At 35.0% G+C, this 60,948-nt stretch overlaps 2 protein-coding genes across 2 annotated transcripts; one reads left to right on the plus strand and one right to left on the minus strand.

Annotated features, from left to right (window-relative positions):
• Positions 1 to 19,928: 19,928 nt before the first annotated feature.
• LOC126703421 (uncharacterized) lies at positions 19,929 to 60,383 on the minus strand. Its single transcript, XM_050402380.1, has 4 exons — positions 60,279 to 60,383; positions 60,103 to 60,189; positions 59,896 to 59,970; positions 19,929 to 20,578 (listed from the first exon to the last, which is right to left on the minus strand). Exon 4 carries the CDS (start codon positions 20,518 to 20,520, stop codon positions 20,056 to 20,058), a length of 465 nt encoding a protein of 154 aa, XP_050258337.1. The 5' UTR covers positions 20,521 to 20,578; positions 59,896 to 59,970; positions 60,103 to 60,189; positions 60,279 to 60,383; the 3' UTR covers positions 19,929 to 20,055.
• LOC126704225 (uncharacterized) lies at positions 47,291 to 47,710 on the plus strand. Its single transcript, XM_050403242.1, has one exon. The coding sequence runs from the start codon at positions 47,291 to 47,293 to the stop codon at positions 47,708 to 47,710; it is 420 nt and encodes a 139-aa protein (XP_050259199.1).
• Positions 60,384 to 60,948: the final 565 nt, after the last annotated feature.

Genomic DNA, 60,948 nt, shown 5'->3' on the forward strand with positions numbered 1-60,948 from the left:
ATTTCAATTTAAGAATATACATTAAAGTTTGATTGTTTACTTATTTATACATGGTCTCTTTTATGAATATCACGTCATTGTTAAGCAACACACACTCTAGAAAGTATCATAATTTATTTTGAAAATTCGTTTATTTTGAACATAAATTGTTAAAAAATATATCTAAGCATCCATAATTTATGTTAATTTCATTAATATACTTTGGTTTCACTCTTTTTACACTTATGAATGTTTCTCATACATGCCTATAATTTTAAATATATGTTTTTAACTCTACTGTAACTAAATTTTCTTGGCATGTACTTTATTATTTGATATCTACAAATTTTTACTCATTACAAAATACCTCAGTCATTCATCTTTCAATTCGTTTGCATGGAGTTACGTACATGTTTCAATTGTTTCCTTAAAGTCATTGTATCTAAATGATATTAAATATATATATATATATATATATATAAATAGAGTTATCCAACAAATGTTAAAAATTTGATAATAATAATAATAATAATAATAATGTCCATTATATATTGCCAATTGAGTTTGATTTGTGTACTATAAAGCTCACAACAAACAATTAAATCAATGATGTCTTAATTTTATATACCAAAAAAAAAGTTTTAAAAATGGGTCAGGTCATGGATTAACTTGTTTTTACTTCGGGTAAAAAAATTTGGGTTCGTGTATTTTTGGATCGGTTGGGTCAATAAATTTTGACCTGTGTTGCCATGTCTAGACATCATACATATGCATTTAAATTTTATGATAAATTTTCAATCAAATGACCAATTGATCCCTTTCTTCTTATTAAAAAAAAAAAAAAAAATCCCTTTCTTGTGACTTGAGAGAAATTTGTTTAAGTTTCTTGCAAGCTTTTTCATGCTATCTTGGAAAATAATGGAGTTTTTAAGTTTTAACTAGTCTATTCTTGTAAACTTTGTCAATTTTAACAAGTGAACCAAGATGTTCAGTCTGAAGGGAATTATTTTCCCAATGCTATGATACAATGAACTCAAGTAGCGTCACTGTGATCACTATATCCCATTGAGCATGAAGAGGTCTGTTACTTGATGTTGGAAAAAGGTATTTCAAACTGGCTATATGTCTTTTTATTGAGTTAAAATTGTGAAAATCTAATCATTGGATTGCATATTCTTGTTAAATTTTTTATACTTGCAAAATTTCAAAAAGATCAAATATCAATTGCTATATTATCAATCAAATGTTCAATTTTTTTTTTTTTGTCTAAAATTATGCATAAAAAATAAGTTTATTGATCGAATAGTAAATAACATCTAATTTAAACGAAATTTAACATTTATACTAAAAACATAAAGAACATATAATTCAACAGTTAAATTTTCAAAATTTACACCAAATAAAAATAGATATGAGAAGCAAGGACAGATCTCAATAGAGGGCTGGCGAAGTAGAGCAATTTTTTTTTTTCTTGAAAATCCAAACTAGTATTCATATAGTATATTAGTATCAATAATGTTTAATAAAAAATATTGTCAACAAATGAAAAAACGCAAAATAGATGTTTCTTAATATATTGCAATATAATCTATCAAAATAGGACTTGATTATTTTGGTTTGGTCAAGGAAATTAAATATTTTGATATCGGTCAATAGCGGTGTACCATTTAAGTATTATTGTTATTTTTATAAATGATATATAACTTTGTTTTTTGAAAAATTATTAGTTTACATTACACTATGTACCCGTTTGGTTTCGACGTTTACTGCGTTTCAGCGTTTGCATTTTGGACATTGGACCCACGCTACAGTTGCACGCAGTAAACGCGTCCTTCTTCTTCTTTTTTTTTTTTTTTAGCCGTTAACGTTGACTTTTCCTGTGAACAGTGCACCTGTGTACTGTTCATGGATCCCACAAACTTCATTTTTCGACAACTTTTTTATTAAAAATGGGTCTCACAGTACTATTCACACATTTAAAAATTATTTTGCTACAGTGTTTTCAGTTTCAGTTTTCAATTTCAGCAAAAATAAGCTCAATCCAAACGGCCCCTATATATCCATGTAAAATTTACATTAGAGACTAAATAAATTTGTACAAAATTATACACATTTATAAAAAGTATACAATATTATACACATGTTTTTAATTTAAAATTTAAATCTTATATTGACACTTCCTTTTCTTTCTCTTGGTCACACAAATTCATGTACCCAATTTAATTGCCCACTTCGCCATCATTGTTATCCTTAGGGCATCTCCAGTAACTTCTCCAAATTTTTGTACTGTTTGGAGAATGAACAGTGACATTTAGCTTTTACCTACTCACTTTTTCAAATACACTTTCCAACAGATTTTCTATTTCATTCTCTATCTCATTTAAATATTATTTCTTCATGCATTGTTTATTCTTTTTTTAATCACCATTTATTCTTTTTTTAACAACTATATTTTTCAATGAGAAGTGTTATATTCACAACATTTACGCAATACTTTCACAACAAAATTTATGTGAAAAATTGTTACTAGTTCTAATTTGAACTCACCATTGAAATTATTTTTTTACTCGCCAATATTAACTAATAATAATTTGTTACTTAAAATTTATTGTGAAAATATTGTGGTAGTATTTTTCAATTATGATTTTTTATTTTTTATATTATTTTTCTTTCTTTCATTTCATTTTCATCCATTCACGTTTCATTTCTTTTTTTCTTTTTCTTGCTTTTCTCCTCCACACAAGTGTCCAGCCCCCCTTCTTTTATTTTCTTTTTCACCTCAAGAACATTCCAGCAACTCATTTGCTTCACATCAGAGAAAAGAGAGAGAGAGAGAGGGCAAGCCGGTGGAGATCGAGGTCATCGAAAGGACAAGCCGGTGGAGATCGGCGTTCACCATGCGGCACTACCACCTCCGCCACCCCACCGCCGCTCGTCCTCCTCCCCACCACTTGGGTCAGATTGGCGTTCCTTTTTTTTTTTTTTTTTTTTTTTTCATACTTGCTTGTTCTGATTCAACTTTATTTTAAGAATTGGATTTTGTTTTGTGTTTTGTGTTTGGATTATGTGAGAAACGGAGATAATGAGGGAAAAAAAGAAATCCGGGGGAGAGAAAAAGAATTGATATAATAGTAGCTGAGATAATTTTTTAAGCAAAAAAATTGATTTGAAGTTGCTACAGTGAGAATCCGTTGGAACATGAACAGTAACATTTGGTGTTCCAAAAATAAATATACAATGACTGTTGGAGATGCTTTTAGAAGGGCCCAATTAGATGTGAAAAAATAAAATAAAAACCAACACAAGTCAAAAAATAGTCAAAACATCCCACCTAGTTTTTTGAATCTAGTGCATTTTGTCAGAATTCATGACTTAAAATTTAGCAACACATCACAGCCACACATTTTGAATATAAGATAAGAAAAAGCGACAGCAGCTACTGGAGGGAGTAAATGCATTTCTCCCATGAAAACTGAAAACTAAAGGTTTGTTTGGTAAGAAACTTTTAATAATGTTGTTATTTTGTAGAAATATATATGGGTAAAAAAGTTTAATGCGTGCTTGGGTGGAGGAGACAAAGTGACAACAACTATTGAAAGGTGAATGAGACCTTTAGTTTTTAAAGGGAGCAGAGGATCATGTTTGGGGAGCAGAGGAGATTTTTATTAGGTACAAATTCAAAAATCTTTTAAATATATATATATATATATATATATAGATAAAACTTATGTACAGTACTTTAGATGTTGTTCCTTAAGTTCTACCATGCATTGGTGGAGACAGAGGGAGGCGGGGGGAGGGGGGGGGGGGGCACCTGCCCCCTGACTTCTCCTAAAAAATTTTAGTAATAGTAGTCTAAAGTAGTTACATTCTAACATGGAGGAAAGAAAATTGAAAAAAAGGGCTTCTACTTGGTTGAAAGTCACCAAACCATTGCTTTTGTCTTGTCCTACTGCAACTTGCACCTATTTCACTATTTTTTATTTTTTATTTTATATCATTATTTACACCATTTTTAATATTTATGATACTTTTCACAGCATTTTATTCTTGAATGATGCTAGAGATATTACAAATTTTACTACTTATATCTTACAAATTGGCATGTCACCAATCACAAAAAATAATTTCTAACATTTATTCATTATATTTTTTAAGTAACACTAATCACATTCTTACTCCATCAATTTATAAATTTTTTAGTAGCTATGAATTGGTTATTTTTGTTTATTTATTTTAATAATATGAAATATATTCATATTTGCTTACAACTGTTTATTTATTTTGTTATTATTGTTGGTTAATATTTTTTAGATTAATTTCACTTTTAATATCATCTTTTAATTTTGCCCCCTCTAGACTAAAATTCTGCCTCCGCCACTGCTACCATGTGACTATTTAACTTAAAAAATATACTTCCATCCATGAGAAAAAAGCCACATAGCAGAATCTTAAAAGAAGAACATAAGAAATAGCACATAAGTACTGTACCTAAGTCTTGCTCTATATATATTACTAGGTTATTTTGCCATAAGCCCCAGCCATCAAATAGCTTTGTTCCCGATTAGCCGTTTGAAGGATTTCTCTTCAAACTATTGAGAGAAATTTTGTTTGTTGCTGTATTATTAAGAGCATTCGTATAGTGTGCAAAAATTGTTTGTGCATAAAAATCTAATTTTTCTATTTTACATACTCATTTTTCAAAACATCTCACATTAGATTATCTATTTTACACTACATTTTATTAAAATATTATTTTTATTTTTTATTTTTTAAATTTACACACACTAACAACTATCCACGCTCTTCTTTCATTCTAAAATACTCAAAGAAAAAATAAAATATAAAATACAAAATAAATAATGACTATTGTGGGGGGTAAAATCTGTCAGCTGATGTTGGGCCGTAGTTCATGTACCAAGCCCAGCCACTATAAGAAGAAAAGGCATGGGCGTAGGATATCCCATCCCAACCATGATGGGCCGGGCCTGCTTAGGGGCGTCCGAGGAGGAGTGCCTCCTCGGACTCGCCAATTAAGTGTCCAATTCGCACTCCATACCTGGCGAAAGGTCACCCAATACGAAGGAACAGTGCGTGACGTTCAGGAAGGGGGGCAACCACAACTGCCGCATTAAATGCCAAGGAACTACTTTTCCAGCCGCATTAATGTGGAAGGGATAGGAACGCAGAATCATCTTGGCCAGTGCAACTCACAGAAAAGAAGAAGGATGACCTATGGGACAGGCACTCAAGTGGAGGGTCAGATGGTTGACAAGTGTAGGGACATGATCTTAGGAAGGATGCTATATAAGAGAAGGAGATCCCCATGGAAAAAGGATCACAAGCTGAAGGAAGAAAAAGAAGGAAGAGAAAGATAGAGAAGGAGAAAAGAGATAAAAGTATATGAAACAGCCTCAGGGACCACTACTCCAAAGGTTTGAAGGGATATCCTTACGTCCAACTGGTTGCATGGCATGGTCGTAACTGCGTTTCCTCTGTCAAAGACCTAGTTCTGTAACCTACTCTCTACAAATTCATTGTTAAGGGACTTTTGGGCCAGAATCACCTGCCTGTTGGGCCTGAGCCCCAAAATCGTGCCCCTACAACTATGTAAATTTACACAATTAAGAGAGCAACAATGCATAATTTACACAATTTTGGCCTGTGTGATGATGGTAATTTTTGGACAAAAACGTATAAATTTGACATTTTTATTATTATAGGGTCATGCTAACGAGTATCATTGGTTAACAATCCAGTTAAAGAAAATTTTTATGGGAAAAGAAAAAAAACGAGTGCCCTTGGTTAACAATCCAGTTAAAGAAAGTTTTTATGAGAAAAGAAAAAAAAAAGTAATTAATATTTTGACAGCGTTTTTCATTTCTCATAAGAGCGATGTCAAAACTTTCCTAAAATGGATTGTAAACCAATGTCCTAAGGTCACTCGTTAGCATTTCCTTTATTATAAACATTCTAATGACTTTTTTTCTTTTTAAATCATTCTAATCACTTGAGTGCTTAGGTATTGATATATTGATACATGGTCATTAAACTTGATATGAGCAGGGCATACGACCAGTTGGAATGGGGGTATTTTGAAAATGTCATGAGAAAAATGGGCTTCAATGAGAGGTGGATTGGATCGATCATGGTATGCGTGAAAACAGTCACTTACTCCATCATGGTTAACGGTGAACCCCAAGGATTAATTCACCCCACTAGAGGAATTCGCCAAGGAGACCCATTATCTCCTTTCCTCTTCCTTCTTTGCACGGAAGGTCTCTATGGCCTCATTCAACATGCAGCAAGTGTAAGGGAGATAAAAGGTTTCTCTCTTTGTCGGAGGGGTCTAGCACTAACCCATCTTTTGTTTGTAGATGATAGCCTCCTCTTTTGTAGGGCAACGGGAGAAGAATGCAGAAAAATCATTGACATCCTTGAGACTTACGAAGGAGAATCGGGGCAAAAGGTGAACAAAAACAAAACAGCCATATGTTTTAGCAAATCTACCGATGAAACAACCAAACAAGAAATCAACGTTGCCTTGGGTCTACAAGAAATTGTACACTTTGAGCAATACCTTGGGTCGCCATCTTTGGTGGGTAGGAGGAAGAAGGAAGGGTTCAATTTCATTAAAGAAAAAATATGGCGTAAGTTATAAGGTTGGGAAGGAAAGCTCTCATCTCAAGCCGGACGTGAGGTCCTTATAAAAGCAGTCATTCAAGCCATACCAACATATGCTATGGGATGTTTCAAACTCCCTTTAGGTCTTTGCCATGAAATTGAGACCATGATCAAGAAATTTTGGTGGGGTCAAAGGGGGGAGAAAAGGAAGATACATTGGTTGAAGTGGGATGAGTTAACTAAATCAAAATTGGAGGGGGGTATGGAATTTAGAGACATTGCCATGTTCAATGATTCCTTGTTGGCAAAACAAGCTTGAAGACTTTTGAAAAATCCCGAGTCCTTATTTTACAAAGTCTTTAAGGCTCGTTTCTTCCCAAATTGTACAATTATGGAGGCTAAACACACTAGTGGGGGTTCACATGCTTGGAATAGCATCCTACATGGAAGGGATGTCTTACTTAGGGGCTGCCGTTGGAAGATTGGGAATGGCAAGGCAGTGAGTATATGGCAACACCATTGGTTGCCAAGGAAGCATCCACCACAAGTTCTCTCACCTATGGTTGGTACATTGGCTGATGCAAAAGTGGCAACTTTGATTGAGGAAACTTCTAGGCAGTGGAACCATGAGATGATTGATGGTATTTTCACCCCTTTGGAGGCAGAGCTAATCAAAGCCATCCCACTGTCACGGTGTGAGGCAGAGGATAGTTTGTTTTGGCCTTTCACAAACAATGACATCTATACTTCCAAGTCCGGGAATAGGTTCTTGAAAGCTGAAGATCAATCTGAGGTTGAAGAGGAGCAAAGGGCGCAAGAGAGACATCTATGGAGGAAAATCTGGTCTGTTCAAGTTCCTAACAAAATCAAAAACCTGATGTGGAGGGCATGCTGAAACTCTCTGCCCACAAAGGAGAATCTGGTGCGCCGAATGATCTTTGACAGCCTGACCTGTGATCGTTGCAAACAAGCTTCAAAGTCTGCTCTTCATGCTATGTGGTCTTGCCGAGAATTAGATGTGGTTTGGGAGAATGATATGCAGTGGCAGTTCAGAAGAAACCACACCTTTGTGGACTTCAAAGAGCTATTATCGTGGCTCATTACCAACCAGCGAGTCCTGGAGTTTTTCTTCATCTCAGCTTGGCTGATCTGGACTCAAAGGAACCGGATATGTTTGAACAAAACCACCGTTAGCTCTCATCAAATTGCTGCAACGGCAAGAGAGCATCTTGTTGAGTTTGCACAGACTATTACCACACCTCAGTTTCCATAGGTTATAGCCACTCCCTCTCAGACCAGATGGCGTCCTCCATCTCAAGGATTGGTGAAAATTAATTGTGATGGTGCTACTTTCAAAAACCAGAACAAATCGGGCATTGGCGTGGTGATCTGCAACAAAAATGGTATGGTTTTGGTTTTAATGGCTAAATAGTTACCACAGCTATACACGGCTCTGGAGATTGAGGCCATGGCAGCTTCAATAGCGCTGTCCTTTGCTACACAGGTGGGATTTCACAACGGCATCTTGGAGTCTGACTCACTGGTGTTGGCTACTGCATTGGTCAAGAACAACACCTATCTTTTCACGGATTGTTTGTTAATGGATGATATTAGACTTAATGCTAATTTTTTTAATCAATTACTTTAATCTCATGTAAAGAGAGAGGGTAATAAGGTTGCGCATAAGTTAGTAAGACATGCTTTTTGTATCTTAGATTTTTCGGTGTGGATGGAGGATGTTCCACCACCCATACGTTCTGTTGTCCAAGATGACATTGTTGGATTTCTTAATAAAGTTTGATGTATTTCCCTCTCAAAAAAAAAAAAAAAAAAAGTCTCCATGTTATATACAACCACGTGTGAAAATGTGTTGGACATAGACACCAAAAATGAGTATGAGAGAACTCAGAGAGAGAACGTCTGAAGAGGAGGATACGCTAGTGAGGAGCACCAAAAAATTCAAGGATGACAGATCTGTACCACCTGAAACGCCTGCACTGGGAGCTGGGTTAACGAAACAGAGTGCTGGAAGCTATAAGGATAGATTGTTGGGATCCATTCCTGGGGCGTATGAGCAAGCTTTTGGCCTAGATTCAGCCATGCATGAAGATTATGAATCTGATGCAGAAGAGACAAGTCTAGAGGAGGGGGTGGCAGCAGTCGAGGTATCCAAAGAAGATAAAGCAAGGATGAGAACCCCATTGAACTTGACACTCATTGTGAAAATGTTTGGTAGAAATGTTGGATTCTTATATCTATCAACCAAAATCCGGTCACTGTGGAACCCCATGGGTAAGATGGATTGTATTGATGTAGGGCATGATTATTTTTTAATTAGATTCGAACTCCAAGCTGATTTGGAAACAGTCCTCAGGGGTGGGTTGTGGTTTGTGGGGTCACAATTCCTTGCGATAAGACAATGGGAACCAGACTTTATTGCATCTAGTGCAACCTTTCCTCTGTGGCAGTATGGGTTAGGCTTCCAGAGCTTCCCATAGAATATTACGAGCCTATTATGCTGAGAAAGATTGGCCAATCTATAGGACCTGTGTTAAGGATTGATGCTTACAGTCAGAAGTTCAAGGGGTAGATTCACCAGACTTTGTATTCAGGTGAACCTGGAAAAGCCACTTATTAGAAAAGTAATGGTGGGCAAGTTGGCCATAAAAGCACAATACGAAGGGATTAACTCCTTGTGCTTTGCATGTGGGCGCATTGGGCATCAAAAAGAAGCTTGTCCTGCGCTAATTAAGCATGCTGATATACAAGTCCCACAGGAGAATGTCAAGTCTGCCGAACTTGAAAAGGAAATGGAACCACCACCAGCAGAGGTTTATGGGGAGTGGATGGTTGTAACAAGGAAGAAGAAGCTTCATGTGAATGTCAGAGGGTCTACTGAGAGGTCAAATCAACATGGGGCTGAGGGTAAGTTTATGTCATGTAGACTACCTCAAGACGCTAACCTAGAGCACAATGATGGTAAAAGAAAGGCCCTTGCCAGTTCAAGTAATTGGAAAAACAAAGAAAGTGGGGAGGTGGGGTCAAGTAACCAAGAAACAGTAAGAATAGCCCAAAAAGGTAAAGGAAAAGGGAAAATCTCAAGTTAGACGATTAAATCCCAATGAGAACCTAACTACTCCAAAACCAAGGATGTGGAGGATAGTGCAATTTTTAACTTTAGTGCAGGTTGCAACAGTCCACCGCATAAGACTTTCAATGGGTATCCATATAGCTCCAAAAATAATACTTCCAGCTCCAAGAAAGCTTCGGTGTCTGGAAATGGCAACTCCCTCAGATCGGTGGGCAATCAAAATGAAAGGCAAGATCATCACGCTAGGGGACTTAACTATAAACGAAATTCGCAGAGATCCAACAATGCTAATGGGGTGGTACGTGACAGAATCAATGGAAGCATGGATGAACATCTTCCCACTAACGGAGCTAAGTCGATGGATGGGAGACCTACCGATGACAGACGAAGCATGGATGACAACCCCGAACCCATGGTGGAACTTCATCACAGATCGCCCATGCCTCCAACCGTTGGGGAAACACACCTCAGCTCACTCAAAGGAGCATTGGTTTCAGCCCCTCTCTGAACGATTACTCAGTTCCTTAGAGGAGAAGCACCAGAAGCTAGAGATCAAACAGAGAAAGATTTTGCAAGAAACTCCCATAGAGTTTGTAATGATGGGGAACCTATTCACGGTGAAGCTTCTACAGTTCTCTATGAAGAACATTGCATGCACACTGGTCACCAGGACCAACCAAGCTCCGTTGGGCATTCTCAAGCACTTGATCAACCTCTTTCCAGGGATCCTGGACAAGAAGACAGATTTGACTCAAGTATGGATGTTGAGGGAGGTGGGGGAGGAGCCATCTCCAACTTGGTTTGATTCCAGGACCAATCTTTGTCCAATAATGAATATCATTACCTGGAACTGTCGGGGTACAATGAAACCCAACTTTAAGAAAACTCTTCTTGATCTGGTGGCTTGGCATAGGCCTATTATTATGGCAATTACTGAAACTCGTATGGGTGGAGACCAAGTTGATGCAATTATCCAAACCCTGCCTTTTGATGGAGCTTACTCAACGGAGACCATTGGCTACGCGGGCGGGATATGGCTCTTATGGAATTCTGATTTTGTGGATGTTGAAATACTCACAGCAACAGAACAGGAGATTCATGCTCTAATCCGAGTAAAGTCCTCTTCCTTAACTTGGTTAATTAGTGCTATATATGCTAGTCCTAGATTTGCTAAAAGATGTATTCTATGGAATAACCTTAGAACTATAGCTAGTAGACATAACTTGCCTTGGCTTGCATTAGGAGACTTCAATGATGTATTATCAGAAGATGAGAAATTTGGAAGTAATGGGATTTGTGGCAGAAGGGTCAGAGCTTATCAAGAATGTATGAATGAATGCAAGCTTCTGGATTTGGGCTTTTCTGGGCCAAAATATACTTGGACAAACAAGAGGGATGTGTCCAACCTGATTCAGTAGAGGCTTGACAGAGGGTGGGCCAACACAAAATGGAAACTTAACTTTCCTGAAGCTGCTATTTCTCACCTTCCTAGAATTAATTCGGACCATTGCCCTGTCCTATTAAATTTGGAAGGTCTTATTATGGGAAGGGGGGAAAGACCATTTAGATTCCAACCTTTTTGGTTAAGCCATCCTGAATTCCCAATAGTTGTTAGACAAGCTTGGGAAGGAAATGAGCATCAATTGCCCTCTGCTATTGTTGAATTTGCGGTTTTAGCTAGAATATGGAATAAAGAAGTGTTTGGGAACATTTTTTGGAAAAAGAAGAACCTTATGGCTAGGCTGCTGGGGGTCCAAAGGGTTTTAGCTAGTCAACCATCACAGAGAATGATCAATCTACAAAATGTTTTAACTGATGAGCTCAATGGTATTCTTGCTATGGAAGAAGAACCATGGGCTATGAAGTCTAGGACTAACTGGCTCATACAAGGAGAAAGGAATACTACTTACTTTCACCTATCTACACTGGCTAGACGTAGTAGGAACCGTATTGTGAGCGTAAAAAATTCCATGGGAGATTGGATTACTGAGATTGAGGAGGTCAAAGATGTTTTCCAAAAAGGCTTTGTAAATCTATATCAAACTGAACAATGTTGCTGCAATTGGGAATGCCCCACCCTTGATGCTCTGGGCAGTAGACTGTCAGAAGAGGATGCTGTGAGAATTGCATCTCCTCCATCAGATATGGAAATTTTGAAAGCACTGAATACTATGAAGCCTTTTAAAGCGCCTGGAGTAGATGGGCTACATGCAGGTTTTTTTCAACGCTTCTGGATGAGTGTGGGGGAATCTGTCAAGGAGGAGGTGAAGGGTATTTTTTCTAGCTGCTGTATACCCTCATACCTAAACCAAACATTAGTGGTGTTAAGCCCTAAAAGAGATGGGGTTGAATCCATTGGCCATTACAAACCTATCAGCCTATGCAACACGGTTTACAAAATTGTTACAAAAATTCTAGTTCTTCGGCTTAAAACAGTCATAGCTTCTTTGGTTTCTCCTGTTCAAACAGCCTTTATTGGGGGAAGAAGGGGCACAAACAACGTCATCATTGCTCAAGAACTTGTCTACTCTCTAAATCAGAAGAAAGGGAAGGAGGGATACATGATTATTAAGATTGATCTAGAAAAAGCTATGACCGCTTGGAATGAAGCTTTGTGAGAATTTTGCTAAATAATATTGAGTTTAGTCAAGAGACCATCAAGCTAATTATGAGCTGTATTTCATCTACTTCCACATCTATTTTGGTTAATGGTAGTAAGATGGAACAATTTAAACCTTCGAGAGGCATTCGTCAAGGTGACCCCATCTCACCCTATATATTCATTCTTTGCATGGAATTCCTTGGGGCTCTTATTAATAAGAAATGTGCAGACAAAGAGTGGGACAAAGTTAAAGCTTCGAGAGGTGGTCCTGGATTCTCTCACATGTTCTTTGCAGATGATCTGCTTCTTTTTGCCAAAGCAAATACTCAAAACTGTAATGCAATTGAGGAGGTACTTGAAGAATTTTGTGGATTGTCAGGTCAGAAGGTTAGTCAAGAAAAATCAAAAATTTTCTTCTCCCCTAATGTTCCTGAAGACACCAGAGAGGCAATATGTAACCAGCTCCAAATTAAGGCTACTTGTGATCTTGGAAGATACTTGGGATTCCCTATACTTCACAAAGGTAGAAATAGTCGTGCCTTCCATTTTGTGATTGATAGAGTTCAAAGTAAGCTTGAGGGCTGGAAATCCAAGCTTCTATCACCTGCAGGCAGATTGGTACTTATTAAATCTGCTGCTACTCCGATCCCTGAGTACTTTATGCAGTGTATTTCTTTCCCTTCCAATGTTTGCAACTCTATTGACAAGATCATCAGGGACTTTTTATGGGGCTCTTCGCCAGAACATAGGAAAATGCATCTTGTGAATTGGAACAAAGTTACTCTCCCCAAGGAGCTTGATGGGTTGGGGATTGTGCGAATGAAAGCTAGAAACTTAGCCTTGCTAGCTAAACTTTGCTGGAGATTAGCATCAAATCCTGAAGCACCTTGGGCTTCAATGTTAGCAAAGAAATACCTCACTCCAACTAGGATTAATAACCTGAGAGTCTATAGACCTTGTTCTCGGGTTTGGACAACTTGTAAAGAGGGGGGGAAAATCTTCAATCGAGGGTTAAAATGGAATGTGAAGAACGGGAGATCAGTCCTATTTTGGAGGGATTTTTGGCTGCTATCCGGTGCTTTGAGACATCAAATGGTAGGTCCCCTCACAGTTAATGATGAGAAGCTCACAGTGAGAGATGTGCTCAACTCTAGGGGAGACCTTGAAAGTTGTATTTCCTTTACTATTCCTAAGAATATTCTACTCCAAATGAAAGCCATTCCTTTGGCTAATGATCCTAGTATGCAAGACACATTAATTTGGGCTTTCTCTAAGGATGGCTCATTTGATCTCAAATTGGCATACCTTTTGGCAAAAGATTTAAATCTTTTGAACCTTAATACTTCCAATGGAAATGGGTTTGGAAAGCAACTACCATACCTAGAATTAAGTTCTTTCTTTGGCTGTGTTACCATAAAAATATTCCAACTCGTGAAGTTTTAGGTTCAAGGGGCATAAATCTTGACACGGCATGTGAACTATGTGGCCTGGCTACGGAATCCATATCCCATGTCATAAGGGATTGTATCGTCGCAAAAAAATTTTGGAAGTTGCTTGGCATCCCTGATAAGCACCATGATTTCTTCCTACTCGATCTTGAGGAATGGATGAAAGTGAATTGCTCCTCAAAGAGTATATCGAGGCATCATCAGCTGCCTTGGAAGATAGTCTTTCCATTTGGTATTTGGCAATTATGGAATCAAAGGAATTCTTTTCTATTCTCTTCTGGTACGGTGACTAGAAACATCCAGGACCTTTGCATTAAAAAGAGTGCTGAATTCTTTGCAATTGTCGGTGCTAAACCCAACAAGAATTCGAGAACAAATATTCAGGTGAAGTGGACCAAACCTCCTGTGGGGTGGCTGAAACAAAATACGGATGGATCTGCTATTGGTAATCTTGAGGAAGCAGGTGGTGGAGGGCTGATCCGTAATGAGAATGGTGATTAGATTATGGGATTTGCTAGATCATTGGGAATTACTTGTAGAGTCATGGCAGAATTATGGGCTTTAAAGAATGGTCTCACATTAGCTTCTCAACTTAGAATTGCTGACATTTGTATTGAGCTTGATGCTGAGCTTATTGTTTTACTTCTCAATAATTACTCGATAAATAATCTCATGCTAGAGCCTTTGCTTGGTGATTGCAGGACCCTATTGAAGAAATTCCATAGTACAAATGTCCAGCACATTTTCAGGGAGGCAAACCAAAGTGGTGATGCATTGGCTAAGTTTGGAGCCACCCTTTCGTCGGATTTTGTTAATTTTGTTAACCCACCGCCTGTGGTGGAGGATTTGCTGGCTTTTGACAAAGCCGAGTTTTTTTGTAACAGACTTATTAGTACTTAATCTATTTCAGCGTTGGTTTACCAAAAAAAAAAAAAATGTGTTGGACATTGATGACAATGACGAGAGCAATTAATTACGTCCATGGTTGCTACTTGGACTTTTACTTATCAATAAAAGTGTCCTATTCTTATAGCCAACAAAAAGAAAGGTATTAGAAAATGAGTGTGGGGGTGTAGTTTATTTAAGCTTTTATTGATGGTTTGCTTAAATATACTTAAATCATAAAAAAGTAAGAAAAATTAAAAAAAATTAGGATTTTAAAAAATTATATATAAAAGCTAAAAAAAAAAAAAATATTAATTTATAATCCAATGTCAAATGGATACAAAGTATGTGTTTGGATATGACTGAAACTTGCGTTTACGTTTTCATTTCACGTTTCCTTCCTTTTTTTTTTTTCTTTTTTTTTTTTTCCAGCGCATGAACAGTGAATTTACTGTGCAGAGACAAAAATTACTGTTCATACACTATAGTAGTACTGTTTACGTACTGTAGCAATACTATTCACGCATTTAAACATATTAAAAATGGATCTCACGGTACTTTTCACACATTTAAAAATTATTTTGCTACAGTGTTTTCAGTTTTCAGTTTTAGCAACAATAAGTTTAATCCAAACGGACCCAAAAACTTTTGAGAAATTTTTTTATTTAACATGGCTATCAAAGATTTTTAGATTTTGTAGCTGCCAGACATCTGTCTAAAAAAAAAGAGATAACGGGAGAAAATAAACCAAGAGGATCTGCGCCCATTTTGTACTTATAAATTACATACCAAAATTAATTTTAGACCTTTAAATTTACTTTCATCGAATAAGCCCTCTAAAACTTATCAATTAATGCTTCCCATTAGGGTAAGATTTTTGTCTCCAGGATAACGTGGGGATGGGTTTAGGCTATTTAGCCACACCCTGCACTACAATGGAAGAAAGTGGAAATTATTTTTGAAGGACTAGTCAATGTATGTTTTGTTATGTATTAAGAGTTTGGATTATATTGTTAATGTATTAAAGTATGAGTATTAAAGACTTTGTTTGTATTACTAAATAGTTAAATACATAAATATATATATATATATATATATTTTATTGTGATATTATTTTACTAAATACTTTGGATAATATTATCTACTCCTTATAATTTTTTTTTTTTTTGTAATTTCAAATATATTTATATTAATGAAATGAGTTTTATAAAAAAATATAGGGGCGGGCTCCCCTCCCGTTGTAATACCTCCAGTTATCTCATGTTTTTACACCAATGAAAGACACGTGGCAAGCAATAAATCCTAAGGTTAGAAATAAGCCACATAATTTTTTCTCCCTTTTAATCCTTTTCAGTTTTCAATAAAAAATTTTCTGGGTTTGCTTCAATCACCTGTTAAGAAAAATGATCTTTCAAAATCATATTTTGATGGTTTCCACTATCACAAAATGATCAGCCACTCCAGACCCATATCTAGGAAGCTCAAGAACTCTTTCAAGAGCTTCAAAGCTTGATGGAACAACTTTTGTTGGAGAACAGAACAATGAATTGGGGCTTTGATTTGGTTTTTATTAAATTGTGATTTGAATGTGAAGAGAAAAGCCAAATAATTGGATAAATGAATAAAAAAAAATTAAGGAATAAAAGATTAGAGAAGTACATCATGGCTGCTTTCAAAGCTTTGAAGAAGGAGAGGAAGCTTTCAAAGCTTCCATGACTGATTCTTTCACAGCTTTCAAAGCATATTCAGAAGTCTCATGCCAAACCCACAACCCATCGGAACTCCCACGGCCAGAAATCCATATCAAACCCGATGTCTCACTTCCCCAAGCTCGCCGCCGGAGGACCTCAATTTCACACGCCTCCACCAGAACGAGCATCGATGCTCATAGCAGCATAGCCATGAAACCCACCATGTCAATCCAAACAGCCATGGTTTCTTGTTTTGCTATGCCAATCTTAGCTGTGAAACCCACAGTTCTAGTCCAAAGCCATTGCCATCAAGTTTCGATCTGCCAATTTGGACACATCTGATGCTCAGGTAGGTGAGGTCCGTTTAGGGTGGGGATGTTGGGGAAAGATGCGAAGAAGAAGGAAAGAGAAAAAATTGAGAGAAAAAAGTGGTATTTGACGTGTGATTTTTCTAACCTTAGGATTTGTTGTTTGCCACGTGTTTTGCATTGGTGTAAAAAAGGAGAAAATTGGAGATATTATAACGGGAGGGGAGCTCGCCCCCAAGAGATGGGGAGACAAAACACATAAATGCGTATGGAGTAAGAGAGAAAAATCAAATGAGTAACTGACTCACTGGCTAGAGATTCAGGCGTTGCAAAATGTAAAGAGAGAAGAAAGAAATACTTGCAATGATAATGGAGATCTGACTAGCAACGGTGAATGAGCGAAGTGGAAATGCGTGGCTGCTGGCGATGGCAATGAGGCATCAGCCTGCAGATTCTCTTCGACTCTCCCTTCAACTGGTTTTTTTTTTTTTTTTTTTTTTTTTGAGAATCAATTAAGTTTAAAAATGGGCTTACTTATTATTTTGTTAAAATTTTTAATATTGTTTAGGCTGAAATTGATTTTATTTGAGCTAATTTATGGTGTTGTTTGGGCCATTTTTGGGTTTAGAGTGCAAGAGTTTGGGGCTGACTTGTGTTATTGTTTGAGCTTTTTTTTGGTTTAAAGGGCCAAGATTTTGGAGGGGGCTAGGTTTAATTTTTCTTAGGCCTAACTTTTAAATCAAGCTCATTATATATATAATATATATATTTTTTCAAAATATCAGGAGGGGCCATTGCCCCCCAATGTCAAACTGTAGCTCCATCCCTACATGTATTTGCCACTTGGTAAGTTATGCAACAAACTACTTGATATGAAATACATTAATTTGAATTCAACCATGTCAAGAAAGAGTTCAAATCAACAAATTGATACTTGTTCATTACTAATAAAATTAAATAAATCTCAACATTGCTAATCAAAATTGAAAAAAAAAAAAAAATGAACACTAAGGAGTATAGTTTACCATTTGAAAATTTAATTAAAAAAAATTACATAGGTTCCTTTTTCATACAATATTAACATCCCAAAATAGAGAAAAATTACAAATATCCTATTGGATATTGCTAATTTGATAAAGAATTTTTTTTTTTTTAAATTACAATGTTGAAAACTTATTTCATGAGGACCTAAAAAAAAAACATTTAGTTTCATTCAACTATGCCCAATAAATTTAAAGAGTAAGGGCATATTTGGTAAACTGTAATAAACACTTTAATGTAATAGTTATTCTTATAGTTTAGCTATTCTTTATTTTTTTTTAATTTTTTTATTAGAGATTTAGTTATTCTTAGTTTGTTTATATTTTTATTACAAGGAATAGTCATTCATTATAAATAGCTATTCTTTAAAATGAAGAATAAATATTCATCTCTAAAAAGGTTTTAATACTTATTCTTTAGTAAGCATAATAATTTCTAAAATTAATATATTTCCAAATAAACAAACTTTTTATATACACAAAAAAATTATAAAAATAAAAAATCATTAAAAATAATTTATCTCTCTCTCAAAATTAAAAAAAAAAAAGAATATTAATTTTAAAGAAATATAATTATATGAGTAAGATATTTCTTAAAATAAATCTTAAATTTTATTTTAGCGTTACAACTACTCACAATCAAATTTATGAATATATTTAGTTATTCTATTATAACATATTTTATTTATAGTAATAAAGATTACAGTTTCTGTCGTAATCCTCGTTCAATGAAAAGTGAAATTTATCTGTTATTCCATGTTTTGAACTGCTATATAATACGATGCATTGTATACTAGAAGGTGAGACTCTTTTTTTTTTTTTTGGGCTGGATATAAATTTTACTCATCAACCAAGAACAACTCAAAAATACAACAAGAAGGGCTGGGCCTGGGGCCATCTCTAGCTAGCCGAAACCTGACTCAGCGTGGGCGACAAGGTGAAGATGGGAACCGGCCCAGGCCTCATAATGAGACATTACAATTGAACACTGACCTGTAAATTGGGAAAAACCTTAATAAAGTACCAGAAATGACTGCACAGGGTCTTGAATACACTTCAGCGTTTTGTCGAAATAGAAGATTTTATGCTGCCATTGCCATAAGCCTCCTTTGTGACTTTCCGTTTCACTGCCAGATTTTACATTCCCATTTTCTGCAGGTTTTGGTTGGCTTCTTGTATCATTTTTGGTTAATGGCGAAGGCATTGTTTCTGCATGGTGATAGAAACATTACTGTATTAATAATAGAAGTGAACAACTTACCAAAGCTCAACAAAATAAGAAGACCCACTGCTCAAGAAGGAAGGACACCGTTACATTAAGCAGTGTAAAGCAGAAACAGCCAACAACCAGATAGCCAGGTCTGAATTTGAAGTTAAAAAAATAAATAAATAATAATTCTAAAAAACGAGTCGGGGCATCGACCATGGATGCCACTCTTGGGAATGTGACACAAAAGGATACTGCAATCAATTTAACTCATAGACCATTATGACTCTTCTAAAAAAAAAGAATCACAAACTTCATTAATGGCTTCAACTTACCTAAATGTTTTTCCATATTTTATGATAAGAACCACTTAAAATTCTCACATTAGAGGTTTGTTTGGATACTGCTTATATTACTGAAAAATGAAAACTGAGAACAATAAAAAAATAATTTTCGATTACTGTTTACACTCGCAAAACACTGTTCATTTGCCTTAATGAGTTCATGGGACAAAACGTGGTTAGTAAAAAAGAAAAAAGAAGAAAATGGAAGAAGAAACGCAAAACGTGGACGTAAGATCCAAACGTTTACTAGATTTTTATTTTATTTTATTTTAAATTCTATTTCAGTTAAATATTATTTCTTCATTCATTTTAAAATTATTTTTCACTTTTCAAATCACCAACTCTTTTTTTTTTTTTTTTTTTTTTTTTGTGTTAAAAACCACAAACTTTTCTTTATTTCAGTTATAAAGACACAATAATCAAATACTGGTTTAGGAATGAACAGTGCTTCTAAAATAGGTAACCAGTAGCCAGTAGGGAGTCTAAATTGCTCCCTTACCCTATTTTAGGGTAGCTGTCTAGCTGATGCCAATACTCCTATCAAGTGGTGGTGTGCAAATACCACAACCTTTTTTTTTTTTTTTTTTTTGATGAGAAATACCACAACCTTTTAACTATAAAAACCTAATTGTTGAAATTTGAAAAATTGCATTGCAAACTTTATTATCTTAGCAGTTGGATGTGAAATCTTTAGTAAAGGATAAAAACGCATGCTGAATATAGTATTGTTGAGCTCACTTTAAATAAAATACAAATAGATTAAAGCTTCCACAAACAGAAAATTACATATGTGAAAAATTTGCTCACTCATATGTAGCGCTTACACAACAGGCCATTTAAACATTTCCTGGCCCCTGATTATCATTGTCTTCTCGTTCCCTTGAAGAAAATGCTTGAAAAGCTCCTGATTGGAATATCTGTAAAACTAATTGATAAATCCTTTTAAGCAAGCTTGGTACTGCATTGAAAATTAGATTAGCTGTGTGGTAGAGAAACTGATATATTTGCTTGTATGAACACAATACCCCTACAATCAGGATTGGCAAGAAAGTAACCATGAACTGCCAACGAGGAGAAATTATTATTGAGATAAGTATCTCAACAGCAACGATTCCAGAAACCAGAGAGACAAGCCTGAATCGGAGAAGATACTCAGGCCCTTGAGGTTGTAGATTTATCCCCATATACGCAATGCCATACACGATTGTGGCCACGATGAAAACCAAGAAATCAGCAAAATGCTTTTTAAGTGGCGAGATGCCCAAGCCTTGAGGGTGGAAACCAATTAAGGCAACCAGCATTAAGAGGAGGAAGGTAATATAGTTATGAAATGCTTTGAAGAAACCGCGTGCTTGTTCTCTGACACATAAACAAAAAATATTTCAGCTTTAATATTACTTTTTCTTCCAAAAATAAGAAAATCAAAATCCACATAACTTCTGAAAAAAAAAACTTCAGCTTTATTAGATTTCTCTCCCAAATCTACCACAATGATGAATGAGCGCAATTCAACGTGAAGATATGAACAAGCCACTAACAATATCATTTCATTCACATTTACTAGTAGAAATAATCTATGACAGTTTGTCTTATCGTATATATATTGACTGGATATAAGACTTATTGTTCCTCGTACATGCATTAGTATTTATGTTGAAATATAAACAAGAACAAACAAGGATTAATCTCAAAACTTTGTAATTAGCTATGGATCATCAATAGATTAATCAAAGTCAATTACATTTTTTTTTTCTTTTTTTTTGAGAAGGACATATATATATATATATATTTAAATGCATATATTTCTCACAAAAATTTATTCATGGCAACTCATGTAATACATGAGAAAGTAACATACTATGAGTTCCCCCCTTCCTTCCTGCTAATTTTTATACTAATCACTAATCAGAATATAATGGGAAACTGTGTTCTTAAATCTTCATGGAGTCCCAAAAAACCAAGCAAAACAACACATACTCCTTTCCCTTGAATTTGAAATTAAAAATATCGCTTTTTTCCCCTAAAATCAAAACCAGCATGAATAAGCGAATTTGAGGTTTTCCTATTGTTCATTTCCTCCATTTACTTTGTTTGATTTGCTTGATAGATGTAGTCTTTAAAATTCTTAGTTCTGTTTTGTTCTCATGCCTACCTTAGTACACGTCCTGTGTGCATTGGCCTTTTGTATTAGTTTTCTATCAATGAAGTTTTATTACTTATAAAAAAATAAAAAATAAAAATCCTGCATTTTCTAAGCAACAAAACAATAGGAAAATCCAATCACCTGATGTAGAGGATAAATTGGGTGCTTCTGGTAGGTTAGGGTTTAGGAGGAATTGTGAGTATAGGATTCAGAATTGTAGAACAAGTGTTAGCACTCAAAATTAGGTAGGGTTTGATGAGAGTTTTTTTGACCACATGTTAGAGAAATTATGTGGGATTTCATGGTTTTCATAGGTAAGTGTAAGGGGGTTAACTTGGGATTTTATAGAAGAAGAAAAAGATAGAAATTAACAGTGTTCAGAATTGACTCTAGAATTTAGCTCATAGGCTTATTTTGGATTCCATATTTTTCCACAAACAACTCCTAATCAGTGCATCCTCAACCCTCCAATCAGCATACCTAGGATCCATAATAAAAGGGAGATCATCATTTATATAAGTAAACTTCTTCCTATAAAAAGAAAAACCTCAATAGCCTAGGCCCATTGTGCATAATAACCCCCCTTAAGACAAATCAAAGTAATAGAGAGCATCTCAGAGGGGAATAAGAAATTGGGCTGTATACCTTCCTTGGATTCCAATAAGCACCCAATTAAGACAAAGAAAGTAAACAAATGAATAAGATCTGGCTCTTGTAAGCAACACTAAAAATATATAGCAACAAAAACCATGTCTGACACTCAGTCCACAAAGAACCTGTATTCCCACAAGACAACCACCATCGCTCCTCACAACAACCCAGAAATTAAAAAAGCAACACAACAGTTTCAAACCAACATAGATGCAACCATGGAAGATTAAAAGTTACTACTCTGGCAAATTCGCCTATTCAAGACTTATTTTATGGGCCATGCTTGAAGTCTAATTGAAGTAAAAGTCATGTGATTTTAAAGGTCTAGTTATGTGTTTTTGGGTTAAAACAGTTTTTTATTTGAGCTTTAATTTAGTAGGTTAAGGTCATTTTTGTATTCAGGATCAAATTTGTGATTTCTGCAATCCCTACAAATTAAGGATATTTTGGTAGTCTAGTTGATTTTAGGATTTTTCTGGACTTCAATATCTTACATTTTATTTTCTTAGACTCCAATGACCCATGGATCAGAAGTGTAACATAAAAGACAATGGGTTGCACTACCTGATTGGGGTAAACTGGAAGCAAAGGAAGAAACGACTCCCTTATGCTGAGCTAGGAAATTAGCATACTCTTCCTTTGGTATGGAGATCAATTCTATCTCTAGAATCATCTTGGGAGTTTAATGCAGTCAATGAAGGACAAAGTTCAAGCACAGTATTCATTACAGTTTTGCCTTTGAATACAAAATTGACCATAACATGTCAATTAAAACTAATATTGAAACCGTTTTAACCTAAGGACAAATATAACTAAACCTTCAAAATCAAATGATTTTTACTTCAATTAGACTTCACAAATAGGCCCTTAGAAGAATTATTAAGTAATAGCAAATTCATCTTCTATGGCATCAAACCCCTAAAAAAACAGTGACTCTATAAGTAAAGCATACCATGAATTGAGAAATACTTAAGAAACCCAATTCATATATATATATATATATATATATATATATTAAAAAATAAAAAATAAATAAAAAACAAAATGAAAATGGGCAGCCAAAAATAAAAATCAATTATTTTCATAGCCGCTAAAGGCAAACATGCCTTCCAGCTTCAACCAATAATTTTAACAATACGTATTAATAAATATCATAGACTTAAGATGCTTAAGTAACACTTCTAAATAATCCATCCCAAATTATGCATATGCAGGAGTTAACCCCTAAGTACAATGAGCTATACAGGCACATATACAAACATATTTATACAAGAACCCAAATCTTTTTGATAGGCGATAAAGAGCTTCCAAAATTAAAACCATTAAAGTTGATACTTACAGAAAACAAAAGGCAAAGAATCAATTATGAAACAAAAATTGATCCAGGAAACAATCAAATTTGAAAAACGTAGAAATAGAGAGAGATTAAAGCTAGAACCCAAACCTGTTCAGTTGGGGATAAATAGCTTCTCATATTGAATCCTTCAATTTGATGGCTAAATTCAGAGCCGCATTGCAACTGAGATTTGTAGAAAACAAAAGGCATAAAATTAATTATTAAATTAAAATTGATCCAATCATCCAAGTGACAATAAATTTGAAAATTTTAAAAACAAAGTAAAATAGAGATAATAAACCAAGAACCCCAAACCTGTTCCACAGGCCATAAAAAGCTTTCAAAAGTAAAACTTTCAATAGGATCGTGAATCTCCCACTCCCAGTCGTATTTGAGCTGAAACTGATTAAAAAAGAAAATCATTAAACAAAAATAGATGCAAGTAACAATCCAACATGTAAGCTGAAAACAAATAAATAGAGGCATTTAACATTTGAAACTCGCGGAGAAGAGGGAACGCGAAGGTGAAGAAGAAACGTTGTTCGAGCTCTAGTTTCTAAAATTCCTAACCTTGTCGGAAACTTAAAAATGGCAAAAATATCAGTGGTAGTAAAGTGACTGATAAGTAATAACTATATCCATAGGACTATATAATATTATTTCTTGCAGACCTTTGCGTAGAGAGTGGGAAAACTTGAGCCCTCTACACATTTTCAGTTTTTAAATAATTTTAGAGGTATTTTTATATATTTTTTCATCACATGTATTTCAAAGAATTATAAATAATATTATTTAAACATCTCTATCAGACGGGTCTTTATACTTTATATATATTGAAAATTTTTTACAAATGTACATATTTATTTAGTTTATCATGCACGGCATCAATAATCACCCAAAAACTATTATATATACTTTTTTTGATGAATAAACTATTATATATACTTGTTATACAATACTATTACCCATGCATTTTTTGAACTTAAATTATGAGTTGAAGAATATAAAAAGTTGTGTTTAGTTCACACAGGTATGTTACACAAGTATTTTATAAACTGAAATTGTAACTTTAATTCACAATTTTAGTTTATAAAACATACGGTGTACCCAAAAAAATACTACTACCTTAAAAAGATTTAAATCATCTATCCTACCTTTTATTTTAATATAATAATTATTTTTCAGTTATTTTTTTACTATTTTAATATATGAGAAGAGAGGGAAAGAGAAAAAGGCAAGACAAATGAATAAAATATTTATATACGGTTTTTTTATGGAATATTTATTATTTACACTGTTATTATAATTAAAATGTAAAATTGAATAATTTTAAATAAAATGATAGCAGTGATTTAAATAAAACACACCTTATATCCAAAATATACATCAAATTAAGCTTTATGCATTGACGGCGGTGAAGTCTATTGGCTAACAAAAACTTATCACTGTTTAAAAAAAAAAAAAAACTAATAACCTGTCACTGTCAGCATCTCAAATTTTTGAAAACAAAACAGCATAAAGAGCTTGTTCTTTTGGCTACTGCCCGTCTGATGAGTTGCTCCGGCGGCGCCGGTTTATTTTCGCCGATGTGTCCATCTCCAACGATCATACCAGAAACGGCTGAAAAAATGGCCGGAGCCGACGAATAGAGATCAGAAGTATGTTTTAAAAACCGAACCGGAGGTAAAACCGGATTTGCCTCCGGTTTCAGATTTTTACCCGTTTTCACCCGGGTTCTTGGGTCGAGTAGTGAGATCCGACGCGGAATAAAGAACACCGTTCTTGGAAATAATATTAATGCGAGAGAGTGGAGAGAAACGAAAGCGAACATCTAGCTACGTTAGATAGATGGTTTCGGCATGCTGGGTTAGTTACTGTCCTCGAGGAGAGGCATGGAATGCCCCGCGTCTTCATTCCAAAAACGCGCGTGAAAACTCGCTTTCATTCCCATTCAAATGGAAAGAAAACGCTAATATGATGGCCATGCGGCGGGTTTGGGTCGCTAGACTCAACCGGAAACCGTCACTGATCCGGTCCGGTGAAACCGTCTATAACCGGCTAAACCGATCAATAACCGGATAAAATCAGTCAAAATCGGTAAAAATGGAAAATCGGATGTCAAACCGGTTCATTGAACGGTTCGGTTTTTAAAACCACGCCTGAACTACGTACTCACAACCGATACACGATTCTCCGCCGCCCCTCCCGACTTGCTGCACCAAAAAAACCCGGTCCTTTTTAGACTGTGGAGAACGGTGGCTGTCGTCGATCGGTGCGTTGGGACTCGGGGTCGCGAGTGTGGCATCGTATGGTGGCCGGTCCGCATCGCGAGTGAGCTACTTAAATAGTTAAATCCCATCTCCCCGGACTTTGTACAGTCCAGCTAGCGTATCAAGTATCGAGCCCACCATGGTTAATAAGCTAATAAGAAAATACCATTCAAGATAGCATATATATTATATAGTAAAGAAGAAAATGAAGACAGTAGTAGACTAACCCGTCATGATTTCTAAGAGCAGCATCACCTGCGGAAATGATAATTGTCTCCGAGTCCGTGCTTCTTCTGGCCATCCTTGCGGTGTGTTATTCCTTATCTCTCTCCTTTTTCTTATTTTGTTTGCCCTGAATTACGTGCTCTGCTTCTTGGCACTATGCATACTACACATATATAGGAAAGGCCGATTCGGCGGAATGCAAATGCATGTCGAAAACACGCTCAATGCATAACGAAAGTAAGTAGATCTTAAAAAGAAATGCTAGTGTCACAGGAAGTGGTTTGTTAATGCGGACAATTGTGTGGAAGTATAAAGGTGATTGTACTTTGTATCGGGAACAAGCAGTGACCCTAGCATTGAGGACATCTTTCTTTTACTTTTAAGAATGTATAGGATATTTTGTCAAAGAAAAAAAAGAATGTATAGGATTATGATATCATATCGTTGTGACCAAACTCCCAAGTCCCTCTTAAAAAAAAAAAAGTCCCTTTGACCAAAAAAAAAAAAAAAAACAACTCCCAAGTCCCCATTGGCACCGAATATCCATTTCGTCATAATTTTTTTTTCCGATAGGATTATAAATTCATTAATGTTAAATGAAGCAGCATTTTTTTTTTTTTAATATATAAAGACAGTGGGAGTAGAGGAAGGTGCGTTCAAACCTGTGCTATCACTTGAACTCAAAACTATGTTTCACTTTCAACAACAAAAGATTGATCTCCTAAATATATATATATATATATATATATATAAATAAATTGCCTCCTCCACTCAAATTCATTACTTTAAAAAATAATAATAATACATGACAATTTTTTTGTGGTTTTAATATATTTATACTCAAGGTACATGGCTAAAGAAAATTTATTGGCAAATCCAAAATAAATACCTATTTGATATGATAATAAAATATTGTCTAAGAAAATTTTAAGATTTATCAACCCAGTTTTAACAATACACCTTTCAAATTATATGTTCAATAATTTACTAAGTTCAATTTTTAAAATTTTCTTTAGTACTCAAATACTCCTTTCAGGCCGGCCCAAGGCCTAGGCAACTTAGGCCTAAGCCTAAGCCCCCATCACAAATAAATATTTATCCTTTACAAAAAAAGCTCCCATCTCATTGTAAAAGGCTCAAAAATTTTATAAAAAATATGAATTTTTTGAAATTGTTGTGCACTTTTTATTATTTGTGATGTTAGGGATATCACAAATTTTATTATAGATTTACAAACTGACATGTTACCAATCACAAAAAAATATTTTAAATATTTATTAATTACAATATTGAAGCTCATTCTTCACTATTATTGTCACATTATATTGTGAACATTTTGTGTTACATTTAACATTTTCCTTTTTTATTTCTAACAAGGCTTTAAAAAAAAAATTGCAAATGTGTTAGATCATCAATGATGATTAATCCTCCCTAATAGTTTGAAACTTTAATATTTGTAAACTAATATACTACAAAGGTACACATCAATTAATATCATAGATTATAAATGTAATTAACTATATATGCATCATTATATATCCAAGATCCACATCCAAATCAGCGACTATTTTAAGTGTGGTGATGAGCAATTGCTTCTTATATTAACTTTAAAATTTCCATGAACTGAAAGCCCTGTCATTTGGTTCTAGTTGCACCATGAAATGTTCTCTTTGATATGTTTTTAACTTCTCTTTATGAACATTTCAAAATCAAATTATTAGCCTGCAACATACTACATATACTTCAGAGGAAGCTCGTGATTCAAGGAATACTACTTGCAATGACTAACCATGTTGATTACTAATAGTCTAATATCATTCTGCTCTGCTCATTTTAAAACAAAACTTATAATTATGTGATGCAAACTTATAGTCTGTTTTTGTTGAGACTGACCACCTTTAGAAGAGATTTCGGAATCATGAAAGAAGAACAAGGTTGGCTACTGCATCTGGAGGGATACCTTGCCTGCATGCATAAAAACATTAACTGAATCTTGCGTACAGTTGACAGTATAATATCAAGCAAGATTAGCTTCATATCACCAGTTTCTCCTAAATGACAAAAGGTTACACTGTTTGGTTGACATGCTATACTGACAGTGTTGATTTCATACAGTTTTGAAACAGAATCTCTTTAAATAATTGAAGGACCTGAAATGGACCTTGATATTCAGTCTCACTAATCCTACTCACATTCCTAAAGTAAGTTTTACCATACAATTTTGAGATGGCACAATGCTTGAACACTAGTAAATCGGATGAACAGGAGTATTTAATATCTAAGTATAAATTTTGATAGTGTATTAGCTAGTAGAAATAACAATACTAGCTCAAGCAATATTTATCACTCGTAGTTCATCCTCATAATCCTTTTAAGAGTAATATATTTGAGGTATCTGGTGTTGATTAATGTTAGGCTATCTGTTTTCGTTGCAGGGTAATGTAATGACAGCAGTGTGTTGAAGACAGAAGCATTACAAACGACAGAAGCAGCAGCACTGAAAACGACAGAAGAAAAACAAGGCTGAAGAACAGAACGACAGAAGCAAGAGGAGACTTGAAACGGAACGTTTTGATTAATGAAGTCACACAGGACACACGTGCGAAAGGAACACAGAGTTTAGTTAGAGAGGAAACCAGTTGTCAAATTGTAATTGGTTGATTAGTTGAAAAACGGTTATTAGCTTAGCACCGCACCTGGAGTAATGCTCTGTTTTTGAGCTGTATATAAGTAGCTCAGTTAGTAATTATAATTCAATTAATTCATTTGTATCATTCATTCAGCTAATGAGAATTTCATTTTCTCTCTACTCTCTGTTATTTTACATGGTATCAGAGCTTATTTTCTCTCGTTTTCTCTCTTGCCAAACAGAAATTTACTCTTGATTTTCTTCGTTTTCTTGGTCTCTCATGGCTTCAGACTCAACATGTGCAGCTTCTTCTTCGTCTGCACCTACTGGAAGTGCAACTATGGCAGATGAATCTGCTAACAACCCTTTTTTCTTACCAGCGAATGAAAATCCTGGTTTGGTTCTTACATCTCAGCCTCTCGTTGGTCCTGAGAACTACATGACCTGGGCGAGATCTGTGTTTCTGGCTCTGAGTTCCAGAAATAAGTTTGGATTCGTCAATGGTTCAATTTCAGAACCAGATCCAACCTCACCTTTCTTCAATTCCTGGAATAGGTGCAACACTACGATCCTATCATGGCTGACCAATTCACTCAGTCCTGATCTTAAGGCTAGTGTTATGTACATAAATTCAGCAAGGGATTTGTGGATTGATCTCAAGAATAGGTTATCTCAGGACAACACTCCAAGACTGTATGAGCTTCAAAAGGACATTTCACATTTGGTTCAAGGATCACTCTCGGTGAGTTCTTACTTTACTAAATTCAAGACTCTATGGGATGAGTTTGTGAATAATCAACCTTTCACAGTGTGCAATTGTGCTTGTGTTTGTGGCTCTAAGTCGTCTCAGCTAGGTGCACAGCATAAAGAACATGTTTTTCGTTTTTTAATGGGCTTGAATGACAGTTATGGGACCTTGATTGGGCAAATCTTGCTTATTGAGCCTTTTCCCCCTCTTAGCAAGGTGTGCTCGTTGGTTTTACAAGAAGAGAAAAGGAGAAATCTTGGCAACACTGTTAATGTGGTTCAGCAATTGGATCCTGTTGCTATGTATGTGAATGGTAGTAAGTCATTTCAAGGTAATCAAGGTCATGCTGGTAATCAAGGTTATGCTCGGAATAATGGAGGTAAAGGAGGTAACTTCAAGAAGGAGAGACCAATTTGTACTTACTGTGGCTTCACTGGTCACATAGCAGATAAGTGCTACAAACTTCATGGGTATCCTCCAGGGTATAAGCCAAAAGGTGGAAATAAGGCTATGGCTAATCAAATCACAGGAAGTTTTGATGGTCTTCCTAATATTCAACCTTGTGATACTAATCAGTTCAACATTGGTCTTCAGAGTCCTTTTGGTGTTTCACAGCCAAATTTTGGAGGTTTTCTTGGTGGTTTTGGTCCTCAGAATTGTCAACAGACCACTCAGCCTAAATGCCCAATTTCTCAGGTTCAATGTGAACAGCTTCTCAATTTTCTAAAGGCTCATACTGCATCCAGTTCAGGTTTTGGTACTTCAAATGGCATTGGTACTCAGACTACTTCACAGGTTGCTTCAGTGATGGCACCTGCTCCTTCTTTTACTACAGCTAATTCATTTCCTACAGCTGCTTCAGTTTCTTCATCTTTTTCCAATTTCTCAGGTAATCCCTTTTGGTTTGCCCCTAATTTGTCTCATTCTATTTTTTCAGCCCAAGTCATTGATAGACATTGTTTTAAGTCTAATTCTTGGATTCTTGATACTGGGGCTACTGATCACATGGTGCACTCAGTGTCACAATTAACCACAATCACTTCTATAGTCCATTCTTGTGTCTATTTGCCAAATGGGGAAAAGGTTGTAGTAACACACATTGGCACTGTGCAAATTTCTCCTACACTCACACTCACAGATGTATTGTGTGTTCCATCTTTTAATTTCAATCTCATTTCAGTCAGCAAACTCACTCAGCATAAACTTTGTTGCCTTATATTTCTTGGTGATTGGTGTTTCATCCAGGACCTTGCTCAATGGAGCATGATTGGTCTGGGTAGGCAAAGCAATGGTCTATACTTGCTGCAAGCTTCTGTTCCTCCATCAAGATCAGCTGCTCTTGCCAATAATGTCAGCCACATTTCTTCTTTAGATTTGTGGCATTCTAGATTAGGACACCTTTCTTTGTCAAAACTTCAAATGTTGAAGCACTTTGTAGATATTAACATTCAAAATAAAGCTACTTGCTGTGATGTATGCCATTTTTCAAAGCAAAAGAGGCTTTCTTTTCCCTCCAGCTCTCATGTAACCACTAAGCCTTTTGAATTGATTCATTGTGACCTATGGGGTCCCTTTTCTGTTAATACCATTGATGGTTACAAATATTTTTTGACTATTGTGGATGATTTTACTAGATGCACATGGGTTTACTTGCTTAAACATAAATCTGAAACTCAATTTCTGTTTCCTAAATTTGCATCAATGGTTTCAACTCAATTTGATAGTAAGATCAAAACCATTCGAAGTGACAATGGTACTGAGTTTTTCTTGAAACAATTTTTTCATTCTAATGGCATTTTGCATCAACTTTCCTGTGTTGATACTCCTCAGCAGAATGGTATTGCTGAAAGAAAGCATCAGCACATCCTCAATGTTGCGAGAGCTTTGAAGTTTCAATCTCATATTCCTTTATGTTTTTGGGGTGACTGCATCTTGACTGCTGTTCATCTCATCAATAGAATTCCTTCTAAAGCATTAGGTAATAAGAGTCCCTATGAAATGCTTTTCAATTCTTCTCCATCTTATCACCACTTAAGGACTTTTGGCTGCTTGTGTTTCATTTCTACTTTATCTCATAATAGGCACAAGTTTGCACCTAGGGCCAGAAAATGTGTGTTTCTTGGCTATCCTCATGGCATTAAAGGTTACAAGGTTCTTGATATTGAGTCCAATTCAGTCTATATTTCTAGAGATATTATCTTTTATGAAACTCTCTTTCCTTATGCTAAATGTTCTCAACCCTCTACTTCTTATTTGGATGATTTTGTTTTTCCTCATACCACCATAGATTCTGTTGAGTCTGTCCTTGTTCCTTGTTCTTCCTCCATTCCTCATTCTACTTCAATTCCTATCCCTGACCCTAGTTCTATTCATGTGGAACCTGTTTCTACAGAACCTGTTTCTATTGATTCCATTGGTTCTGATGTTCCTACTTCTTCCCAAGCTTGTGATCCTCTTTCTTATCCTTCTGGTTTCAATGTTCCCCTTAGAAAGTCTACTAGGTCCCACAAACCTCCTTCTTACTTGTCTGATTACTCTTGTAACTTTGCCAGTACCAAACCCAGTTCAGGTCTGCCTTATGTTCTTTCAGATCATTTGAGTTACTCACATCTTGGACCTACTTTTCATTCTTTTGTCATGGCTGTTTCTTCCATTCCATCCGAGCCTATCTCTTTTCAGCAAGCAGTGGAATTTCCTGAATGGAGAGCTGCCATGGACAAAGAAATTGAAGCTTTAGAGGTTAATGATACTTGGACTTTAACCCCTTTGCCTCCTGGTAAGTCAGCCATTGGATGTAAGTGGGTTTATAGGGTTAAATACTTACCTGATGGTACTATTGAGAGGTACAAAGCTAGGCTTGTAGCCAAGGGTTTCACTCAAAAGCATGGGCTGGACTACTCAGAAACTTTCTCTCCAGTTGCAAAATCAGTTTCAGTTCGGATTGTTTTGTCATTGGCTGCTGTGAAAGGGTGGTCTCTTCATCAAATGGATGTAAATAATGCTTTTCTTCATGGGGAGTTACTTGAGGATGTTTACATGTGTTTACCACCTGGCTTTCACAGCAAGGGGGAGCATCATTTGGTTTGCAAACTGAATAAGAGTCTCTATGGTCTCAAACATGCATCCAGACAATGGTTTGAGAAGTTTTCCTCAACTATTCTACAAATGGGGTTTGTCCAATCAAAGTCTGACTACTCCTTGTTTACTCATACACAAGGAGCTTCATTCACAATTTTGTTGGTATATGTTGATGATATACTTTTGACAGGAAACAATGTTGCTTGTGTTAATAATTTGAAGAAAGTTCTTGATGATAAGTTTGGTTTGAAGGATCTAGGCTCATTGAGGTATTTTCTAGGATTGGAAGTTGCTAGGACTGATGAAGGCATCAGTCTTAACCAAAGAAAATACGCTTTGGAAATCCTTAAGGACACTGGGTTCATTGGCAGCAAACCTGTTAAGTTTCCCATGGAACAAAACTTGAAGTTGTCCAAATATGAAGGCAAGCTGTTGGAAGAACCAAGTCAGTATAGAAGATTAATTGGACGACTCTTATACCTTACCTTGACAAGACCTGACTTGACTTATGCAGTGCATAGGTTGAGTCAGTTTGTCTCACAGCCAAGGGAACCACACTTGCAGGCAGCTCACAGGGTGCTACAATTCATTAAAGGGTCACCAGGTAAAGGCTTATTCTTCCCAAGCAACACAGAGTTGCATATCAAGGCCTTTTGTGATGCGGATTGGGCTGGATGCCCAGACACAAGGAGGTCCCTCACTGGTTATGCAGTATATTTGGGGGATTCTTTAATTTCTTGGAGATCAAAGAAACAAGGAGTCGTGTCCAGATCCTCAGCTGAAGCTGAGTATAGGGCTATGGCAAGTGTAGCCTGTGAAATCACTTGGGTTTTGCAATTGTTGAAGGACTTAAGGATTGAGCATTCAAGACCAGCCATGCTATTTTGTGATAACCAGGCTGCACTGTATATAGCAGCAAACCCGGTCTTTCATGAAAGAACCAAGCACATAGAAGTTGATTGTCATTTAGTGAGAGACAAAATTTTGGAGGGAATGATTAAGACTTTCCATGTTGCTACGAATTCACAGGTTGCAGACATCTTCACAAAAGCTTTGGGTTTTTCATCTTTTGTGAGATTGACAGAGAAACTAGGATTGAAAGACATTTTTCAACCAAAGCTGTTAAAGGAGCAATCTGAGCAATTACAGATAGCTTCCTTAGTTCAAGTTACAAAGTCTAATACTCTGAACTTGAGGGGGAGTGTTGAAGACAGAAGCATTACAAACGACAGAAGCAGCAGCACTGAAAACGACAGAAGAAAAACAAGGCTGAAGAACAGAACGACAGAAGCAAGAGGAGACTTGAAACGGAACGTTTTGATTAATGAAGTCACACAGGACACACGTGCGAAAGGAACACAGAGTTTAGTTAGAGAGGAAACCAGTTGTCAAATTGTAATTGGTTGATTAGTTGAAAAACGGTTATTAGCTTAGCACCGCACCTGGAGTAATGCTCTGTTTTTGAGCTGTATATAAGTAGCTCAGTTAGTAATTATAATTCAATTAATTCATTTGTATCATTCATTCAGCTAATGAGAATTTCATTTTCTCTCTACTCTCTGTTATTTTACACAGTGCTTATAATATGTGTACTTGCTTGATAATTGCTCAACGTCAGAACTTTCAAGGCTCGCACTTTGTTTTCTTTTATATATCATCTTCTGAAATGAGCTGTATCGGAGCTCATACCCAGAATTTGTAACAAGATAAAGAGGTGTGGCAGTTCTTGTCAAATAACCGTCTCTTTGCCTCAATAAAGAATATAAATCTGTAGCCCTTTTTCAATCTCACAGCAATGCAAGTGTCTATTTTAGATTCACATACATTTTTCAATTAATTATAATGGTTAAATAATCCAGTGAGTCAATGCGCTTATTTGTGTATAATGATGTGATAATTCACTTTGTTGGACAAGAAAAGGGAGATAATCAAGAAAGCCACTTTCCACTTTTAACTTCCAAAACTTGATCTGGATTATAATGAAAAGATAAGCCTAGGGAAGGTCTAGATGTTCATGGACATTCGCTTCTGTTTGTATATAAGATTTATCTGCTATCATCAGCAAAACTACTGTGTATGATTAGTGATATTATGGTCATGGAACATGCGATAAAAAACATCATTACATCTTCTACCATTTGAGTGTGTGCTTGAAATCTGATTCAATAGGAAAATTAATTTGAGAAATAACAGAAATGGAATAAGCTGTTGATTTGAAGATAAATATACAGTATAACCCAACAAGTTAACAATAGAAGGTCGGGTAATCATAGAACCTGTGTCAACACTTGAATAGAGAATGCATTCCTGAAATGATACAATTGAGGTATATGTTTCTATTCCAAATTTGTGGAGTTGTCTGGATGCCAGTGGATTCTTACAAACTAGAGAGCTGGTTGAAGATTTTTAAACCCCCTGTGATGTTAGAGGGACTGAGAACTCATCAACCCCATCTCCTTCCTACAAAACTTTGGGAGGAAATGGATCCCACAAAAAGAGTACAAGAGGCTCACTTAGCAATTTTTGCTTCAATTGTTATTGAATAAGAAATCTGAAATTCGAACCTATAAGCAATCATCATAAAACGGACATCATAGGTAGAAATTTTATCATATCTATAAAAATAAAGGTAGTATTATAATTCGATAATTAGGAGAGGACAAATTTAAACCTAGATGTCTCTGTTGAAAACACTAGGAGGTACTAATTAAGCTACGAAACTCTTGGAAACATATGTTTGTTTTTTGGCTTCTATTTGGTTAATTTTGTTTCCCTTACAAATGAATTTTGGATTTGCCAAAAAGTAATAAATGGAAATCTCACTTTCCATAAAAACTTTCAACCTTAAAAGTCAAGTTGTTGAAAATTTGCAAATTGAATAAAATGCAACTAAATTCAAACTTCCACAAATAGAAAACTGCATTAGTGAAAATTTTTCTTACTCAATGTCTAATTAACAATAACAGGTCACTTGAATAGTTTCTTCCTTCTGGATATCATTGTCTTCTTGTACCCTTGAAGAAAATGCTTGAGAAGTTGCTTACTGGAATTTTGGTAGAACCTTGTCATATATCTAATCAACTAATTGACAAATCTTTTCAAACAAGCTACATACTGCATTGAGTACTAAATTAGCTATGTAGTAGATACATTGATAAACTTGTTGGTATGAATGGCGTGGTACCCCTAGGATCATGATTGGACATAAATTAATTAGGAATAGCCAAAAGGGAGAAAAGATTATTGTGACAAGTAGCTCAATAGTACTAATTCCAGAAATTAGACAAATGAACCTCAATATGGGAAGATACTCAGCATTTTGAGGTAGAAGTTTTATCTCCACATATGCAATGCCATGGACGATTGTAGCCATGACGAAAAGCAAGATGATATAAGGCTTGAAAGTGTAAACTAATTAAGGCAATTATAAAGAAGGCGAGGAAGACAAGAAGCCCGTGAAATGCTTCAAAGAAAACGAGTGCTTCATCACTGGCACATACACAAACAAGAAATCCTTCAACTTTAACATTATTTCTTTACCTTCCAAACATAAGGAAAAAAAAAAAAAAAACCCACAAAATCCACTTTACTTCCCAAGAAAAAAAAGAAGAAAAGAAATCCCTTCAGCTTTATTAGGTTTCTCTCCTAAACCTATCACAATGAGTGCAATTCAATGTGAAGAGATGAACAAGCCACTATCAATATTATTTCATTCACCCTCACTATAAGACATAATCTATAACAATTTGTCTTATCAAGAATTCTAAAAATTCAGTCTTTATATGTGTGAATGCCATGGCAGTGGTGAGTTTCTAATAATTGAAGTCATTCAATAAGCTATAAGTCTGATATAAGACTTATTGTTCCTCATACATGCATTAGCATTGATGTTGAAAAAGTAGACAACCAAAACTTAGTCCCAAAACTTTGGAATAGAGAAAAAGTAAACAACCAAAACTTAGTCCCAAAACTTTGGAATAGGCTAGGAATACTTAGTAGACTAATTAGGGGCATAAACTCCAGTCAAAATCTCAAGCATTGACTATCTTAAACCAACAAGCAAAACAAGGAACCTGACTAGCAAAGGAATAAAACCCATCTCTTCTTCCACTTTTTTCCATCTCATTCCCGCTATGTTTTCACTGGATGCACGAATCTCTTCTATCATTGGCCTCAAAGATCAGAGAAGCTTGAAAAACTTAAAAGGCAAACATACAACCATGCCAGTACAGAATATGCCCCAACAACGATAATGGGCAAAACTTTGTTCTTAAATCATCAAAGAGTTCAAAAACAACCAAACAAAACAACAAATATATCCCCTTCCCTTTGAATTTGAAATTAAAAATATAGCGTTTTTTCCCCCTAAAATCAAAATCGGCATGAATAAGTGAACCCAAACCTGTTCAATCGGTTATAAATAACTTCCGAAATTGAATCTTTCAATTTGATGGCTAAACCCAGAGCCGCATTTAAGCTGAAACTTGAATAAAACAAAAGACATAACATAAATTAGATCCAATCATCCAACTATCCAAGTGGTAATAAATTTGAAATTTTAAAAAACAAAGCAATAGAGCTAATAAACCAAGAACCCAAACCTGTTCAATATGCCATAAAAAGCTTTCAAAATTAAGCATTCAATTTGATTTGGAAAAAAAAAAAAAAAAAAAAAAAACCTTAACCCTAACCAAGATTATTCCAAACAGCTTAAGTCAAGTATTTCTAATGTACAGGACTTGGTCAGATGATGACACATGTCCATTGTTTTTTTTTTGTCTAAATTAGGTCTAGTATTTTTAGTGCACTAGACTCAGTCGAATAATAACACCTATCCAAAAATGGACACACATCAATATTTCAATGAGTCCAGTGGACATTAGACAAAACTGCCACTTTTTTTTTTTTTTTTTTTTTTGTTTAATGGGAAAGACAGCTTGCTAATTTCTTAAATTCGTAACCTTTGCGGCTCGACGTATGCCGTTATTTGAAATCATTAGATTTTGGTGTTCTGAAATCCAGGTTTTAAAGGCATCCCATCAATTATTATTATTTTATAATAATTAAAAAAAAAAAAAAAAGCAAATTTGACTTTGACTGTTTGACAGTGACACTAATGCCAAATTTAAGCACAATCAGCGGGCCAACATGTTGGCCCACCAGTGTGTGGGGGCCGGGGGGTTTACATGCTGTAAGAAGGTCAAGCTCCCTGCATAGGGCGGATACTGGATATTCGCCCTTTAAACAGTTAAATACTGTAACTCGTAAATGGGTTTGATTAAAGCATTCACACAAAATAATGTAAAAAAAAAAATCTCTATTTTAAATTTTCAAAAACTATTTTATCTATTTTATCAACCTATTTAATAATACATCCAATATAAAATAATATAAACTATACAATCAAATAATATAAATTTTATATTTTTCTCTCTTATCTTCTTCCTCTTTGTCTCTCTCTCAAGTAAACCTTCACAAGTCACAACCACCTTCCACCAAAACTTAGCCACAAACACTAATTCTTCACAACCAAAATTACCCCCAAAAAAAAAAAAATTTTGCCACCACCACTGAAAATCTGAACCACAACTATCAAAACCAAATAACCAACCACCACAGTCAATACTCATCCCAAAATAATCAAAGCCCATAGCAATAAAAAATAATTAATAAAAAAAACTCAACCACAACCCACCACCACCACCACTATCAACAACCACCAAAATCATAGAGAGAGAGAGAGAGAGAGAGTCAACAACCACCGCTACCAAACCCACCACCCACAATCGTTGTACTGCACACGTACAACAAGCACCAAAACAACTCACCGCTAAAACCCAGCCACCACCGAAACCAACCTAGCAAGAGCACTGAAACAACCAACCACCAAAACCTAGCCACCAATTCAACTCCACCATCGAAACCATACCAGCAACCACTGAAACGCCACCACTGAAACCCAACAACCATTGATTCGATCTAACCAAAAATGTGATAGACGAGAAGAGATAGAGGAGAGAGAAACAAAAAGAATAGAGAGAGAAAAGGGAGAGACGAAGAGATGGTGAAGAGAGAAACAAAAAGAATAGAGAGAGAAAAGGGAGAGACGAAGAGATGGTGAAGAGAGAAAAAAAATAATAGAGAAAGAAGAAGGAGAGTTAGAGGAGAGTGAAGTGAGAGAGTTAATAAAATATTAGAATTTAAGTTTACCTCCTGTGAACAATAGTTTGTAAATGTACCCACTTACTGTAGCAGGTGGATATAATTTTTTACATTTTACAACCCGGTTGTTGCATACTTTTAATGATTTAAGTTGTTAAATAGCAATTTGGAGGTTTTATACCCCAATGCTCTTAATAGATGGTCTTAAAATATTTATTAATTAACTATTTAGAAAAAAATTATGAAATTTTTTTTTTAAAATCAGTTTTTTTTTAATAAAAAAATTTATTAATGGATGTTCTAAGTAAAATCTTTTATAAATACATGTACCAGCTAATTGGTAATAACTTTTCTATTTATATATGTGGGGCCAGAGAACTTGTGACTCCGGCCCACTTTGCGTTAGGGCCCAAGGCCCGAGTCGAGGAGGGACATTGCCGAGGACATACAGTGAAAGTCCAAATGGCCTAGAGATATAGCCGATGATGATTCTGTCCTCGGCATCCCAAAGCGCTCCTGAAAGAAAGGGCAAGTACGATATAGGAACAGTTTAAGGAAAAACTGAACACCTCCACATTGATGGAGAAAGGACCCCTGAACAATATGGCGACAAAGGACAAAGGAAATACTGCCATTACTGCAATTAAATACTCTGCGTCTGACAGAGCAATGTTTTTCAGCTTTTACAACCACCCCCCAACCACTTTGGGTATGGGCTGATGGGACAAGTATCAGCCCTGGAAAGCTGAACCTACACGTGGACGTTGGAGGAAGGGTAAATGCTAGTATAAAAAGGAAAGAAAAGCAATTCAGGAAGGGAGAGACATATCGTCTCCCAAGCCATTGAATCCTAAAAAAGAGAGAATAATATGAACATGAAGCTCATCGGACAAAGTCTAAGGACCAGAGCTGCTCAGGCCGTGCCGGGGGAAAAGTCTTATTAGATACGCTAAGTTCACCCTCCTGCGATTACCATGAATACCATGGCCAACCACTGTCCGGTGACCAAGACCTAGCCTTTCAGCCCACGCTCTACAAATTTTATTTTTTGGGCCTTAAACGTGCGAACCCATTACCAGTTTGGGGTCGTTACAAATTGAGTCCTTACAATATATATTTCTGAGTTCATATATCATGATGAATATTATTTTTTACCATCAAGTTAAATTAATTTCTTTTGTGTAACTCTTAGTAAAAGTGGTAAGTATGATTTAGATCTGTGTTAGAAGAAGCTCATTAAAAAATATTTCGATTTTCAATTGATTAAAAATTAAATTTTTAACCACAGCACATCCTTAGTGCGATGATCACTTCACAAGTATAAGTGTTTGTGGGGTGTGGGAGTTTAAGTTTCCAGGAAGGAATTTTACACATATATACACTTAGATTAAGTTAGAGTAAAATTCTATTTTGTTAAAAAAAAAAAAAAAAGTATAACTCTGGAAGCCGCAACACGCAAGTGTTATTTGCATAGTTCGGGTAGTCCCAGCCAATAAGAGTATGCCTAGTTTGAAGTTTGAAGTTTGAAAACGAACCGGACCGATGGAAGCCGCAACACCATGGAAATCTTGCAGCGACGCGCTCTCCTCAAGTCTCTCATGAGTACCAATTTCCACGACGTCGTTAGAAAATGAAGCCAAGCTTAGATCCAGATCCAGTGCTTGTGTTTTTTGGCATGGTGCACTCAATAAGCTATAACTGGGGTTAAAATATGGTTAGTTTCCAAACGAGTTAAAATATGGTTAGTTTTCAAACGATTTTGGTGCGAGGAATAACTGTTAGCTAGACCTATATTGTGACACTTGTTTGGCAGTGCTACAAAGCGCTAGGAAAAAAAGCACTGAATAACCCATTTGAGTCTATATCGGCGATTTTTGGATTATAGCTTTTTTGTAGGGGTTGTATTTCATCAAAGAATTAATTAATTAACTGGCTTGTCCTCCAGGAAATGTGAGATAACTTTGTGTACTACGTATAAACATAACTCTCACCGTGTCATCTTATTCCTAAGACAGCCCTCCATTCCAGTAGTAATTCACTCATTGCAAGCTAACTTCTTCACGTATATATATATATATCGCTTAAACTTGATGAACTCTTAGAGGAAAGGTGGTGGTGTTAATAAGCTAATAATAAGAAAATATTGAAGATATAGTATATGTATGAAGTAAAGAAGAAAATGAAAACATGGTAGAGTATATTAATTACCTGTTCCTGTCATGATTGCTCAGATTAGCATCACGTTCGGAAATGGTACTTCTCTCCAACTCCAACTCTGTGCTTCTTCCTGCCATTCTTTGGGTTGACGTCTTTTGCTTCAGACCTTCAGCACTCTGCAGAAGTTATATATATATATATATATATATATATATCTCCATCAAGGAAGTTAATTAATTATTTGCAAGGGTAGAGCCAGAAATTTTTGTTTGGAGGTTAAGTTGCGGCACTAATATATTTTTCAAGGCAATCTCTACACACACACATATATATATATATATATATATAAACAAGCTTTTTTATTATATACACTTTTTTATTTGATAAGTTATATATATACACATCCAACAAAAAAAAAAAACTTAGTATTTTTAATCAAAATTATGTTTGATGGCAAATTTCATAAAATAAAAAAATATTTTCGATACAATTTATCAAATTTTATATTAAAGTAAGTAAAAAATATTTCAATTAAATTAATGAAATTTTCAAAAACCATCTTAGGCTCCAAACATAAGTTAGGCTCTAAACATATTTGAAATTATCTTACTCTAACCCATTATGTGACAATTAAAGAGACATTTTATATGTAGTTTTAGTAACAAAATTTTTTTAATGAGTCAATGACTTATTAATCGCCACATAACAGGTTGAAAAAGATAGATTCAAACATGTTTGATGCCAAACTTTATTAAATATTTAACAGATATAAGAGCACATTTTACAATAAAAAATAGAATTACGAAAAATAAAATTATGTCTTTATAACTATTAGGCCAATTATTTTTTTTAAGAGCATCATTGGACTAATTTAAATATTAGGGAGAACTCTTATTTTTGTAAACTAAATTTTGAAAACATTAAAATAATTATATACATATTTTTTTTTTCAAATGGGAGGGGGGGGGGGGGGGTGGGGGGGACCCATGTACATAGCTACGCCCCTTATTTATTCGTATATTTCTGCAACATTATTTTAGCTTAACTTTTTGTATTGTTGACTAATGATGATCACTTATTGTAATAATGCATGTTTTGTTGAATAATGATAATAAGGCTCGCTCTTTTCTAACAATCTTGAAATATTGTTGAATAATGCTCACTTCAATTTTTGTAACAATCATTTATTGTTGAATAATAATGCTCATTATTTTGTGACAATCGTGTATTGTTCAATAATGCCCACTTTTGTATCAAAAAAATAATAATAAAAATAATGCCCACTTTTTGTAAACATTCACATTGTAACAAAAGGTATCATCAAAAAAATGATAAGTAAAAGTGAAAGTAACAACCATGGACGTAATTAAGTGCTCCCGTCATTGTCGTCAATGTCCAACACATTTTCACACGTGGTTGTATATTACATGGAGACTTGAGAGACGAATTTAATCAATATATCAATACCTAAGCACTCAAGTGATCAGAATGGAGTAAAATTTTCTCGGCCTCGCTTCTCTCTGAGAAACCAGGCTGTGGAAACTCTATTATCTTCTTCGGAATGATATCTCTTTCCCTCTGCTAACACTGTTATCAGTAGGGTTTGTTGGTTTTATTTTTTCGTGGGTTTTAGGGAAACACATCCTCTCTTTCTTTCCCCCTTCTCTAATTCGAATATGGATGAAGTCCTCAGTGAATGGAAAAAACTATCCCTCATAGATGAGGAAGGTGCAAAACTTAGCCTAACAAAGTCAAAAAATCTGAAAAGAAAAGAATATGTTATTGCAGCAAAGTTCTTGACAAAACGTGCCCTGAACGTGGACGCCATTGGAAGAACTCTTAAACCATTATGGAGAGCCAGAAAAGAGTTTAAGATCAGAGAAGTAGGCGACCACACTCTGTTATTCGTTTTCGAACTGGAGACAGATGCGCAAAGAGTTCTAGCTCAAGAACCGTGGTCTTTTGATAAGCACCTTATTCTTCTACAACGATATGACTATTCGATCCCGGCCAAACAACTACGTTTTACAAAGATAACGTTTTGGGTTCAAATACATGGTTTACCTCTGAGATTGTTAGACACTGAGACAGCCATTGAACTAGGGGAAACACTTGGAGAAGTGGTAACTGACGAAGCAGAAAAGGAGATGGTGGGTGGAGATTTTGTACGTGTGAGGGTAAGAATAGATGTCTCAAAACCATTGAGCAGAGGTCGAAGAGTTGTTCTAGATGAGGGAACCAAGATTTGGGTCTCTTTTAAATATGAGAAGCTCTCCAACTTCTGTTACTGGTGTGGCTTGGTAACACATGATGAGAAAGAGTGTGAAAAATGGCTAGCCGGGAAAGGTTCAAATCATCAGGTCCAGCAGGAATACGGTGCATGGTTACGGGCCACTCCGTTCAATCCAGGAAGGTCCTTATACACTACGGTCTTGGGAATGGGTGATGGGCTTGGTGGAGTGACGGAGAAGACGTCTGGACAGAATAATGGAGTAGCGATGGAGATTCCGTTGGTGGCTTCACAGGGCAGACCTTCTCCGGCAGGGGTCAGTAACGGTCATTCCAACGTGGATAGTCCTCGTGCCTTTCACATGGAAACAGCGGATATTGTGGAAGATTCTGTGCGGAATTCCAGCCCATCATTATCACCAATTATACGGGTAATTAATTCCACCCCAAATTCCGCCCCATCAAATAACCGTCCACATGATTTTGAAAATCAGATTGAAGAAATTGATTCGGCATTGAATATGTTTGACTCCCACTCAATCTCTACAACTGTCAAGCCAACTGTTATCCCCACACACTCACAACCCGGTGCAAACAATTATGAAATAAATGCAGATATTTTAGGAATGAATGCACTTAGTAACCCCCCCCCCCCCCCACGTGACCAACCATGCTACCCCACTTGACACCACTACCATACGCACGTGGAAGAGAATGGCTAGAAACATTATGCCACCTGAAAGCTTTACCCAACACTCTGTTTTAAACAAAAGAAACAGAGAGATTGACGAGGAAGACCATCCTGAGTTACCAAAGAAGAAAGTCTTGGTTTCAAAAGATGAGAACACAGAAACTTCAATGGCGAAGGCTGCTGTGCAGTCCCGCCAAGAACCATGAGCATCATTGTTTGGAACTGCCGCGGGCTTGGGAACCCGCGGACAGGAACAGAGCTTGAAGTAGTGATTCGAGCAAAAGACCCCTCCGTTCTGTTTATAGCCGAAACGTGGGCGGATGAAGCAAGGCTGAAAGAAATCAAACAGAAAATCGAATTTGATAATTTATTTTTTGTAGAAAGAAATAACAGGGGTGGAGGTCTAGCACTCTTTTGGCGAAACTCAGTAGACTTGCATGTCGATTCTTTCTCGCCAAATCATATAGATTCCATCATCAATAAAGGGAAGGAGGAAGCATGGCGTTTCACAGGCTTTTATGGCGAACATGTGATGCATAAAAGGATTGACTCGTGGAATAAGCTTCGACAACTTCACAGAAAGTTTAATATCCCTTGGCTGTGTGCCGGGGATTTCAATGAGATTATGAGAAGCTCTGAAAAATTGGGAGGAAGCAACAGGAACCAATCACAGATGCAACTATTTCGGGATGTAGCAGATGAGTGTGGCTTTATTGACCTCGGTTTTACAGGGCCCTGGTACACATGGCAAAAACATTTTTCGACAGGTCATTCATTATGGGAAAGACTTGATCGGGCCTTGGCTACTAACGATTGGCTTTTAAGATTTGCAGGTACAAAAGTCCACCACCTCAAGTCAGATTCTTCAGACCATTGCCCACTATGGATAGATATGGCGGGCCTAGAATTTCAATGTGCAAAAAAACCATTTCAGTTTGAAGAGGCGTGGCTGTCGGACCATACATGTTTAGAAGTTGTTGAAGCTAGTTGGGAAGAAAGGGGAGTGGATGATCCAGCAACAAAAGTCATTAGAAAAATTGAAAGGTGTGGCCAAGAACTAAAAAGATGGGAGAGGGACCACTTCGGCAACATTAGAAATACCTTGAAGAAAAAGAGGAAAGAGTTGACTGAAGCTGAGAAGGAGGTGATGCACACTAGACAAAACTTCAAAATTCAGAGATTAAAGAGTGAGATTACAGAGTTGATGGACAAGGAAAATAGGCTATGGTTCCAAAGATCAAAGGTGCTATGGGCTACTCAGGGTGACCGAAACTCAAAGTATTTTCACAGCCGGGCTACTCAGCGAAGGCGAAAAAATACCATCCAGAAGCTTCGGTCAACAAATGGGCAATGGAGCTCAAGCAATGATGAGGTAGCCGAGATACTCATTGGCTATTTCCAAGACTTATATATATCTGCAAATCAGGTTTCATGTGATGCAGCCACAGAGTCTATTGAGAAGGTGATCAATTCAAATTTGAACAATCGGTTGGCGCAAGAATTTACTGCATGGGAAGTTCAGAAAGCAATTAAAGAAATGGCACCTCTCAAAGCCCCTGGACCAGACGGAATGCCTCCTTTGTTTTACCAACACTACTGGGGTACAATTGGTAATGACGTTACTCAATCAGTGTTACATTTTCTTAATTCTGCTTGCCTCCCTGATAATCTCAACCACACTTTTATTACACTCATCCCAAAAAAAAACTCCCCCGAATATGCTTCTGATTTTAGACCCATCAGCCTTTGTAATGTTTTATACAAAATATTTTCAAAGGTCTTGGCAAATAGAATAAAGAAAATTCTCCCAATGATCATCTTTGAACATCAAAGTGCTTTTACAAAAAGCAGACTAATTTCTGATAATATTCTAGTTGCTTTTGAATCTCTCCATAGTATGCAGAAACATGTGGGCAAGGAAGACTATATGGCTATCAAATTAGACATGAGCAAAGCCTTTGACAAGGTGGGATGATAAAACCTACTCGTGGTATCCGTCAAGGAGATCCACTGTCACCATTCCTTTTTTTACTTTGCACGAAAGGCTTAAACGTTCTCATCACTAAGGCGAAGGAGAAAGGTGATATTAAGGGTTATGCCCTATGCAGAAATAGCCCAAGACTAACCCATCTCTTTTTTGCAGATGATAGTCTGTTATTTTGTAGGGCAACAATCCAGGAATGCCAACAAGTTCTGGATATACTTGAACTTTATGGAAGATGTTCGGGTCAACAAATCAATAAAGCAAAAACTACCATCTTTTTCAGCAGGTCCACATCTGAGGAAGTAAAAAATTAGATCAAATCTGCCTTGAAAGTACCAGAAATCTTACAATACGAGAAGTATTTGGGATTACCATCTTTGGTGGGAAAAAACAAAAAGGCTAGCTTCAACTACATTAAGGAGAGGGTATGGAAAAAAATTCAAGGGTGGAAGGAAAAGCTTCTGTCTTAAGCGGGTAGAGAGATCCTTATCAAGAGGCTGTGGTCCAAGCAATACCAACCTACACAATGAGTTGCTTCAAGCTTCCTTTAGGACTTTGTGGAGATATTGAGAGCCTCATAAGAAAGTTTTGGTGGGGCCAAAAAGGTGATAGAAGAAAAGTACGTTGGGTCAAGTGGGACACCCTTTGTAAACCAAAATTGGAAGGGGGTATGGGATTCAAAGACTTGACAAACTTCAATGATGCCCTTTTAGCAAAACAAGCATGGCGATTACTTCACCAAAAAAACTCTCTTCTTTATAGAGTTTTTAAGGCGAGGTTTTTTCCAAATTGCTCTATCCTAGAAGCTTCTTACTCAAGTTCGGGGTCTTATGCTTGGCATAGCATACTAAAAGGAAGAGATTTATTATTGAAGGGAGCACGGTGGAGAGTGGGATGTGAAAATGCTATTAGTGTGTGGAACGATGCTTGGTTGCCTTCTAAAACTCATCCGAGAATTGAATCACAAGTGGTAAGTGGTTTTGAGGAGATGAAAGTTTCTGCACTCATAGATCCAATCACAAAGAAATGGGATCCTAATATGTTGAATGGACTTTTCACCCCACTGGAAGCAGAGTTGATTTTTAGTATTCCATTGTGTCAAAATACAGTGGAGGATACTGTTGTGTGGCCGTTCACTCCATCAGGAACTTATACAATGAGATCGGGTACAAGGTTCCTCACAGCAGACCATGCACCAATCCCACAAGATGTTCCTGTACAGCCAGGTAATGAAGTGTGGAAATTAATCTGGAGTCTCAATGTGCAAAGCAAAGTCCGAAACTTCCTTTGGATGACCTGCCACAATGCTTTACCGGTAAAACAAAATCTGAGACGAAGGCATATTATAAATGAAGATGTCTGCGAACTGTGCAAACAAGAGACCGAATCGGTTTTCCATGCACTCTGGGGTTGCGCACAACTTACACAAGTGTGGGGTTCTTTACCAACCTTTTCGTTCAGGCAGATGACGGTGCTTTCTTCCATTCAAGAAATGCTCCTGTACACGGACAAAGAAAAGAAAAAACCAGAACTGTTGGCATCAGTAATGTGGACTATTTGGCATCGCAGAAACCAGGTCCGCACCTCTCCAAAGGAATTTCCACTAGCACAAGTCGCACCAACAGCAACTCAAGCTTTGGAAGTCTTTCAACAAGCTAACTTAGATGCTGCCACACACTTTAGAGACCCTCATCGTTCGCGGGATTGATGGTCACCACCGGCGGAAGGAGAGATCAAAATTAATTTTGATGGAGCCCAATTTAGAGATATGGGCAAAGCGGGATTGGGTGTTGTTATTCGAAACAACAGAGGACAAGCTCTGGCTGCTCTCTTGGAGCAAGCAAATCTTCCCTACTCTCCAGACATTACAGAAGCTTTGGCAGCTGCCAGAGCTATTTCTTTTGCACGGGGGCTCGGCTTCACTTCATTCATTTTAGAGGGAGACTCCGCAAATATTATTAAAACACTAAAGTCTGAAGAAGCATCTCTATCCTCCTTTGGTCATATTCTCAGCTTAGCGAAATCCATGATGGCAGATGGCAATATTAGATTCTCTCATGTGGGTCGAATGGGTAATATGGTAGCACATAAACTAGCTCAACATGCTAGACATGTTAGGGGTTTTTCGGTATGGACGGAAAATGTCCCTCCACACCTATCTCATGTACTTTGTGCCGATCACGACTGATTTGTTTCTTCTACCTTAATAAAGTTAAAGTTCTTGTTTCTCAAAAAAAAAAAAAAAAAGTGATCAGAATGATTTAAAAAAAAAAAAAAAAACGTCATCAGAATGTTTATAATACAAAATTTTCAAGTTTATACATTTTTGTCCAAAAATTACCAGTATCACACAGGCCAAAATTGTGTAAGTTATGCATTGTTGCTCCCTTAATTGTGTAAATTTACACAATCACTATTTATTTTGCATTTAGTTTTTTGTTTTTTCTTTAAGTATCTTAGAATGAAAGAAGAGTGTGGATAGTTGTTAGTGTGTGTAAAAAATAAAATTAAAAATCAAGAAAAAATAATATTTTAATAAAATGTAGTGTGAAATAGATAATTAATCTGATGTGAGATGTTTTGAAAAATGAATATGTAAAATAAAAAAAATAAAAAAAATTAGATTTTTATGCACAAACAATTTTTGCACGCTATACAAATGCTCTTAATAATACAGCTACAAACAAAATTTCTCTCCATAGTTTGAAAATAAATCCTTCAAACTTAATCGGGAACGGGGCTATTTGATGGCTGGGGGCGTATGGCAAAATAACCTAGTAATATATATATATTTTTAAAAGATATCTGAATTTGTACCTAATAAAAATCTCCTCTGCTCCCCAAACATGATCCTTTGCTCCCTTCCAAACAGCAGCAGAAAAAATTCGCATAATCTACCAAAACGATTTGGATAAAGCCCAAACAAAAAAACAAAAAAAAAATCCTTAAAAAAATTTCTAGGTTTGATACAGATATGTACTATCTCAGCCTATTAATTTCTAAAAAAAAATTATAAATCCATATGATCACAACCCCATCTAGTTAATCCGCTTCACTCGTTCTTGGAACCCACCTATCAATGATAAAGCAGGTGTCTCATGTGCCCATACCTCACGTACAGGTGTTTGTCACTTTGTCTCCTTTGTCCAAGAACGCACCAAACGTTTTTAGCGACATGTATATTTACAATACAACAATACCCAATAGGCATTTATTTTAGGGTTGGTTCAATGTAAATCGAATTCCGAGTGTAAAATGAATGTAAGAGAAAGTGAATTCCTGTAAGGAAAATAAAATTTGAGTGTTTGGTTCTGTAATGGAAAATAGTCCGGAAAACGATTTTTGGTGTTTAGTAACATTCTGAAAATGCTATTTTCTTACAAATTTTTCATATTTTCTCAGCTCCCAAACAAATTTTATAATAAAAAATTTGGAAATATACACTTAACACAACCAAAAATCAAAATAAAAACATTTTTTATTCACAAACTCGTCAGATCAGGAAAGAGAGAGAACGAGGAAAGAGAGGATTGGAGTGGATGGAGGACGGCGCGGCCAGATCGGGTGGGTTTGGGGGTGGAGTGGAGTGGGCTGGTGATCGGTGGTGGCCAGATCAACAATCGACGGTGGTGGCCAGATCGGTTGTCAAGATCGGTATTGAGCTTGGGGCTTTGGGCGACGAGATCGGTGGTTCGATCTAGAGACAGCAGCGACGGCGCGGGTGGGTGGTGGGTTGTAGATCGGTGACATGCAGTTGAAGATTCGGCCATGGTTGGTCAGAGGAAAAGAGAGAGAACGACGGAGGAAGAGAAGAAGGACAGTGGACGGAGCTTGCACGGTGGACGACGGATGATGGACGGAGCTTGCACGGCGACCAAAGCTTGTACGGTGGTCCGATTCCTCTAGTGCGCTCTCTCTCTCTCTCTCTCTCTCTCTCTCTTCGGGTTGTTGAAATCTGAGTGAAGTTGGAAATCAATTGAAAGTAAAATGAGTATGTAATTGGTTTTACAAAGTTGGGGTGTCTATTTTATGGTCAACTGAAATTGGTTTTCAGATTGACCGAATTTTCATGCGCATCCAAACACCCTTAAGGGTGTTAAATATCTTTCGGACCCTTAAAGGTGTTAAATATTTTTCGGATTTCTTTTACCATGGAAACAAACGCAGTCTTAGTTTTCAGTTTTCACTAGAGAAACACGTTTACTCTCTCCAGTAGCTGCTGCCGCTTTTTCTTATCTTATATTCAAAATGCGTGGCTGTGAAGTGTTGCTACATTTTAAGTCATGAATTCCGACAAAATTCACTTGAAGACTAGGTGGGATGTTTTGACTATTTTTTGACTTGTGTGGGTTTTTATTTTATTTTTTCACATCTAGTTGAGCCATTCTAAGGATAACAATGGTGGCGAATTGGGTAATTAAATTGGGTCAAAGACATGAATTTGTGTGACCAAGAGAAAGAAAAGGAAGTGTCAATATAAGATTTAAATTCTAAATTAAAAACATGTGCATAATATTGTACACTTTTTATAAATGTGTATGATTTTATACAAATTTATTTAGTCTATAATGTAAATCTTACATGGATATATAGTGTAACGTAAACCAATAATTTTTCGAAAGACAAAGATATATACTATTTATAAAAATAGCGATAATACTTAAATGATACACCTCTATTGACCGATATCAAAATATTTAATTTCCCTGACCAAACCAAAATAGTCAAGTCCCATTTTGATAGATTATATTGCAATATATTAAGAAACATCTATTTTGTGTTTTTTCATTTGTTGACAATATTATTTATTAAATATTATTGATACTAATATACTATATGGATACATTACAACAAAATGTATTTTCAATGACGAAAAAATTAGTCACTAAAAGTCCAGTTTTTTGTCACTAAGGACCTTTAGTGACGAAACTCATTTCATCACTGTAGCCCCGTCACTAAAAGTCCTGGTGACGAAAAATTTCATCACTAAAAATCTGATTTGATTTTTTTTTTTTTTTAAAAGCTTTTAGTGACCAAACCGTTTTGTCACTAAATGTTTTCCTCACTGAAAACACTATTCAGTGACAAAAATATTTCGTCACTAAAAACACTTTAATTTACTAAATCATATTTAGTGACGAATAATTTCGTCACTAAAACTATGTTCGGGTACATATAGTGACGAAAAAATTCGTCACTAAAACTATTAATAAGAAAATCCAGGCACATATAGTGACGAAAATTTTCGTCACTAAAACCATTTCTTACAAAATTTTGCTATATTTAGTGATGAAATTTTCGTCACTAAAACAATTTTTTGTTGCTATATTTGGATTTTCGTCACTAAAACCATATCTTACAAAATTTTGCTATATTTGGATTTTCAAGGAATTTTTTTTTTTTTTTTGGCTCTACTTTGCCCCCTCTATTGAGATCCTGACTTCGTCCTTGCTGCTCATATCTATTTTTATTTGGTATAAATTTTGAAAATTTAATTGTTGAATTACATGTTCTTTATATTCTTAATATAAATGTCAAATTTCGTTCAAATTAGATGTTATTTACTATTCGATCAATAAATTTATTTTTTATGCATAATTTTAGAAAAATATAATAAAATAAACATTTGATTGATAATATAGCAATTGATATTTGATCTTTTTGAAATTTTGCAAGTATAGAAATTTAATAAGAATATGCAATCCAATGATTAGATTTTCATAATTTTAATTCAACATAAAGACATATGGTCAGTTTGAAAATACCTTTTTCCTGCATCAAGTAACAGACCTCTTCATGCTCAATGGGATATAGTGACAGTGACGCTACTTGAGTTCATTGTATCATAGCATTGGGAAAATAATTCCCTTCAGACTGAACATCTTGCTTCACTTGTTAAAATTGACAAAGTTTAGAAGAATAGACTTGTTAAAACTTAAAACTCCATTAGTTTCCAAGATAGCATGAAAAAGCTTGCAAGAAACTTAAACAAATTTCTCTCAAGTCAGAAGAAAGGGATTTTTTTTTATAAGAAGAAAGGGATCAATTGGCGGTCATTTGATTGAAAATTTATCATAAAATTTAAATGCATATGTATGATGTCTAGACATGGCAACACAAGTTAAAATTTACTGACCCGACCGACCTGAAAATATACGAACTCGAATTTTTTGACTCGAAACAAAAACAGGTTAATCCATGACCCGATCCATTTTTAAAACTTTCTTTTTGGTAAATAAAATTAAGACATTATTGATTTAATTGTTTGTTGTGAGCTTTATAGTACACAAACCAAATTCAATTGGCAATATATAATGGACATTATTATTATTATTATTATTAATTTTTTAACATTTGTTGGATAACTCTATTTATATATATATATATATATATATAATATCATTTAGATACAATGACTTTGAGGAAACAATTGAAACATGTACATAATTGCATGCAAATGAATTGAAAGATGAATGATTGAGGTATTTTGTAATGAGTAAAGATTTTCAAATATCAAATAATAAAGTACATGCCATGAAAATTTAGTTATAGTAGAGTTAAAAACATATATTTAAAATTATAGGCATATATGAGAAACATTCATAAGTGTAAAAAAAAGTGAAATCAAAGTATATTAATGAAATTAACATAAATTATGGATGCTTAGACATATTTTTTTAACAATTCATGTTCAAAATAAATGGATTTTCAAAATAAATTATGATACTTTTTAGAGTATGTGTTGTTTAACAATGACATGATATTCATAAAAGAGGCCATGTATAAATAAGTAAACAATCAAACTTTAATGTATATTATTAAATTGAAATAGAGTATGTAGACATAAAAAAATTATGATGCATTCATAACCATCTGATTGATCATGATCAAGTATTTATAATCAAATTGATTTCCAATTGATGATGTGTCAACGGTGGACAATCAACAAATAAAATCAAGCCACATGTCAAGTCTTAATTTGAGTCACCACCACTCACCTATATAAAAAATGACATGTGTCCAGGCCACATGGCAGCATCAAATGAAGAAAGCCACATGGCAACGTCAGAAGAAAAGACTCACATGGAATGTTCTTATTAAATGCAAGTCCAAAATTAAAGTCAAATTTGAATTTAAATTAAAAATTTGTAATTAACTCTCAATAAATGCTGAAAGAAAATTTTCAAATTAAAGACCATTGAGTTTCTTATAAATAGAGGCTTTTTATATGAGAAAAGGGACACAGAAATTCAGAGAGAAAAACCCTACTGACATTTTGTCAAAATAGAAAGTCATCTCTAAGTCCAAAAGAGCACCTTTGCTCCCTCAAAAATCAAGCTCATTCCTACTTCTTCAAATCAAAGTAGGGATTTCCCTTCAATTTAAATCGAGATCAATCCAATAGCCCTCGCATCAAATCAAGTACGTTCAACTGCTCATTCAACTTGGAGACATTAAGGCACGATTCAAGATCAAGCTTCACAATCCTTTGGATCATAAAGTTTCTTGGAGATCGAATCAGAGGAGTCTATTGTATTCTTTCATTATAAAGAGTCACACAGAGGATTGTGCTCACATATATACAAATCAATATAAATTGATAATTTATTACACCATTTCGTGATTGTGTGATTTATCCTTTATGAATTTTGTGTGTACAGAGTATCAATCACAATTGATATTAGATTATAAAATTAGTTTTCAAGATTGTAAATTTCTTATGCTCCATTTTTTATTCATTGTCAAATTAGTTATCAAATAAGGCATTTGTAATTTTTTTTATAAATATTTTGGGATGTTGATATTGTGTAAAAATGAAACTTGTATGTTTGTTTTAATTATCCTTTGTGTTATTTTGTTTTGATTAGTAATGATGGGATTTGTATAATTTCAAAATTATTGAATAAGTATATTAATTCGTTTAGCTGAGCTCATTTTTTTATCTAAGTGGTGAATTTAAAGTAATGCATTTTACAATTTTACATCAAGTAATTTGTTGCATGACTTTACAAGTGGCAAATACATATATTTGTCTATAAAACTTTTATAGACTACTAATGTATGTGGTGAGTGATCATAGGTAAATAAAAAAAGTGATGTTACTTGATGTATTTACCAAAAATACATCATATAAAAAATATGTATATGCCACTTGGCCACTTGGTAAGTCATGCAACAAACTACTTGATATGAAATACATTAATTTGAATTCAACTATGTCAAGAAAGAGTTCAAATCAACAAATTGATACTTGTTCATTACTAATAAAATAAAATAAATCTTAGAATTGCTAATCAAAATTAAAAAAAAAAAAAAAAAAAAAAGTCTAGTTTACCATTTGAAAAATTAATTAAAAAGATTACACAAGTTCCTTTGTCATACAATATTAACATCCCAAAATAGAAAAAAAAAAAATTACAAATATCCTATTGGATATAGCTAATTTGATAAAGATTTTTAAAAAAAAAATTACAATGTTGAAAACTTATTTCATAAGGACCTAAAAAAAAAAAACATTTAGTTTCATTCAGCTACGCCCAATAAATTCAAAGAGTTAGGGCATGTTTGGTAAAATGTAATAGACACTTTAATGTAATAGTTATTCTTATAATTTAGTTTTTTTTTTTTTTTTTTGACAAGACATTTAGTTATTCTTTAGTTTGTTTATATTTTTATTACAAGGAATAGTCATTCCATATAAATAACTATGCTTTAAAATGAAGAATAACTATTCATCTCTAAAAATGTTTTAATATTTATTCTTTAGTAAGCGTAATAATTTCTAAAATTAATATATTTCCAAATAAATAAATTTTTATATACATATAACAATTATAAAAATAAAAAATCATTAAAAATAATTCATCTCTCTTTTAAATTTAAAAAAGAATATTAATTTTAAAGGAATATAATTGTATGAGTAAGATATTTCTTAAAATAAATTTTAAATTTTATTCTAAAGTTACAACTCACAATCAAACTTATTAATATGTTTAGTTATTCCATTACAACATATTTTATTTATAATAATAAAGATAAGTAATCTTCATTCAATGAAAAGTGAAATTTATCTGTTATTCAATGTTTTGAACTGCTATGTAATACAATGCATTGTATACTAGCAGGTGAGACTTTTTTTTTGGGCTGGATATAAATTTTACTCACAACCAAGAACAACTCAAAAATACAACAAGAGGCTGGGCCTGGGGCCATCTCTAGCTAGCCGAAACCTGACTCAGCGTGGGCGACAAGGACCGGCCCAGGCCTCATAATGAGACATTACAATTGAACACTGACCTGTAAATTGGGAAAAACCTTAATAAAGTACCAGAGATGACTGCACAGGGTCTTGAATACACTTCGCGTTTTGTCGAAATAGAAGATTTTATGCTGCCATTGCCATAAGCCTCCTTTGTGACTTTCCGTTTCACTGCCAGATTTTACATTCCCATTTTCTGCAGGTTTTGGTTGGCTTCTTGTATCATTTTTGGTTAATGGCGAAGGCATTGTTTCTGCATGGTGATAGAAACATTACTGTATTAATAATAGAAGTGAAAAACTTACCAAAGCTCAACAAAATAAGAAGACCCATTGCTCAAGAAGGAAGGACGCCGTTACATTAAGCAGTGTAAAGCAGAAACAGCCAACAACCAGATAGCCAGGTCTGAATTTGGAGTTAAAAAAATAAATAAATAATAATTCTAAAAAACGAGTTGGGGCATCGACCAACTCGTTTTTATTTAAGGTCAAAAATTCGGGTTCAGATTTGGTATTTTTCTTCAGGTTCAAGTCAGGTTATCGGGTCCAAATCCAATTTTGCCATTTCTAAGAACTAGGAATGGTGGATGATGTAGTGGAATCTATAGAGTAGCAGATCAAATTTCTGTAGTACATATTTTTTGACTCAACTTCAATGCTGCAGTGTGAAGTCATTTTGATGCCTGATGGAGCAGGATCCTACAGAATCAAATGGAGGGCAACTGCTTATGTGTGCAAATTAAGACAGATCAGGCAATAAAGTATTACCTGGATGCCACTCTTGGGAATGTGACACAAAAGGATACTGCAATCAATTTAACTCTTAGACCATTATGACTCTTCTGCTAAAAAAAAGAATCACAAACTTCATTAATGGCATCAACTTACCTAAATTTTTTCCCATATTTTATGATAAGAACCGCTTTTAAAATTCCCACATTAGATTTTTTTTATTATTTTTAAATTCTATTTCAGTTAAATATTATTTCTTCATTCATTTTAAAATTATTTTTCACTTTTCAAAGCACCAACTCTTTTTTTTTTTTTCTGGTGTTAAAAACCACAAACTTTTCTTTATTGCAGTTATAAAGACACAAAAAATAATCAAATACTGGTTTAGGAATGAACAGTGCTTCTAAAATAGGTAACCAGTAGCCAGTAGGGAGTCTAAATTGCTCCCTTACCCTATTTTAGGGTAGCTGTCTAGCTGATGCCAATACTCCTATCAAGTGGTGGTGTGCAAATATCAGTTAGAAGGGTCCATTCCCGCATCTTGACAGGCATAATGAATCTGGCTAATGCGGCACCATGACTTTATATGCATGTTTTTTGGCCTAAGCTTGGGCAACTGTTTTGTCTATTTGTATTATATTCTTATGGCTGTCATGCATGGTTGGGTCAGATGTGGTGTTCTAATGTTCTGGCTTCTATCTGGTTTTTACAATGTCACAGAAAAAAATAAATGGAAATGTTGTTTACCACAACCTTTTAACTAGAAAAACCTAATTGTTGAAATTTGAAAAATTGCATTGCAAACTATATTATCTTAGCAGTCGGATGTGAAATCTTTAGTAAAGGATAAAAACATATGCTGAATATAGTATAGTTGAGCACACTTTGAATAAAATACAAATAGATTCAAGCTTCCACAAACAGAAAATTAAATATGTGAAAATTTTGCTCACTTATATGTAGCGCTTGCACAACAGGCCATTTAAACAGTTCCTACCCTCTGATTGTCATTGTCTTCTCGTTCCCTTGAAGAAAATGCTTGAAAAGCTCCTGATTGGAATATCTGTAGGAGCCAGTCATATATCTGACAAACTAATTGATAAATCTTTTTAAGCAAGCTTGGTGCTGCATTGAAAATTAAATTAGCTGTGTAGTAGAGAAACTGATATATTTGTTTGTATGCACACAATACCCCTATAATCAGGATTGGCAAGAAATTAACCATGAGCAGCCAAAAAGGAGAAATGATTATTGAGATAAGTAGCTCAACAGCAATGATTCCAGAAACCAGAGATATAAGCCTGAATAGGAGAAGATACTCAGCCCCTTGAGGTTGTAGTTTTATCCCCATATACGCAATGCTATACACAATTGCGGCCATGATGAAAACCAAGAAAGTAGCAAAATGTGTTTCAAGTGGTGAGAGGCCCAAGCCTTGAAAGTGGAAACCAATTGAGGCAGCCAGAATTGAGATGAGGGAGGCAATAAGGGCATAAAATGCTTCGAAGAAACCGTGTGCTTCATCTCTAGCATATACACAAACAAAAAATATTTCAGCTTTAATATCGCTTTTTCTTCCAAAAATAAGAATCAAAATCCACTTAACTTCTTATATATAAAAAAAAAAGAAAAAAAAAAAAAGACACCTTCAGCTTTATTAGATTTCTCTCCCAAATCTACCACAATGATGAATGAGCGCAATTCAACGTGAAGATATGAAAAAGCCACTAACAATATCATTTCATTCACATTTACTAGTAGAAATAATCTATGACAGTCTGTCTTATCGTATATATATTGGCTGGATATAAGACTTATTGTTCCTCACACATGCATTAGTATTTATGTTGAAATATAAACAAGAACAAACAAGGTTTAATCCCAAAACTTTGTAATTAGCTATGGATCATCAATAGATTAATCAAAGTCAATTACATTTTTTTTTTTTTCTAAATGCATATATTTCTCACAAAAATTTATTCATAGTAACTCATGTAATACATGAGAAAGTAACATACTATGATTTCCCCCCTTCCTTCCTGCTAATTTTTATACTAATCACCAATCAGAATACAATGGGAAACTCTGTTCTTAAATCTTCAAGGAGTCCCAAAAAACCAAGCAAAACAACACATACCCCCTTTCCCTTGAATTTGAAATTTAAAATATTGCTTTTTTCCCCTAAAATAAAAACCAGCATGAATAAGTGAATTTGAGGTTTTCCAATGTAATAGTTCATTTCCTCCATTTACTTTGTCTGATTTGCTTGATAGATGTAGTCTTTAAAATTCTTAGTTCTGTTTTGTTCTCATGCCTACCTTAGTACACGTCCTGTGTGCTTTGGCCTATTGTATTAGTTTTCTATCAATGAAGTTTTATTACTTATAAAAAAATAAAAATCCTGCATTTTCTAAGCAACAAAACAATAGGAAAATCCAACCACCTGATGTAGAGGATAAATTGGGTGCTTCTGGTAGGTTAGGGTTTAGGAGGAATTGTGAATATAGGATTCAGAATTGTAGAACAAGTGTTAGCACTCAAAATTAGGTAGGGTTTGATAAGAGTTTTTTTGACCACATGATAGAGAAATTATGTGGGATTTCACGGTTTTCATAGGTAAGTGTAAGGGGTTAACTTGGGATTTTATAGAAGAAGAAAAAGATAGAAATTAACAGTGTTCAGAATTGACACTAGAATTTAGCTCATAGGCTTATTTTGGATTCCATATTTTTCCACAAACAACTCCTAATCAGTGCATCCTCAACCCTCCAATTGGCATACCTAGGATCCATAATAGGAGGGAGATCATCATTTATATAAGTAAACATCTTCCTATCAAAAGAAAAACCTCAATAGCCTAGGCGCATTGTGCATAATAACTCCCCTTAAGATAAATCAAAGTAATAGAGAGCATCTCAGAGGGGAATAAGAAATTGGGCTGTATACCTTCCTTGGATTCCAATAAGCACCCAATCAAGACAAAGAAAGTAAACAAACAAATAAGATGTGGCTCCTGTAAGCAACACTAAAAATATATAGCAACAAAAACCATGTCTGACACTCAGTCCACAAAGAACCTGTATTCCCACAAGACAACCACCATCACTCCTCACAACAACCCAGAAATTAAAAAAGAAACACAACAGTTCCAAACCAACATATCAGATGCAACCATGGAAGATTAAATGTTACTACTCTAGCAAATTCGCCTATTCAAGATTTATTTTATGGGCCATGCTTGAAGTCTAAATGAAGTAAAAGTCATGTGATTTTAAAGGTCTAGTTATGTGTTTTCTGGTTAAAACAGTTTTTTATTTGGGCTTTTATTTAGTAAGTTAAGGTCATTTTTGTATTCGGGAGTAAATTTGTGATTTCTGCAATCCCTACAAATTAAGGATATTTTGGTAGTCTAGTTGATTTTAGGATTTTCTAGACTTAAATATCTTACATTTTATTTTCTTAGACTCCAATGACCCATGGATCAGAAGTGTAACATAAAAGACAATGGGATGCACTACCTGACTGGGGTAAACTGGAAGCAAAGGAAGAAGCAACTCCCTTTTGCTGAGCTAGGAAATTAGCATACTCTTCCTTTGGTATGGAGATCAATTCTATCTCTAGAATCATCTTGGGAGTTTAATGCAGTCAATGAAGGACAAAGTTCAAGCACAGTATTCATTACAGTTTTGCCTTTGAATACAAAATTGACCATAACATGTCAATTAAAACTAATATTGAAACCATTTTAACCTAAGGACAAATATAACTAAACCTTCTAAATCAAATGATTTTTACTTCAATTAGACTTCACAATAGGCCCTTAGAAGAATTATTAAGTAATAGCAAATTCATCTTCTATGGAATCAAACCCCTAAAAAAACAGTGACTCTATAAGTAAAGCATACCATGAATTGAGAAATACTTAAGAAACCCAATTCATATATATATATATATTAAAAAATAAAAAATAAATAAAAAACAAAATGAAAATGGGCAGCCAAAAATAAAAATCAATTATTTTCATAGCCGCTAAAAGCAAACATGCCTTCCAGCTTCAACCAATAATTTTAACAATACGTATTAATAAATATCATAGACTTAAGATGCTTAAGTAACACTTCTAAATAATCCATCCCAAATTATGCATATGCAGGAGCAAACCCCTAAGTACAATGAGCTATACAGGCACATATACAAACATATTTATACAAGAACCAAAATCTTTTTGATAGGCGATAAAGAGCTACCAAAATTAAAACCATTAAAGTTGATACTTATAGAAAACAAAAGGCAAAGAATCAATTATGAAACAAAAATTGATCCAAGTAACAATCAAATTTGAAAAACGAAGAAATAGAGAGAGATTAAAGCTAGAACCCAAACCTGTTCAGTCGGTGATAAATAGCTTCCCATATTGAATCCTTCAATTTGATGGCTAAATCCAGAGCCGCATTGCAACTGAGATTTGTAGAAAACAAAAGACATAAAATTAATTATAAAATTAAAATTGATCCAATCGTCCAAGTGACAATAAATTTGAAAATTTTAAAAACAAAGTAAAATAGAGATAATAAACCGAGAACTCCAAACCTGTTCCACAGGGCATAAAAAGCTTTCAAAAGTAAAACTTTCAATAGGATCGTGAATCTCCCACTCCCAGTCGCATTTGAGCTGAAACTGATTAAAAAAGAAAATCATTAAACAAAAATAGATGCAAGTAACAATCCAACATGTAAGCTGAAAACAAATAAATAGAGTCATTTAACATTTGAGACTGGCGAAGAAGAGGGCTATGATAGGAATAGTTTTGGTTAGGATTGAGCCTTTTTTTTTTTGGGAGAGAGAACGCGAAGGTGAAGAAGAGACGTTGTTCGAGCACTAATTTCTAAAATTCCTAACGTTGTCGCCGAACTTGTCGGAAACTTGAAAATGGCATAAATATCCGTGAATGAAGTAACATTTTGATACAACTTATTTTATCTAAAATTAAAAACGAGGAACTGTAATTTATTTCATTAATAAATAATTTTTAAATATATGAATAATATTTTGAGATTCATAAATAATATATAAATAATATTTTTTATTTCTATGAACGTGATTTTACTGTTTATATTCTGATGAAAAAAAAAAAACACGCAAACATGGGTTTGGAAACACGAATCCAAACCCACCCCATTCAGCCAAAAAAATAAAAAAAGAAAAACTATATCCATAGGACTATATAATATTATTTCTTTCAGACCGTTGCGTAGAGAGGGGGGAAATAATAATAATAATAAAATCTAAGGAAAATTCTTTAAAACTTTATATTCTATATTAATTGTAAACGATTTACAAATGTACATATTTATTTCGTTTATCATGTACGAAATCAATAATCACCCAAAAATTATCATAAATTCTTGTTATACAATATTATTACTCATGCATTTT

Source organism: Quercus robur, chromosome 10 (assembly GCF_932294415.1).
Source record: "Quercus robur chromosome 10, dhQueRobu3.1, whole genome shotgun sequence".
In the NCBI taxonomy this organism is placed as follows: Eukaryota; Viridiplantae; Streptophyta; class Magnoliopsida; order Fagales; family Fagaceae; genus Quercus; species Quercus robur.

Excerpts from the sequence above, each read along its gene's own strand:
- LOC126703421 (XM_050402380.1), bottom strand. The coding sequence starts at position 20,520 with ATGCTGGTTGCCTTAATTGGTTTCCACCCTCAAGGCTTGGGCATCTCG.
- LOC126704225 (XM_050403242.1), top strand. The coding sequence starts at position 47,291 with ATGGGCAAAGCGGGATTGGGTGTTGTTATTCGAAACAACAGAGGACAA.